This window comes from Abramis brama (genome assembly GCF_963993115.1).
Source record: "Abramis brama genome assembly, chromosome: 9".
In the NCBI taxonomy this organism is placed as follows: Eukaryota; Metazoa; Chordata; class Actinopteri; order Cypriniformes; family Leuciscidae; genus Abramis; species Abramis brama.
Genome location: NC_139971.1, coordinates 24,798,751 through 24,870,839, shown reverse-complemented (window position 1 = coordinate 24,870,839; position 72,089 = coordinate 24,798,751).

The following is a 72,089-nucleotide window of genomic DNA, read 5'->3' as shown; positions in this document are numbered from 1 at the left end:
TTCTTATTTGACATGCAAGAAAGAGGGTAGGAGGACATTTCTTTTTTGTTGAAGTTTCCCCACATGTGAGCTACATCTGGATAAAATGTTGTGGTTATAGCATAGAGTAATCAAAAGTTACATCATTTGGAACCAAGGTAGCCTTTTTGTTTAGCCCTTGACGCCCCATAATGGGCATTTTTAAAATTATTCCTCCATGAGGAATATCTAGTAATCAACGCAACAGATTGTGTTGATTAAATCATTTTAATCGTGAGAATCTGCTGTAAATATGTGTCGAGTCCCGTAACAAGTATAACTTTAACGTTTTTGTCAAACAAACTTTTAACATTAAAAATAATGAAATCCCTTATTTGTTAATCTCTACAATAATACCAGAATCATGTCATGTAAATATTTAATTGTAATGGACTTCGGAATTGACAAATCTGTGGCTGATCGTTCACATCTGGTGTACTGTCAAAACTTAACACGGTAACCAGTTAAACTGTAACACCGGCAGTACACTTCGGGTTTATGGGGTTAAATATGCGTATTTTGGTGTGCTGTCCAAGGGAAGGGCTCCGAGCTCGGAATTTGGCTCAAACACAGATCCCTCCCGCTGGCTTGGATACGAATAATCGAGAGTGAGGAGTTGGGGTGGAGGAGGGATGCTGGAAAAACTGTCATGGAACAGAGGTAAGTCAGCTCTCTATATAAGCCTCCTTTCGAGCTAATTGGGTAGATTATCTGAACATGCTTCTCCTAAACTTTGTTAATAAAACATCAACCTGCAGAATGAAAAAATGCAATACTTTTTAAACTAATTCAAACTTAAAAGCAATGCTTTGTAAAGCCATCATTCGAAGTTTGTTTTAACAAAAACTATTCTTGTTAAAATTACACCCTCTGCAGTTTTATGAATTTCTTTAAATATCAGAATTTAACTTCCTTATATTTAAAATTGCTTCCTGTTTGCCAACTCAATTCAAATAGGCTTCATAAAAATAATAAAATTCTCAATTCAATTCCGAATGCTGCACAACCTTGCTGTAGTGGACTATATAGACAGTGTATGTGCATCAATGTGTTGTGTACACTCAACTCTTCCATCCCTCATCTGACAAGGTTTATCAGCAGCAGGAAAACATGGAAGGGGTGCAATTGGGCCAAGGCTAACCCTCTCTCTTTCCTTTGCGTGATGTGATGTTATCTCCAGCCCTATTCCACTGCCGTTGTCTGGGTAATGGCCTGACTTTGTAGTCCTCTTAGAGCAACACTAATCCAGTCTGGAGATCTCTCATTGTTAGCTGAATGCAGGCGTCTCTCCGCGTTTCAGGTATCATACTGTGCGAGTATCTCCTCTTTCTGTTTATCATTCTCTTCCCTTGCCGTGGATAACCCACTGCAGGCTACTCCCAATGGCCACGAGAGAGGAATTACTCCACAACGGAATAAGGTTAGAGCGAGTATTACACAGGATGTCAACATTACATTTCACAACTCGATGCTGATACATCCATGCGGTTTCTGTTGTAGAATGGTAACCTATACAGACAAAATGCCATACTAAAAAAAAGTTTAATCTTTCAGCCAACATTGAGAAAGAAGTCTGAGAGAAAGAAGAAAAAGGGTCAAACTAAGCGAACCAAAACCCCAAATTTTACTTATTCTTCTTGGGAAAACTGATCTGAGGTTGTCGCTTATTTTGATTTGGTTTTTGATGCAAGCTTTGGGTGATTATTCTTTTGGAAAATTGGAAAATTGTATGGATGGATATAAAAACGAGAGAGAGAGAGAGAGAGAGAGAGAGAGAGAGAGAGAGAGAGAGAGAGAGAGAGAGAGAGAGAATGAAACCCAAACAGCCTTTCCAACCTTCTCTTCTTCATAATGACACAAAAACAGCAAGCAGCATTTCAGTACTGCATTAGGGTATGTTTACACGACAACAATATGCTTAAAACGGATCAGTGAAAAAGACTAAAAACGCTGTATTCTGCTGCCAGGCCATTAGATTGCGATGAAACACTATAGACTGAACAAATATTACGCATGTGCATGAAGTCATCGTTTTCACAGATTCACGTTTTCATTGTTTACACGGAGACCAAAAACTTGCACTTTGTAACCCGTTTTCAAAAGTTTTCAGCCACCCAGAACGCTGTTGTCATGTAATCGAATGGCCAAAACGCACAAAACAAAAAAACACAGAGGGTCATGAGGGGAGGAATAAATGTAAAAGCGTTATTTGCACCTTGCTAACTTTTCCTCTACCTGAGTTCTCCTCTATAAGCACTTGATTAGATCACACACCCTGTAGCCTTCTTTCTCCAAAGGAGGGAAGAAAATTACAGGGTATCTTACTTCGGCCTATAAAAGCCATCTACCTTCTCAGCACAATAGAATCAGGGAGCTGCTCGACCATGAGTTGTATAACCTAAAGACTCTAACCTAAAGAAAGAGAGTAACTAAATTATTTCACGAGAGGTCGAGACAGAAAGATTGAGCTGATCATGGAAATAAATATAGGACAGGACCATCGATTATGATGACCCGATCTGTTTTATATGAAATGTGTGCTCTTGATAGATCGTGCACAACGGTCTGGTGAGTAAACAAATAATGAAAGAAGTGTTTTTAACTTGAAGTTATTTATTTCTTAAAGTATAGGCCATACAAGGCTGTGGAGATCTATAATGCTCAGCTCATTTCCAAATCAAATTATGACTCTTCTCTCATTGCATATAAAGTGCAAAGCATCTTGAGACTCGTTCCCTCTGCTTTTTTGAGGAATCTTATTGTCATCTCACTTTTTTCTTTATGTTTACTGTAAAGAATGCTTACTGATCACTACTCAACCAGGATTTATGGTATGTTTTCTGCAACTTTTATGTATAAAACAGCATTATTGTTGGGGGTAACCACCCTAGAGCAACCTGTGGTTCAGTGTTTTGAGTAAGGACTTATCAATTTCTACTGGAGGGAACTGAACCAGCAATCTTCTATTTACCAGCTCAAAGACTTAACCACAAATTAAGACTAAGGTTACACTGAATAAAATAAAATAAAATAAAATAAAATAAAATAAAATAAAATAAAATAAAATAAAATAAAATAAAATAAATAAAAAACAGCCTGTGTTCCCCTGGTCTTGTGTGGACTTTTATGTTAATTCTTGTTCTGCGCCATGTTTTGTAGTTTTTCATGTTGATTAGTTATTTGATTGTTCCCAAGTGTGTCTTGTTTGCCAATCACCCCTTGTGTATTTAAACCCAAGTGTTTCTTGTGTTCCTTGTTGAGTCATGTCCTTCATGGCAGTATGTTTGGTGTGCTCATCCCTGGTTTTCGTGTTTGATTTGTTTAGGTATATTTTTTTTGACAATAAAATAAATGCATTTGGATCCACTCTAGTTTTTTTAGTTCAATCATTACAGGTGGCATAATTCCGAGTATGGTGCAGATTCTAAAGCGTACCATGTACCGCAGTTGGAAGATATTACAATTTGTGCTGCTGTTACAAGGGATGAAAACTATCCTAAATAAAAAAACAACTAAAAACTAAATAAACTATTTTTTAATTACAAATAACGTACAAAATAATATAAACACAAATGTACTTTTAATTTTCAAAAATATATAATTATAAATATATACTCTCAAAACTATATTAACGCTGCTACAATTTAGCTATAAGGGCTCACTTGCACTCCTTGTTCATACATGCACACATACTGTGCCCTCTAAATGCACAAGTAACATAACAAAACAGCTTGTTTCTGGAAGCATGTCTGCATACAGAGACACAAGGTGGTTCACTCACGGTCATGCTCATGAGATTCCCTTAAAAACTCATTTATATGTATAAGGGGAATTCAGGTTGATTGAGACACTTTCCCCCAGTCATTTCAATGACAAAATATGTCCCAATTAATCTGAAGTCACCCTACTCATTTGCAAGTATATAGCATACTGACAAACAAGAATGGGTCACTCACAAGAAACCATACAGCCCTCCAGCCAATCAACTAACTCTCTGGAGAAAACAGAGCAGAAAAACATCCATCGCAAGACATATTGGGAAGGCCCCAGCTTCCAATCTTAAAAAAAAAAAAATGCTAGAGCACATCCTCCCAGGGATCACGGGCCACAGACACAGTAGGAGAAAGAGAGAAAAGGGTCACTGAGTGTATGCTTACTTAAATGAGTGGAAGTGCAGTGGCAATGTTTGATTAGAGACTGGGGTTTCAAAAGAGTTCCATTTTCAAATATCTACTCGCTCACTCTTCTACTCGCTCTATACCTCCCACTACTCGGCTTCTTTGAGAAGCAGCTCTAGGTAATTTGATAGTACAAAATGCTAATAGTTTGGACTTCTTAAGGGATTTTCAGTCATTTTCTTACCCCTGCTGAAAAGACCAGCTTAGACCAAGGTGAATTTCCATTATAGTCCAGACTAGTCTTGCAATCAGTAGTCAGTGTAACCATATGTACCCTTTCGTTCAGTCACTATGAGATACGTCAGTGAATGACGAAATGGGGGTTTCGCTTAGAAGCCCATCACCTTCGAGTTCTACAAAACGAGTTCATAGCGCAACTCCGCCCTACCACGTGAGTATAAAAGGAGGACGCTGGCAATCTCGCATCATGTTTTTGCTTCGGAGCCAAGAGCATCTCTTCACTCCCTCTGCAAGCCTGTTTCTGAATTCTTCGTGAAATCTACGAGACGAGCGGCTCTCCAGTGTGTTGGTGCAACGGCGCATTCCAGCGAGATCACATTGCCTGCTGCTGATCTGTGCAGTGATCTGCCAACAGTGTGTGTGCTTCTCCCTGGGTGCTTCAGCACTCAGCTGAGCTTTTTCCTCTCATCACAAAAGAGCTTGCACGTGGCACGATGTCTCGCCCGTGCACTTCTGGGTGCGGTCGGCTCGTTTTACCATCTGATGGGCACAATCGCTGCCTGGCGTGTTTGGGCTTAGATCACGCTCAGGCAACATTTGTGGATGAATCATGTTCTCATTGCGGGAACATGACCATTGCGGTGCTGCGGTCAAGACTCAAAGAGTCCCCTCTGCCACACCCACATCCACAAGAGGTGATACCTTGGCTCGTGGCCAGGGTGACCTGAGCGTTACGGTGTGGAACAAAGCCCTGACGATGCTTTCTCGGGCCACACCCCCCTCTTGCGCACTGCAACCTGCGAGCGTTCAGGCTGAGATCGCGGATCCGTCTTCTGATGCTCCCTGCATCTCTTCGGATAACGAAACACTGTCCATCGCCGCATCACAAGGTGGGCTGGAGTCTTCCGGACATGAAGACTCATCTGTGCTGCCACCTTTGGGTGTGCCAGCACTGCCCGAGTCTGATCCGGAATTGACAGCCATGCTTTCCTGGGCAGCCGTGAGCATCGGGCTGGAATGGAATCCTCCACCCTGTCCCGAGCGCTCGTGACTGGACAATTGGTTTTTGGGGGGCGGCGAGTGCTGACGGCCGTCAGCGCCTGCCCCCAATACCTTTCTTGCCGGAGGTGCATGAGGAGGTCATGAGGTCCTGGAAGACACCATTGTCTTCCCTTGATCGTTTGGCGGCCTCCTCCACCTTCTCTTCCGTCGATGGGGCCATGGCCAAAGGGTACACTGGGGTCCCCCCGGTGGAACTCTCTGTTGCAATGCAGTTGTGTCCTCAGAGCGCTTCTACCTGGCATAGTGACCCAAAGCACCACTCAAGGAAGAGCTGTGTGCCGCCACAACCTCGCTCTCCAGGTGACAAAGATGACCGCACGTTCCCTGGGTCAGGTGATACCCACAGCTGTGGTCCAGGAGAGACACCTCTGGCTAAACCTGGCTGATGTGCGAGAGGCTCAGCGGACCCGGTTCCTCAACTCTCACATATCCCAGGCTGGCCTCTTCGGAGGTGTGGTCGAGGACTTTTCCCAACAGTTCTCGGCCACCCAGAAGCAGACTGAGGCCAACAAACATGTTCTGGCCCGGCGGCCAGCTGCTGCCTCCACCCAGCCACCTCAGTCTGCTCGCCGTCCGAGAGTGCCCTCCTGAGGCTCCCGCCCGGCCCCAGCAGCAGCCTTCGCCCGGGCCGCGCCGGGGAGGTGGCCACAGGAAGGCGCCCCAGCTCGTACCAGCCCCGCAGCCTGCCAAATGCCTGGCAAAACGGCACTCCTGATATGGGCAGCTCAGAGATGGGCTGCAGTTCTTCCCAGGAGATGGTAGCAGGTTATGACCAATCCTGGACCTGCGCGTCTTGAACCGAACTCTTCACAGGCTTCCATTCAAGATGTTGACAGCCAAATGCATTTTCGAATGTGTTCGTCCACTGGATTGGTTTGCAGCAATCGACCTGAAGGACGCGTACTTTCATGTCTCCATTCTTCCTCGACAGGCATACCAGTACACGGTCCTCCCTTTTGGGTTAGCCCTGTCCCCTCGCGTCTTCCCGAAGGTCGTCGAGGCAGCCCTCCAAGTACCAGTTACTCAGGCCTGCCGTCAGACCTTCACCCCGTGGTCGAACCTCTCCTTTATATGGGCCGGAGTGCCCTTAGAACGAGTTTCCAGGCATGTTGTTGTATCAACAGATGCCTACTCCACGGGCTGGGGTGCCATGTGCAATGGACATGCAGCCACGGGCTCCTGGACAGGACCCCTGCGCCTTTGGCATGTCAATTGCCTCGAGTTGTTGGCAGTATACTTGGCCCTGCACTGCTTCCGGGTGTTGCTCAAGGACCAAGACGTACTAGTCCATTCAGACAACACGGAAACAGTAGCGTACATCAACCCACAAGGTGGTCTACGTTCCCGCCGTATGTCGCAATTCGCCCGCCATCTCCTGTGGAGTCAGAAGCATCTGAGGTCGCTTCGAGCCATTCACAACCTGGGAGAGCTGAACTGTGCAGCCGACGAGCTCTCACGGTTTCAGCCACTTCCTGGGGAATCTGCTACCATCACTTCCACTAGGGCCCTGTCTATGAGACACGCCTATGCGTTGAAGTGGAACCTCTTCGTCACCTAATGTTCTTCACACCGAGAAGACCCCAGAAAATGCCTGATCAGGTCTGTGCTCTTCTTCCTCCAAGAAGGGTTGGAATGAAGGCTGTCTCCTTCCAACTTGAAGGTGTCCGTGGCTGCCATCTCTGTGCACCACGACCTTGTGGAGTGATAAACGGTGGGACAGCATGACCTGGTCGTCAGGTTCTTGAGGAGGGCGAGGAGACTAAATCCTCCTCGCTCTCCTCTTATACCCTCTTGGGACCTCGCAGTGGTCTTATCAGCCCTGCAGAGAGCTCCCTTTGAGCCATTGCGATCAGTGGAGCTTAAGTTTCTGTAAATGAAGACAGCGCTCCTGGTCGCTTTGGCCTCCATCAAGAGGGTAGGGGACCTGCAGGCATTTTTGGTTGACGAAGCGTGCCTGGAATTCGGTCCGGCTAACTCTCACGTGATCTTGAGACCCCGGCCTTGATACGTGCCCAAGGTTCCTATCACTCCTTTCAGGGACCAGGTGGTGAACCTGCAAGCACTGCCCTCGGAGGAGGCAGACCCAGCCTTGGCACTGCTCTGTCCAGTACACACCCTCCGTGCTTACGTAGACAGAACGCAGTGTTTCAGGACCTCAGACCAGCTCTTTGTCTGTTATGGTGGGAAGCTGAAGGGAAAGGCTCTCTCTAAGCAAAGGTTGTCTCACTGGATAGTGGACGCTATTGTCTTGGCTTACCAGATGCAAAGTCGACCATGCCCCCTAGGGGTGAAGGCACACTCCACCCGGAGTCTGGCTTCCTCCTGGGCTTTAGCGCATGGTGTCTCGCTAACAGACAACTGTAGAGCTGCAGGCTGGGCGACACCCAACACTTTCGCGAGATTCTATAATCTCTGCATAGAACCAGTGTCCTCTCATGTACTCGCTTGCACTAGCCAGTAAGTAGGACCTGCTCGGTGTCATCGCATGCTGCACCATTCCACTCTGCGGACTGGATACGTGCGCTATTCACTCAGATGAGTTCTCCTTAGACCCTGAGTTCCTCCTGCACTGTTGATGCCGTCACCAGAGTGCCTGCCCAGTTGGTCAGCCCTCGTGATTGGCTAGGTGCTCCATGTGCATGGTTCGCCCGTTGAGCAACCCCCACATGTGTATTTCCACGGTAAGTCTCCTCCGAGCACGTGTTTTCCCTCGGCAAGACCCTCTTGCCATCTCAAGGTTGAAACATTCCACCCTGCGGGCTGGATTCCTCTGAGTTTTCCTTATGCATCCCGCACTCGGGTCATATGTGTATTCTAAGTCCTCCCTACGGGTGGGCGCTGTGTTACATATTATTCCACCTGGGATATGCCACAGAGTGTACCTTGGTATTCTTGTGTTAAGAATAGCCTTCGACCGTGCTAGTCTCACGACAGGGAGCTCAGTTTTGCACAGGGAACTGGAAGACAGTAGCTGTGGCGTGATTGAATTGGGACCCCCATTTCGTCATTCACTGACGTAACTCGTAGTGACTGAATGAAAGGTTACGTATGTAAAGTACCTTTTAAAGTCCAAAAAAAGTGCCGATGGGAGTGGAAAGGTCTGCGTGTGATCTACTGACAACCCACAAATTAAAGCTGCAGTCCGTAGTTTTTCCTCTTTGTCGCCATCTCTGTTCGAAATCTGCAATTGCAGTTATTCTCAGAATTATCAACTTTACGTGGGTTGTGCCTCGGCACGGCGCGGATAAATCTAATGTTTTGAGGAGAATGTGTGGCTGTCAGTCACTGCGCTGGTGTGGATACTGTCATTCGGAATCACAGATTCTACTTTTTGGAAGTATAAGCAACATAAGAATTTTCACTGGAAAATGTCATCTGAACAAGTAAGTAACATCCACTTTTGTTCTGACCAACTAAGGGAAAAAAAAGCATTCTAAAAAAGCAAAAAGCAAATCTAATGATCGCTTATCATATCACGTCAAACTGTGCAAATTATACTTTGTTCTCAAATTGTTAATGTTATCAACATCAGCATTGCATGACTACATTTAATGTGTATTAGGGCTACCTGTAGTTCAGTTTCCATTTCTGTGCAGTCTAATTTCTAATTGTCATACCAACAAATGAATGTTCCTTAGAACTGGTTCTTACCTGTCCAGCAGAAAAAAGCTGTCTCTGCGTCCGTTCAAAACACGGAGTTCACACCACCTTTCAAAAGCCCTTCTGATATTTATCCAAGTTTTCGCATGGGCCCGGTTGCAGTCTCTTTTTTCTGTAGCCACTCCGAAGTCTTTTGCATTTTACAACGGGTGAATCTCCAGTTGTCACTGGTGATTGTCGTTTGAATAAGTAATTGATAAGTTTAATTATATCAAGTGCTGTTAGAAAAGGCTATAAATCTCCACCTCCAACATCCTCACATGCAATATAGCCTACTAGCCGAGACACCTTCTTTATGTGTACAGATGTGACTTAATGATGCGAAGACATGCTCGAATTTCCCGCGGAAATCCACCAGTACCACTGGAATTAAAAACATTATTACAAGCTTACCATTTTGAATCGAGCTAAGGCAAGCAGATAGTTTTGAACACTGGCTGGTTATGTACTTGCTCAAAAATTTATTTTGGATAATTTTTAACCCAAAAAAGTTACAGACTGCATCTTTAAGCTACAATGACGCAGCCAGATCATTTCCATAGTGACCAACCCAATCTACCAAGAGCAGCGCAAATTCTCATGCTATTTTGGGGTGGTAAATAATGGTGCAAATACCAGTAAATTGACTTGTGCAAATACAAATGCATATGCAATAAGGTCAGCCACAAAATAACTGTATCCATGCCTTTTCAGCGCTAATTTTGCACTGCATGTTTTTAGTTTAAAAAAAAGAGGGTACTTTGTGCTGGCGCAAGCTGTTAGTAAATCTAGGACTATAAAACCACTCGTTAAATAGTACATATAATCAACACTTTCATGCAGATTTTTATTTTTAGTTTACTTAATAGTTTTTAATTAGAACATTTATTCAGCAAAGATGCATTAAATTGATCAAACATGATTTATAATGTTTCAAAAAAAATCTATTTCAAATAAATGCTGTTAAGATAATCAGATAATCCTGAAAAACTCTTTTCAACATTGACAATAATAATAAATGTTTCATGAGCTCAAATCGGCATATTGATTTCTGAAGGATCATACGACACTGAAGACTGGAGTAATGGTGCTAAAAATTAATCTTTCCCTTCATAGGAATACGTTACATTAAACAGGAAACAAGTTTGTATTACATGTCAGTTCTGCAACACAACAGTGTAAAAAGGGATGCATACAAAATGTTCGCATTGCTTTTTTTATCCTAAAACACTGTGCACAGAAGCTCCCTTTGGTTCCTTTTAACTACTTGCTTTCCCGCCGATGGGGTTATGACTTCATTAAAACTGAACAAAGATCGTAAAAAGCAGACATACAAATTATGCTCCATTTAGTGCAGCTAAATGACTCCACATAAAAGCAAATCAGTGTTGTACCGCTGCTGGATCTACTGGGACATAAAGGCAGTTTCACCTGAACTAGAAGCGTCTTTTAGATGGACATTAATTAATCAAGTAACAGAAAAATTATTTCACCAAAGCATAATGATATGAATTTTCACAGTATTTATGGGATGTTTTAAGATACCATGTTGAGGAGTTTAGAAAGAATATAATCTCACATCCATGAGTCAGATAATCTAAGATTTTGAAACAAAATTGAACACCAGTGCAAGAGAGATCCTTTGACAACTCAAAACATTGAAGCAAAATGACATGCTTGGTGTTGATGAAAAGCACATCACGACAGTCATGATCAGCCACGGGGATCATGGCATCACATTAGCACTTCTTAAAAACAAATCAGTAAACTAGTCAGTAATTTACCAAGAGCTAAGATGCCCATAATGTAAGTGACAGTTTTAAAGCAAAACTGTGTCAGCATCCAAAAAACAACCCATAAAAATAATTTGAGTAAAGCGTAAATTGTTGGAGGTCGCATGTCATTGTGCTGTTGGTTGTTAGTGGGCGTTTCTAGAGGACAACAGTATCTGTATCAGCCAGTGGATCACAGTCTGCACTCCCATTGGTAGTGCCACATAGCGTCGCTGTGCAGTTGCATAAACTTAAACTCTGCATAACTTTGTTGAATCACCAACAGATGATTTAGGATTCATGACTTTCAGTGTGTTTGCAAACTACTGTTAGTGTGAACGGCTACCAGCTAGGCACAATGTGTCAAATGTACAGTCAGATCATGTTAAATGTCATCACCGAAAGCAAAATGCTCTGCAAAGAGACAAAAATCACCAATGAGAATATATTTGATGTTTAATAAAGATATATGTTGGATCAATGAGATTTCACAGTGGTCGGAGCTACTAAAAAATGGTACAATGTCTTGTTGGTGGTTATGACAGAAACTGTTTAATTAATAGTTAAACATTGCATTAAAAGGATGGCAATACCATACATATTTGACCTCGTGAGGATATTTTTTGGTCCCCATGAGGAAAATAGCCTTTAAATCATACTAAATGATGTTTGATCTTTTGAAAATGTAAAAATGCTAAAAGTTTTCCGTGATCGGTAGGTATAAGGCTATAGGTTCAGGGATATGGGATAGAGTATACAGTTAGTATAGTATAAAATCATCATGTCTAGACCCCATAAGACATGAAAAACAAACGTGTGTGTGTGGTTTATATTTTCATTTAAACTCATTTTATTTAAGGTGTCTTAATCTGCTTTTGTTTATATATTATTATAGCATGTACATGTATTAATATTTTAATAAGCTTTTATTTTACTTACTTCACTTTTCATTTTATACTTAAAAGTTTTAGTAATTTTATGCGCTTTTGTAATTTTTATTAATTTATTTTTTTTAAGCTTTGATGTGTTTTTATTATAGTTTTAGTTGTAGTAATTTTAGTACTTCAACTTCAACTTATTTTAAGTTAGTTGCCAAAGCAACACATCTAATTTTTAATAGTTTGTGTTAACAATAATGACACTGGTGCACTGAAACATTCCCACAATCCACCTTGAAACCAGTTTCCATTAGCTGCTCACTGTATAACAAGAAAAGTTGTCTTCAGTCTCTCAAGTGGACAGAAATTGAGGACAAGTGCATATTTCATGATAAAACTCATATGACAAGTGAAAGACATCAGTCCTGACATCTTACAATACATGGCGTTATTGTGACACATTCCAGTGACGTCTTGATGTGAAACCATGCAATCGTGATGCACAAAATGTTGTCATCAGTGTCCCAATGTGGATCCCATAGCCCAAATTTGTGTTCACAAAATTCTGATTCGCGACATAGGTAACTAGTGATCGAATAGTTTAATACATTTTCTTTATCTACGGCTGGAAAGACCCAAATGATACCATTAAATCAGGCTCTGTTTATTTGTGTTTAACGTTCTTTATTCTAGCTTTTGTAAAAGTGTGAATATCTGTTTACCTGTTGATTTAAATGGAGAGTGTGAAGTACACACAGAGACAATTTGTGAGAGCAAAGACCTGACAATGTCCCTAAACAGGGGGTCCCAAGGTTAGTCTACTTACACGCAAAGGTTTGGACATGCCAAGTAATTTCGAGTGCTAACACAAGAGCTTACAGATGAGAGGCAAACAGGCAAGCACTTTGGGGCCAGGTGGTGTGGTTCGGTCCCCGGCGTAGTATCGATCGGTTGAAATCTCATCACTCTACCTTTTGAAGTAGTTAAGAGCAGCCTCGTCTGCCACAATTGGATGTGGGGATTGGATTTCTCCCAGGTCACCCGTGGTTATTTTTAGGGTGGTGAGAAAATCCTGTCTCCACCGCACTTGAAAGCACACACACACACACATGCAAAATACGCAGGGGGAAAAATGGAAAAATGCTTAATTGCACAAGATCGAGCTAGTCATGTAGGATGTTTGCTTTTCTGCAGATTCACATTTACATTTATTCATTTAGCAGATGCTTTTATCCAAAGTGACTTACAAATGAGAACAATAGAAGCAGTTAAACTAACAGTAGATCAACAATATGCAAGTGCTATGACCCTTCGCGTTTAATCGAACGCAGTACATCCCTTACGAAAAAGAAGTATACTTCAAGTTTATTTTATGAAGTATACTTAAGTAATGTTCAAGTATATTTTAAGTATACTTTATGTAGTAAGTATACTAATGTCAATTTACTAGTAGTAAACTAATAAGTGACTCCTTTCAATACTGCTTGGGACTAAATTGGCCCACTTTTAGTAGCCTATATAAAAAGTATACGTTTAAATGTACTATAAGTGTAACAGTTGTAAACTTTAAGTGCACAACTATTTCACAACTACGTTTCTCATTTGTACTAGACTGGGTAAACCCAGCCCGATCTGCCGCCGATTTGATTTCGCCCTGCAGCTCAGGCTGGAAACCTGTACATTCTTCTATCTTGCTTCCGTTTCAAATCTGCGGGGACCAATCACAAACTGGGTTATCCACATGGTGCGCTATTGGCGGGTTTAATCCAATCCAATTCCTTTTAACCTCTCGACAATGCTCAATGGCTTCTTTAGTTTAGCAAACAAATCGCTCGAGTGGGTGTAAATACCACTCACTTTCATGTTTTTTTTTGTACAACCTGCAAAAATCGCTCGATGCCATTGCTGCTTCTGCAAACCGCTGATCAATGCTACAAACCAACACATTTGTTGACACGTTTCCTGCCTGGAGTTTTCGCTGCAAAGTACGTCACCCGGATCGTTGGTCTGATTGGTTGAAGGACTATCCAATTGTACAGTCAATTGAACTATGCCCGTTGATCATGCCTCTTGTGCAGTAGAAAATACAGAGCAGACTCCCCAGACTAATGTTCAATCTTAAAAGACTGAGCTTGGTCTGGTGATAGCCAGACTACATTTGTACTGCATCTGTACTACAAGTGAACTTATAAGTATATATATATATTGTTTTTAGGTTATGAAAGTACACTTTGAAGTATACTCTCAGTAAACAACTAGTTTAGTAGTTTTATGCTGCAAGTATAAAGCTGCAAGTTTTTTGGGGTTTTTTTGGCAATCACCATCGCACACCTGCAGGTGATAGGTGCGTGGGAAAAAAGACCAAATGGTGTGTGATAACATAACATAACATCATACTTAAAGTGCAAAAATAATACATAATACAAAATAATACAAGTATACTACTATGTTCCCATTTAGGTATTATTTTATTTTATACTGGAAATATACCTTTAACTGCACTTTAATTTTAATTCATGCATTCTTTTTTTTTTATCAACACTTGAATGTAGGTAATTTGAATAAAAAATTTTTTTTGAAAAAGTCAACACTTTAAACAAAAAGCTGAGAAAATTACATTTTTGTCAAAGACTTTGTCCGGGTGGGATTCAGAATGATGATCAAAATAGTAGATTGAGTCGATCAACATCCCCAAAGCTTCACAGTCCTATAGCTCATCCTGGGTTGACATTTCATTCAACAACATTAGGCAGTTTTGATTTACATGCTGTTTAATGTTGATCACATTATTTTACATTTGCATGAGCAATATTCTATCTCTTGTTTCAGCTTCTTCTTCTCCTGTGTTTTGATCAGGAGATTCTGTACTCTTTCAGAAGATGTGTAATAGCACCCCCTACCGTAAAACATTGAAAACACAGATAGCCTAAAATTTCAGTTAAAGGGCACCTATTATGACTCTTTTCACAAGATGTAAAATAAGTCTCTGATGTCCCCAGAGTGTGTATGTGAAGTTTTAGCTCAAAATACCCAACAGATAATTTTTTACAGCATGTTTAAATTGTCATTTTTTGGGGCTCAGAAAAACATGTTGTTTTAGTGTGTGCCCTTTAAATGCAAATAAGCTGCTGCTGCACGGCACAGGGGGCGGAGCCTCACGAGCTCACGCTCAGAGCCAGGACAATCTCATCTGATAATATCAGAACAGAAACTCTCAGTTGCGGTGTTCATTTCGACTTGGAGTCGGACAATAATGCCTACAGAGCCAGAGATTATATGTTGTATGGAGATAGAACAGGTATAGTTTAGTTTAATTATGGTTATAACTTATTTGTCATCTGCTTTTATCCACTATTAATACAAGCCTGCTGTAGCAGACCCTGTCCGAATGATGACCAAAATATACTGATCCAGTGAAGTTTATTGTACATCACACAAAAGATGAAGCGTTAGTTTTACTCCAGAGAATCACAGTAAGAGCTGAATAAACACAGTATAAGAAGTGAGCATTAAAGTCTTATCCATAAACTCTCTCTCTCACCCTTTCATTATCATCAATATACACAGCGGAGTACACAAAACACTCATTACAACTAACAGTAAACAAATATATACACAACTTTTCCATGGGTGCTTAATAAACTGGTAAACCTTATATCCGTAAAACGACTCCATGAGCTGTCATAAAGTGCACGCTCTCACTTTCATTTCTGCCGTGGTCAGTAACGTTAGTCCTGTCGCTCTGAAGACCATAAGCTGGATCACAAACAGTACAGATCCATCCTCGAGTAACAATGAGAGTAAATGAAGACTGCTATGTTCATTCTTACATCCAACAACCAAACACCTCAATTGACATTCTCGTCTACAGCTGCTCTAGTGTCGAAACAATGGCGGACTCTGTGTCCAGCTCACTCAGGGTGGGTCTATGCTCAAACTGCAGTGTCAATCAACAGTCGTGGGAGGGGCCTGTGCAAAGTGACGTCACATTGCCCCGAATCTGAGAACAGCTTGTTCTGAGACAGTGCTTATGATTTATGGGGATTATAAAAAAAGCACTGGGTGGATTTGTATCATTATAGGGTGGTTGTGTACACACACTGCCAACACACATTTATGTTCAAACACCATGTAAAAGTGAATTTTGCATAATAGGTGCCCTTTAATGGCGGGAAAAAAGTAAAGAAGATTTGAAGTAAATTCCTAAGTACACTACCAGTGGACTAGCCTACACAAACATTCATATACTCAGAATTAGGAACATATCTGTTTTTTTATTTATAAATCAATATTTTCAAACAATGTAAGTTCATAAGACAGTATGTAAAACTATGTGAAAACAAGTATTTAACAGGCTACTCAGTCAAAATATTAAACACAACTACAAGCCAAGTATTCTTAGAAAATACTTTTAAGTATATCTCTATCAAAAGATAGGTACAAGTAGGCCAAATATATTTAGACCTTTCTGTCAGTATGTCAAGTATACGTAAGTATATTTCTGAAAAGTATATAAAAAAGTAGACTGAAAGTATATATTTTTAGTTTAAGAGAAGTATACTAATAGCACACTTGAATAAAACAAAAAATGTTCATAAGGGATGTCAATTTATTTTTTTCCTTTTTTTTCATAAATAGAATAGAAGATAAAGTATTAGTATTACTGGATCAAGTGCTGCGTCTTCAGCCGTTTCTTGAAAATGGCTATGGACTCAGCAGCTCTGGTTGAGTTTGGCAGATCATTCCACCAGTAGGGAACAGACCAGGTAAAGGTCCGAGAAAGAGATTTTGAGATGGGATGGCACCTTTGAGATGGAACCACAAGACGACGTTCACTTGCAGAGCGCAAGTTTCTGGATGGCACATAAGTCTGAAGTAATGAGTTTAGGTAAAAGGGAGCAGAGCCAGTGGTTGTTCTGTAGGCAAACGTAAGTAACTTACATTTACATTTATTGATTTAACAGACGCTTTTATCCAAAGCGACTTACAAATGAAAACAATAGAAGCAGTTAAACTAACAGTAGGACGACAATATGCAAGTGCTATGACCCTTCTCAGTTTAATCTAATGCAATGCATGTATTTTATATATATATATATATATATATATAGAATAGAAGAGAAAGTGTTAGTATTACTGGATCAAGTGCTGCCAAAAAAGATGTGTCTTCAGGCGTTTCTTAAAAGTGGCTACGGACTCAGCAGCTCTGGTTGAGTTGGGAACAGTCATGGTAAAGGTCTGAGAAAGAGATTTTGTGCCTCTTTGAGATGGTACCACAAGACGTCTTTCGCTTGCAGAGCACAAGTTTCTGGATGGCACATAAGTCTGAATGAATGAGTTTAGGTAAAAGGGAGCAGAGCCAGTGGTTGTTCTGTAGGCAAACGTCAGTGACTTGAATTTGATGCGAGTGGCAACTGGCAACCAGTGCAATTTTGTGAGGAGAGGAGTGACGTGTGCTCTCTTCGGCTCGTTAAAGACCACTCTGGCTGCAGCGTTCTGGATCAGTTGCAGAGGTTTGACAGAGCAAGCTGGGAGACCAGCCAGGAGAGCATTACAATAGTCCAGTCTGGATAGAACAAGCACTTGGACAAGGAGTTGTGTAGCATGCTCTGATAGGAAGGGCCTGATCCTCCTAATGTTGTGCAAGGCACATCTGCAGGACCGGGCAGTGCTAGCAATGTGGTCTATGAAGTTCAATTGATCATCAACTACAACTCCAAGGTTCTTGGCTGACCTTGATGGAGTTAGGGATGACGAGCCTAGCTGAATGGTGAAGTTGTGATGAAGTGTTGGGTTGGCCGGGACCACAAGTAGCACTGTCTTCGCAAGGTTTAGTTGAAGGTGGTGGTCCTTCATCCAGCCAGAAATGTCTGTCAGGCAGACTGAGATACGATCAGCTACCGTTGGATCGTCAGGCTGGAATGAGAGGTAGAGTTGTGTGTCATCAGCGTAGCAGTGATAGGAAAAAACATGTTTCTGAATCACAGATCCTAGTGATGTCATGTAGATGGAGAAGAGAAGTGGTCCAAGCACTGAGCCCTGAGGCACTCCAGTAGCTAGATGTTGGGTCTTAGACACCACACCCCTCCACGACACCCTAAAGGACCTACCTGAGAGGTAAGACTTGAACCATTGGAGTGCGGTTCCCGAGATGCCCTTCATCTTTAGGACTGACAGGAGGATCTGGTGGTTAACTGTGTCAAAGGCACCAGACAGATCCAGCAGGATGAGAACTGAGGATTTGGAAGCTGCTCTGGCCAGTCTCAGAGCTTCAATTACTGAGAGCAGGGCAGTCTCAGTTGAGTGTCTGCTTTTGAAACTAGACTGATTGTTGTCCAAGAGGTTGTTCTGTGTAAGGAAGGAAGAGATCTGGTTGAAAACAACTCGTTCAAGAGTTTTCACGACAAATGGAAGAAGAGATACTGGTCTGTAATTTTCCAGATGTGCTGGATTTAGATTGGGTTTCTTAAGCAGTGGGGTTATCTGAGCCTGCTTAAATGCTGTGAAAAATTTACCAGTGTGAAGAGAGGTGTTTATGATGTGCGTGAGTGTGGGTACAACTGAGAATGAAATTACTTGAAGTAGGTTAGTGGGAATAGGATCAAGCGGGCAGGTGGTAGGGCGATTGGAAAGGCGGAGTTTGGAGACATCTGCCTCTGAAAGTAGAGAGAAGGAGGGTTGGATTTGTGTGTTAGCTGATGAAATGTGTGTGTCAGTTTGTGGATTGGTAAATTGGTCGCTGATGGTGGTTGTTTTATTTATGAAGAATGTGGCAAAACCATCAGCTGTTAGGGTTGATGAAGGAAGAGGAGGAGGAGTAGGAGGAGGGTTGAGAAGAGAGGAGAAGGTTTTGAAAAACATGCAAGTGTCAGAAGAATTGTTAATTTTGTTGTGATAGTAAGTCATTTTAGCAGTAGAGATATTAGCAGAGAAGGAAGAGAGGAGGGATTGATAAAGACCAAGGGCCGTAGTATCTTTAGATTTGCACCACTTCCTCTCAGCACCCCTGAGTTTAGAATGATGTTCACGGAGAACATCAGATCACCAGGGGGCAGAGGGTGTGGCGTGGGCTGGCCTGGAGGAAAGCGGGCAGAAGTTGTCCAAGCAGGATGTTACAGTGGAGAAAAGAGTATCAGTTGCACTGTTAGTTTCTAGTGTTGAGAGCTGATCAGGTGGAGGAAGTGTGGATGAGACCAAAGAGGATAGGCGAGAGGGTGAGAGTGAGCGTAGGTTTCGCCGAAAGGTGACCTGTGGAGGAGTTTGTGTTGTGTTCTGAGGCAGGTTGAGAGTGAGGAGGAAGTGATCTGAGTAGCGCATGTAAATAAGGTCCAATTTGTTACCTGATTTGTTAGTAGCTGCAGTCGAATGAGGCAAGCAGAGTGTGGAAATCAGCAGCCTGAGGTTTTTCTAGGTGGATGTTGAAGTCTCCAAGAACTATGAGAGGAGTACCATCCTCAGGGAAGGATGAGAGTAGCACATCAAGCTCTTCTAAGAAACTGCAAAGCTGACCTGGGGGACAATATATAACTACAAAATGGATTTTAATAGGGCTAGTAATGGTAATAGAATGTGATTCAAATGAGTGTTGTCACACAGAGGCGGTAAATGATTAAATTTCCAATCGTTTGAGATGACCAGACCAGTACCTTGAATTTGATGCGAGCAGCAACTGGCAACCAGTGCAATTTTGTGAGGAAAGGAGTGACGTGTGCTCTCTTCAGCTCGTTAAAAAACACTCTAGCTGCAGCATTTTGAATCAGTTGCAGAGGTTTGACAGTGCAAGCTGGAAGACCAGCTAGGAGAGCATTACAATAGTCCAGTCTGGATAGAACAAGCACTTGGACAAGGAGTTGTGTAGCATGCTCTGATAGGAAGGGCCTGATCCTCCTAATGTTCTACAAGGCAAATCTGCAGGACCAGGCAGTTCTAGCAATGTGGTCTGTGAAGTTCAATTGATCATCAATTACAACTCCTAGGTTCCTGGCTGACCTTGATGGAGTTATGGATGACAAACCTAGCTGAATGGAGAAGTTGTGATAAAGTGTTGGGTTGGTCAGGACCACAAGCAGCTCTGTCTTCGCAAGATTTAGTTGAAGCTGGTGGTCCTTCATCCAACCAGAAATGTCTGTCAGGCAGGCTGAGGTGTGAGCAGCTACCATCGGATCATCAGGCTGGAATGAGAGGTAGGGTTGTGTGTCATCAGCGTAGCAGTGATAGGAAAAGCCATGTTTCTGAATCTCAGATCCTAGTGATGTCATGTAGATGGAGAAGAGAAGTGGTCCAAGCACTGACCCCTGAGGCACTCCAGTAGTCCGAAAACCAGTCAGTATCTGGTGTGACCACCATTTGCCTCATGCAGTGCAACACATCTCCTTCACATAGAGTTGATCAGGTTGTTGATTGTGGCCTGTGGAATGTTGGTACACTCCTCTTCAATGGCTGTGCATTGCTGGATATTGGCAGGACCTGGAACACGCTGTCGTATACGCAGATCTAGAGCATCCCAAACATGCTCATTGGGTGACATGTCCGGTGAGTATGCTGGCCATGCAAGAACTGGGATTTTTTCAGCTTCCAGGAATTGTGTACAGATCCTTGCAACATGGGGCCGTGCATTATCATGCTGCAACATGAGGTGATGGTCGTGGATGAATGGCACAACAATGGGCCTCAGGATCTCGTCACGGTATCACTTTGCATTCAAAAAGGCATCAATAAAATGCACCTGTGTTCGTTGTCCATAACATACGCCTGCCCATACCATAACCCCACCGCCACCATGGGCCACTCGATCCACAACGTTGACATCAGCAAACCGCTCACCCACACGACGCCATACACGCTGTCTGCCATCTGCTCTGTACAGTGAAAACAGGGATTCTTCCGTGAAGAGAACACTTGTCGTGTTCGAGATGCCATCAAATGTGAGCATTTGCCCACTCAAGTCTGTTATGACGATGAACTACAGTCAGGTCGACACCTCGATGGGGACGACAAGCATGCAGATGAGCTTCCCTGAGACGGTTTCTGACAGTTTGTGTAGAAATTCTTTGGTTATGCAAACCGATTGTTGCAGCAGCTGTCCGGGTGGCTGGTCTCAGACGATCTTGGACGTGAAAATGCTGGATGTGGTGGTCCTGGGCATGGTCTGCGGTTGTGAGGCCGGTTGGATGTACTGCCAAATTCTCTGAAACGCCTTTGGAGACGGCTTATTGGTAGAGAAATTAACATTCAATTCACGGGCAACAGCTCTGGTTGACATTCCTGCAGTCAGCATGCCAATTGCTCGCTCCCTCAAAACTTGCGACATCTGTGGCATTGTGCTGTGTGATAAAACTGCACATTTTAGAGTGGCCTTTAATTGTGGCCAGCCTAAGGCACATCTGTGCAATAATCATGCTGTCTAATCATCATCTTGATATGCCACACCTTTGAGGTGGATGGATTATCTCTGCAAAGGAGAAGTGCTCACTAACACAGATTTAGACAGATTTGTGAACAATATTTGAGAGAAATAGGCTTTTGTGTACATAGAAAAAGTCTTAGATCTTTGAGTTCAGCTTTTTATTTCTTTTGTTTATTTCAATTAGCCCTCATTAGCAGTGAGGGGAGCTAAACTACTGCCACACGTGTTCCTCATACTTCAACATCAGAGTCTTGACTTTTCATTTCTGCTTGAATGGAAACCGTACTGCAGTTTTATGTTGCCACCTTGAATCCACATTTCACATTTACCATATTAAATTACTAGTGTAAGGCATGTTTTGGCAGCTTACCACTTTACAAACGATATAAAACATGAAACTTGCAAAAAAAAAAAAAAAAAAAGCATAACAGATAGACAAGTGTAATCAATTATGTAATACTTTGAAATGAGCTGACATCAGAAGTCACACATAACAAAATTATGTTATAATTTCAAAATAAGTAACTGAGCCAACTGCACTAAAAAGCAATTGTGTTGATCATAAATACAACAGAATCAACCAATTAATTCCATTAATTAAACATTCATAGATTACATAAGGATTGATAAACATTTCAACTTCTGTTAAGTTGTGCATATGTAAATTATTTACATTTTAGATGCTAATACATCAGTATATTTTAGTGTCTATCCAAATATATATACTTTTGGGGCAGTTGTGGGCTTATAGTTAGTGAGTCAAACTGGTAACCCAAAGGTTGCTGGTTTGATTCCAGTACCATCAGGAAAGGACTGAGGTGTGTTACAAGCCTGGCTCAAAGCAAGCAACAGAGTAGGGAAAGACCACACGTGGAATAGCAATAGATATTAGATTTATTAAATAAATAGAATTTAACAGAATATATTTTATACAGTCAGTAATGAAGTTGGCTTTGAAAAATAAAAGTGTAAGCAATCAGTGTAGTGAAGTGCAGTGAATAAGCAAAACAAAATCCTAAACAGTGCAGGAGAGATGGAACAGCGGCAGATCTCCTCCTTGTCTAGGGGTTATGGCTTGGACACTCCGCCCAAGCCTGCAAAGCAGATGCAAAATGGTTATTTGAATCCAGCAGGCCCACCCCCTCCCTCCACTCCCCAGTAGTTCCAACTACCCTCCCTCAAACTCAAGGCTCCAGCAAGTCCCGGTACCTGGAAAGCCAAATTTTAAGGAGACTAGGCAGAGAAAGAGATGGGAGATACCAGAGAGAGAGAAACAGACAGGACAAGACACTGACTCACTCCGGCTCACACGGGGCACGGGACAAGGCATCAGCCATAATGTTATCCACACCCCGAATGTGCCGGATCAATAGGCTATACGGTTGTAAAAATAACACCCAGCGCATAAGGCGCTGACTTGGGCTCTTTAGAGAATATAAGAACGTTAGTGGGTTATGATCAGAATAAATGGTAACCGGAACAGCACCCCCACTTAAATAAACATCAAAGTGTTGTAATCCCCAGATTAAAGCTAGTGTTTCTTTCTCGATGGTCGAGTAATTTAACTGGTGGCGGTTAAACCTTTTTGAGAAGAAACACACTGGCCGATCTACGCCTTGCTCATCCCTCTGCAGGAACATGGCCCCAGCACCCACGTGGCTAGCGTCGACCTGCATCTGGAATGACTGGTCCATGCGGGGAGCCATTAAAACAGGAGCAGATGTTAACAACAACTTCACATTATCAAATGCGGCCTGACAAATCGTGGTCCAATCAAATTTAATACGGCCCTTCAAAAGGTCGGTCAATGGGGCAACGACAGTGGAAAAGTTAGCACAGAAGCCACGATAATACCCCACCATTCCTAAAAAGCGTCTGAGCTCAGGTTTGGTAGCTGGAATAGGGAAATTATCGATAGCCACCACCTTAGCGTGCACAGGCCTCACCTGGCCTTGCCCCACCACCTTCCCCAAATAAACAACTGTCGCCTGAGCAAACTCGTACTTAGCGAGATTTACAGTGAGACGAGCTTCAACTAGCCGTGTAAAAAGAGCCTGGTATACGCTCAAGATGTTCAGACCACCCGTCACTATACACGACCACATCGTCCAAATAAACAGCACAGCCCTGTAAACCAGAGACTATGCGGTTCATTAGTCGCTGAAATGTGGCGGGCGCATTTCGTAACCCAAAGCTCATCACAGAGTACAAATATAGGCCAGACGGCGTTATAAAGGCTGAAACCTCCTGAGCCCGAGGTGTCAAAGGAACCTGATAGTAGCCTTTAAGTAAATCAAACTTACTTACGAACCTGGCCGATCCTACCCGGTCAACACAGTCTTCAACCCTTGGGAGCGGAAAAGAGTCTGGCTTTGTGATGTTATTTAGCTTCCGATAATCGGTACAAAATCTATACGTCCCGTCAGGTTTACTAACTAGAATGCAAGGTGAAGCCCAACTGGAATAAGAGGGTTCTGCCAAACCATTATTCAAGAGATACTTCACCTCTGCCTCTAGGTGCTGCTGTTTCTCGAATGACACCCGATAGAACCTCTGCCTTATCGGCTCAGTGTCACCCACATCAATGCCATGCTTGATCAAATGAATGCACGACGGTGTGGCTGAAAACAAAGCGTTGAAATTAAAAATCAACGACTCAACTTCTAATGCCCTCTCCTTGGACAAATGCCCAAGTAGTGTGTCCAACTCAGACAACTTCTCTGAGTTCTTCAACCGAGGCTGGAGCACACAGTCGTCTGGGCTAACCACATCCTCATCACCACACGCTGCCACCATGTGGGAAGAGAAGCTAGATATCCCAGCAACTGCAGCCAAAGCAACTGACTTAACCTGATCACCAGTCTCTGCTGCCCCAGAAACCAGAGACCTACTGTAATAAGGTTTCAAAAGATTAATGTGACAGAGTTGCGTAGTACGCCTACGATCAGGAGTTGAAACTAGATAGGTCAGGTCTGACACCTGCCGAACAACCGTGTAGGGACCTGCATATTTAGCAAGAAAGGGGGAACCGGCTATCGGCAACAGCGCCAGAACCTGATCTCCGAGACTGAATACTCTCAGCTCAGCCCGGCGGTCATACCAGCTCTTCATTTTTTTTCTGAGCCTTAGTCAGATTTTCTACAGCCATCTCACAAGCTAAGAACAATTTCCGGCGGAAGCTGTTCACATACTCCAACAAGTTAGTAGGACTCTCAGGACACTTCAGCTTATCCTGCAGGACAGCTAAAGGCCCACAAACTCTATGGCCGAACACCAAATCATTAGGTGAGAAACCTGTACTTTCCTGTGTTACCTCACGTGCTGCAAGCAACAACCATGGAAGCCCTTCCTCCCAGTCTTTGCTGAGCTGAACACAGTAACCCCTAAGCAGTGACTTGAGCGTCTGGTGAAAACGCTCCAAAGAGCCTTGGCTCTGGGCGTGATAAGCACTACTAAGCTGATGTTTAACATGCAGCTGCTCAAGCACTTCTGAAAACATACGTGATGTAAAATTGGAGCCTCTGTCACTCTGAATAATCTGTGGGATGCCAAAGATGGAGATAAACTGAGAGAGAGCCTTCACCACCGACTTGGTAGAAATTGCACGTAACGCATAGGCAGCGGGGTAACGGGTGGCCTGACACATCACAGTCAAAAGGTAAACACACCCTGACTTAGATGGAGGCAATGGTCCAACACAGTCGATTAGCAAATACTCAAATGGGTTCCCTAAAGCTGGAATAGGGTAAAGTGGAGCGGGCTTGATCACCTGATTAGGCTTTCCAGTTAGCTGACATGTATGACAGGTCTTAATGAAGCATGCCACATCCTTCTTTAGGCAAGGCCAATAGAAGTACTTCATAAGTCTGTCATACGTCTTCCGCACACCCAAATGGTGTGGGTCCTAAAAATCCCTAACCCGCTATATCACCATGAGCCGTCTGTAGTATCAAGTCTCTAAACTTCACAGGCACTACTATCTGGAAAACAGGATCCTCAAACACATCATTAATCTGAGGCATCCACTTACAAACCAACAGCCCATCCTGAACAAAATAACCCCTCGCTGCACTATGTCGCTCCTCAACAGGCGAAACCCCAGCAAACAGTTCACTCAATGTTGAGTCCTCCTTCTGAGCTACAACAAAATCACTAAATGACAGAGAAGATGGCAAAACAATAGGTTGTAAATCAGGCTTACGATTTTTCTCTAAAACCTCAGTTCCAGAGGCACGTGTTACTGCACAGGCAGTAAACACCTCAGGTAAGCTCTGCAGGCTACTATCAGCACCTGATGGGATAGATGGAACACTCTTAACCACCACAGGCACATCATGCCAAACACGCTCTCCAGCCAAGTTATTACCCAAGATGAGATGTACACCATCTACAGGCAACGAATGGCGCACAGCAATGACAACCTCACCCTGAACCAGGTCTGACTGTAGCTCAATCTTATGCAGAGGAACAGTTACAACCTGCAACCCAATTCCCCTCACTAAAACATTACCAGTGCTGGACTCACTAGAAAGAGGCCAAACAGACTCTAGTAGAAAAGATTCACAAGCCCCCGTATCTCTAAGAATGTTAACTGGCACCTTTGCAGAACTTCCCACCAATGATACGAAACCATCTGTAATGAAAGAAGAGTAATCATTGACATCAGCTTCAATTACATCCAAACGGCTATACTGGCTAGATCCAACAAGGCTGTCTGCAGACAAGTTAGAGGAGGCCACACCCACTTCAGGGTTTGACCTAATCTCTGTGTGGATGAACTCAGACCGTGCACGCGCACCAGAAACGGCAAGAGCAACAGGTCTTGCCGCGCCAGGTTTGCTCCTCTGGCCCCTTTCTTTCAAGGCCGGACACTCGTTCTTCCAATGCCCCTTCTCTAAACAGTAACGACAAGCATCCGGATCTGCCTTGTCACGAGACTGTTCTTTGGCAACAGACTGACTAGTGGCAGTATTAGAAAATCCTGAACATTCACTGAAACGTCCAAAGCGCTGCTCGCGGTAGCCCCTTCCTGGATTATATTCTTTAAAATTTTGCCTGTGCGTTAAAACGTATTCATCAGATAAAAATGCGGCGTCTGCTGCTGTTTTTACCTTCCGCTCATTTATATATACTGCGATTCGATCAGGGAGGATGTTTCTAAATTGCTCTAAAACAATTAAATTACACAATTCTTCAAAGGTAGAGACGCCTACTGCAGCACACCAACGATTGAAATGACAATTCAGCTCTCTTACTACCTCTGTATAAGTCTGCTTTTCTCCCTTCTTCCAATTACGAAATCGCAGTCTATATGCTTCTGGAACTAACTCATATACTTTAAGCACAGCATCTTTCACGCTTTTATAAATCTTTCTTTCAGGCACCGACAAAGCAATAAACGCCTTCAGCGCTTTTCCAACTAGAATGCTCTGGAGTAACAACGTTAGTTCAGGATCACTCCAACCATGATCATCTGCCACACTTTCAAACAGTGAAAAGAACACATCCGGATCTTTCTCATTAAACCTTGGTAGCAATCTGGCCATATTAGAGATATCAGGGGTGCGCGCTGGTCCAGTCGGAACATCGCCACCGGTATCACCAATAATTTTCCCTTCTGCAATCAACCTAAGACGTTCTAAAGCAATTTCTTGATCACTTTTGATTTTATTATATTCTAGTTGACGTTCAGCTTCTCTCTCTCTACGTTCAGCTTCTCTCTCTCTTTGTTGCATTTCTAACAGCTCTTTTTTGTTGTTCAAAGGTAAGACCAAAATTACTGCGAGACTCACCCAGACTTGCCCGTGGCGTTGAAGCACCTTCAGGCTCCAACTCATCCATTGAAGCTATTGATGGGAGAACTTTTCTTTCAACCAATTTAGTTCTAACCGCCTGCTTTATCTGCGCCAATTTCGCAGTTTTTTTTCAAGCCCAATTCAAAATTATAATGTTCACTAACGTCACACAACTGCTCCTTAGTCAACGTATCTAAAACCTGATCTGATGGAGCAGCGAAAAAATTATCCAAAGTATCCATTTATTTCCTCTGCCGTTTTACTTTAACCCTTAAACCAAATTTTTAAATGAGCACATTTATCAATTTAAGTGCGGCCACCACACTGCAGCTACAAGACAAAAAACAAACGGAGCTGCCCTGCACACATTGATCCACTTCATGCATATCCCAAGAACAGAGATTTTTAATACACGATATCAGCGGCACCTAACTTCCCCGACAAAATGCCGTTAAAGCAGGCATCCACGACTGTGCCCTCCGCCCAGGATATATAGCACAAAAACAAATAACTAAAATAACAAACAAGCGTTAAGCGCTTAGCAGAGGTTCGCAAAGCTCCAATGGCTACACCATCAATTAGTTAAATATATATATATATATATATATATATATATATATATGAAGAGTTTGGTTCCAAAACGCGATAAATCCATTTTGATTAATTTGAGTAAAAATGTGTTTTCTTTACCAAGAAAGTGGCAAGATGAAAACCACTATTTTCTGTTTCAAACTTTCACATAGCATCTGTAGGTTATAATAACATTAAAAATTCAAATCCAGATTTTGATTTTCAAAGATTTATTATAAAAACGGGTAATCTTTCCCCCAAAATGCAATAAATTCATGACACTTTTTTTCTCCAAAATGCAATTAATCCATTGAATCAATATGAAAGTTATTTTTCATATTGAAACTGTTGAAAATACACAACAAAGTAAGTTGATCCACATATGACAGCCTCTGAACTCGGTCAATATCTTATAATACAGGCACTAAAAATACATTCAATCAGCCATGGCTAGGAAATACCTCCTGAACTTTTTTGACGGCGATCAGCTGTAAAATGTCCTGCTCGGATTTCGTTGACTTTGAGTAAAACAATTGAAAGTTTTTTAAAAGATCCCCTGGGGTCAACGTGTCAGCGTGACAGAAGTTTGATGCTGTCGTGTGAGAACAAGCAACAGTCGGCATTTCTCTTCCTCCCGCGTGCCTCATCTTCTTAATCTCCTCACGTAAATGATTAGATTTCAATGGCTTACGTTTCTTCCCTACCGCAGAAACCACCACAGGTTCATCAATGCCGTCAAAATTATTAATTTTTTTGTTTGTTTGTTGATCAAAAAGTACAAAGTAGATCAGGAAAACTAGGATGCCGGGTGTATTCAAAGCGCCGCCGTTACTGTTTACATTGCGTGGAATGGTGCGCTGTGATTGGTTGAGAGCGGATCTATCGCATTCTGCAGAGAAAGGAGACTGGCGTTTGTCGCGGTTTGGAAAGAAAGGGAGAAAACATGACACAATAACACGGCGGATATCGCATTTTACGTAAAATTTAAAATGGACTTTTCAATACCGACCCTATACAATACAGATTTTTGCAGGAACTCAATTTTTTTAAAAATGGCGTTTATCGCGTTTTGGAACCAAACTCTTCATATATATAATTTTTTTTTTGTCTCGCAAACACAGCGAAGGCCCGCACTTACCCAACAATGAACCACCCCCAATACTTTAACCTGGCTGTATTTAAACAATCCCAGGCACAAACAAACCAAATTATCTCCTTGTCTCCCGCACCAACGTAATGCAAAAAAAAAAAAAAAAATCAAACCTAATTAAACTGATCCGTGTGTGTGTCTTTCCCAATAATTTACCATGCGTTAAATGCCCAATCAAACTTACTGTGCCGGATCACCGTAGGATCCGAATACAGTCAACAAATTAGGCACGTTAATCAAAACGGCCTACAATACTAAGTGCGTTTAACAACAAACACTATTAACTACTCAAATCCAATTGAGAAATGCAAAAAAAAACGCATATTTACCATAGACAGTATAAGAAGATATTTACTGATCGATGGTTCAAAATCCCGGACGAGATCCCCAAATCTGTTACAAGCCTGGCTCAAAGCAAGCAACAGAGTAGGGAAAGACCACACACGGAATAGCAATATATATTAGATTTATTAAATAAATAGAATTTAACAGAATAGATTTTATACAGTCAGTAATGAAGTTGGCTTTGAAAAATAAAAGTGTAAGCAATCAGTGTAGTGAAGTGCAGTGAATAAGCAAAACAAAATCCTAAACGGTGCGGGAGAGACGGAACAGCGGCAGATCTCCTCCCGGTCTCATCTGAAGCGTCTTTAAAGGTCTAGACCAGGAACTGATTAGCACAACTCCAAACACCTGCGCCCAGCTCACCTGTAGGAGACAGACGCAGCACACAGACAGGAAGAGGAGCCATGCAAAGCCGTGACAGGTGCCTTTGCTCAAGGCATTTAACCCCTAAATGCTCCCCGGGTGCTACAACATAATGGCTGCCCACTGCTCCGGATGTGTCACGGTTTGCAATGTGTGTACTCACTACTCCTAATGTGTGCACTAACTTGGATGGGTTAAATGCAGAGGACAAATTCTGAGCATGGGTTACCATACTTCACATGCAATTTTCACCTTTTTTTTTGTGGTAGAACAACATATAAAATATATACTTATTAGATTGTATTGTATTTTGGGCATATCCATAGCCATTTTAGTATGGCTACATTGGCCCATTTGGTCTATCTGCAACAGTATCAGGGCAGTAACCAACCAGCATTACCCATCTAAATCCAGTTAAAACCATCAAAAAAATTCTATCGGCCATTTGAGATGGTAGATGCCTACAGTATGTATGCAATAGAAGGCAACTCACTAGATTTTAGAACTGAGCCAATGAGTGTTTGCATGTACAATCAGGACAGTGATATAAAAAAAAATAGCATACCTGTTTTGATGCAAATCAATAAACATGTATACAAGAAAAACGTGTTTCCTGTAGCTCAAACAGTCGAGCGTTGGCGCTTGCAACACCAAGGTCATGGGTTTGATTCCCAGGGAAAGCAAGAACTGATAAGAATGTAAATGTGTACCTTGAAATGCAATGTAAGTCGCTTTGGATAAAAGCGTCTGCCAAATGCATAAATGTAAAATGTAAATGTACATGAGATTTAAAAAAAACAACAAAAAACTCAAGTCTTGACCTCAGAACTGTTTCACAGTTCACTAGTTTACTAGTTCACACTTACAAATAATCGCATAGAGTAAAAGAGTATGTTTATTTGGCGTGCTGTCCGAGGGGAGGGCTCAGAGCTTTGAATTTGGCCTGAACCCAGAGTACTCCCTCTCCGTATCCCTTGCTGGGATAAGAACTAGCTGAGAATGAGGAGTCAGGGTGGCGGAGGGATGCAGAAAACTGTCGAGGAACATGGGTGAGTCAGCTACATATAGGCCTCCTCTCGTGCTGATTGGATAGATCATTTCAACATATTCCTCCCAAACTTTGATAATAAAACATAATTTAATGAAATATGCAGAAATTCAGGTATCAACTGAGGTTTGCTTAAATCATTATTATTATTTTCCCAATTAACTCTTTCCCCATCATTGACGAAAATGTCTGACTTTCCGTGTTTTCACTGTTATTCGGAAGCTATTTGGCATCTTCTGAAACAGTACTGAATCTCCTGATCAAAACACAGGCAACGAACAAGCAGAAACAAATTATATCATATGTAGGCATATGCAAATGTAAAATAATGTGATAATCAACATGAAACAGCATATATAAATCAAAACTGCCAAATGTTACTGACTGAAATGTCGACCCAGGACGGGGTATAGGACTGTGCAAGCTTTGTGAATTTGTGTATTAAGTTGATGGACTCTGTCTACTCCATCTGTGTTTTGATCATCGTTCTGAATCCAATCCAGACGTAGTCTTTGACAAAAATGCTTTTTACTCATGCAAAAACATTTGTTTTTTTCTGAGTGTGCATACACTCATTATTAATCCAGCATGCTACCATTTGAGAAAAGTCATAATCTTAAAACAATCCGAAAATTGTGTCTCATGAGGAATAATGAATTTTATTACTGGATTACTTGTGATACTGACAAGAAGCTGTAGTCAAATCATCAAAAATTGTGTTTTGCACAAAAATAGTTTGACACAACCTGCTCATATTAACTCGGTGAGAGCTAGATACTTTTCTAAATAAGGCTAGAGCATCCATAACAGTGCCCACTCACGTAAAACCTTGATTGCAGTGTAATATGTGAATTCTGATGTTGCTTGGTTACTGTGGTCACAGTGCTAGGCAACCCCAGACTAGAGGTAAGTGGATACCACAGCTAATGCCAGATTCATGTGTAGTGATGGATACAGGTCTGAAGCAAACCCATCCTTGCTAGAAAATCCAGTTCATGAGTAGGAACATGGTTCATGGTTCATAGGAATTATTGCAGTGCATTATGGGTATTCTCTAGTCATTAAGCATACATTGGTTGTAAAAACGTTATTGCCATTCATTGTGGGATTGTATGAGTGTACGATAACATCCACTATGGTTTCAGACACCACTACAAATGGCTGTCCCCTCAAATTGTGCCCTAGTTAAGGGTATACGGGGCGATTTCGGACACAGCCATAGTTACTGTTTCATTGATTAGTGTCTCACCTGTTCCTCATCATCGTCTGTGTATTTAAACCGCTGGTGTTTATTAAAAGTGAGTTCATTATTCTTCTGTGTCAAGCATCTTTTATTTGAATTATCAAGTCAAGCCTTCACATGACACATAGATAAAAAAAAAAGAAGATTTTTTTTTTTTAAAAATAATCAAATACAAATATATATAGCAATGTCTGAGACCTTTTTGGGTAACTGGAAAATAAATCTAGTTATTTCTAGTTATGTAGTTCTAGTTATTTATTAACAAAATATATTAATAATATGCAAGTGGTGTAGATATAACCCATGCTAACTAGTGCCTTAATAGGTGATAGAGGCATAGTGGCATCACTTAATAATAAATGGTATGGATCACTGTGATTTTGCCAATAAATACATGTTCCTGGATCAACATATTTTGTTGATCCAGGAACAACAATCCTGTCCAAAAACATAGTTCTAACTCTATCCCAACCCTAAACCTAATCATTCCCATAACTTATCCCTACAATAAGAGGGAAGGATTGCACTTAACTGAACCCCCTCTACAGCTCCAACTCCAAAATGGGGCACAAGCTCCAAAAATTCATAGTTAGAAATAATGTGCAGAACTGTAAAATGAACATTCTATGAATTCCGTTTACTGAGACTCTCAGCACTAGAGAGCTGAGCCTAAGATGAACTCTGAGGTCTGGGCGCTATACTGGTAAATGACAGAGACAGGTTGAGAAGCTTATTGCATGTTTGTGGTGCTAGTCTGAGTAAATTCTTGTTTATCTACTCCAGGCACACAGATGTGATTGTTGCCACCAGACATCGGCAAAACTGTCTGATGGCTTTTGTCGGATCTCATCCACCCACAGACACACACACACACACACGCACAGCAAAATATCACACAGCTTGAACAATTGTGCATTCAACACAAACTCTGTTATCACAGTACTCTCAGCACGACAGGGAGAAACATGGAACATCCTCCAATCAACAAGCAAGACTCTGGGGAAAAAATAACCCACCCCATGTACCAGCTGTTCATGTTGAGTCACAGCAAACATGCCTGTTCTCATTTAATAGCCCTGTATTAATGCTGCAATTGAAATTTTAAGGTCAAATCAGAGAAAAGTATTGGTATAATAGTGAGTGTTGTGAATTTATGTGTAGTTTATTATTAGTGTTTGAGAGTGATGCTTGCTCATGCAAAACTCCCTGAAATTAAGCTATAAATAAGAATTGGTAACACTTTAGAATACTGTTCCTTCATTAATGAATAATTACACAGGAACAAATGAGTAACGTATTATTAACATTCTAGTAACTACTATTAACTAACAAGAAACTCTGATTAACTAATTAGTAAGTAATAGCGCTCAGATGAATGTAGTAGTTCATTATTAGCTAATCAATAACTACTATTTTTTTCATACCTCCCAGAGAACTACTATCTACAGGTTCATAATTAACATGAATAATGCATAATATATTATAAAAGGTAATGGTAACCCACTAGTAATGACTCAAGTATTACTACATCATTTTAAAGGAACTACTAATTATTTGGATCAGTATTCTAAAGTGAAAAACATGATAACAACCTAATATTGACTGAAGTCATTGTAAGTTTTTGAGATTTTTGTAAGATTTTGAATAGCAATTCCTTCCAATGGATTTGGTAACACTTTAGTCATTACTAGTGTGTTCCCATGATCTTCACTTTAGAATACTGATCCAAATAATTAGTAGTTCCTTTAGAAAGATGTAGTAACACTTGATTCATTACTATCCAAAACCTTACAATAGCCTTAAAAGCTTTCAATGACTTCAGTCAATATTAGGTTGTTATCATGTTTTTAACTTTAGAATACTGATCCAAATAAGTAGTTCTTTTAGAAGGATGTAGTAACACTTGATTCATTACTAATGGGCTACCATTACCTTATATTAAACATTGTGCATTATAAATATTTATTAACCTGTATATAGTAGTTCTTATAGTCTTCAGTGAGGTATGAAAAATAGTAGTTGTTGATTAGCTAATAGTGAACTACCACATCCGACTGAGCGCTATTACTTACTAATTCGTTAATCAGAGTTTCTTGTTAGTTAATAGTAGTTACTAGAGTGTTACTAATGCATTACTCATTTGTTCCTGTGTAGTTATTCATTAATGAAGGAACAGTATTCTAAAGTGTTACCTAAGAATTAATCAAATTCATGGTAAAAAAAAAATAAAAAAAATAAATAAAAACGTTAGCTGTGGTTGCCAGAACGTTACTGTAGAAAATATGGATGTAATGGAGCCCATCTAGTAAAGAGCTGTGCAACTAAACCTCACTCACCTGGCCTCAATAGGCACACAAGCGAACAACGCTAGAAACTGCGGCCTTTAGCGTCCTTGTTAGCACGCTCGCCTCCCATGCCGGAAATGCTGGTTCGAATCCTGCTTGGAGAGGTTTGAGTAAAACCAGAGGAGTTACATTTGGTGCCGTGACCTGGATAGGAGTTAGATTTAGAGTGGTGAGTGTAATGGAAGCAAACTAGTAATAGCTGTGCCTGTAAACCTCACTCCCATGGCCTCAAGAGGTGCATTAGTGACTGTGTTGAAGTTTTATACCGTGTCCTTGTTAGCGTGCCTGCCTCCCATCCCGGAGACAAAAAAAATAATAAAATAATGTTCATATATTACTAACTATTACTAAATACTGTTATTTTACCTTTACCTTTATACTACTGTCACAATGTCCGTTTGTTTTGATTTCTGTTCTGGTCTGTGTTTAGTTTATCTGTTAATTAGTTCAGTTCTGTCTTTCTCCGCCCCCTGTCTGTTTGTTTCTAGTTTCTGATTGATTGTTAGTTCAGTTCAGGTGTGTCTTGTTAATTTGCTCTTCAGTTTTGTCTATTTAAACCCTGTGTTCTGTTTGGTTCTTATTGTTGCTTTAAGTTGGTTGTTCCATTCCCATTCCTGCTCTTTGTAAGTTTTGGATTTTGTTTAACAAAATACTGCTGCATTTAGAATAACTACACTGACAACCTGACAAAAAAAAAAAAGAAAGCCCCATGATGACTGAATTTAGTTCATTGCTAACACAAAACACCAACCAAATTAATGCAATAAATGTTAATTTAACAACATAAAATGTTACATGAAACCCTAATAACTGATAAGAAAAATACAAGAAGAAACGGTTATTTCAATGAAAAAATTACAGCTGTCACACAGAGAAAGCTGTGAATGTCAATATACGTTTACATTTTCACAGTCCTTTACCTGTAAAATTACAATATATTTACAGTGTAAGGCATTGTGTGGGGTTGCCAGGACATTGCTATGTGGTTACTAGGGTGTTCTGTGTGGTTATTAATGTACATGCTTTCTTGCTGGCATAATTATGTCTGATTACACAAACAGTTATACAGCAAATTGGGGGTTTGTAAGTATGAGCTATATTAATAGAGTGTATTAATATATATGTATACAAGGTTGTTTATTTGAGGAAGTGAGTTGATTGTTGGTATTGACTGACATCAGAATAAATACTGTTCTGCAAACACCCTTCCAATTTTTTTTTACAGAATAACAGAGAGGATGTATTACAGAACACATCCCAGCAAGATTCTCTTCCCTGTGCAGATCTGCAAACTTCTGAGAAGCAGGAAGTAATTTGTTGCAGCGTAATCGAAAGAGTCCGACTGTTATACGAGTCATGTCCGTATTGCAGAAAATGCCATTCGTTTTCCCATAAATTCCTGCCGGCACTCCGGTCCATTGCCATGGCAACCCCCTATCCGGTGGCAATCCTCCCTCATCATTTAATAACTTCTTTCAGATAACTATTTGGAGGAGGAGGAAACACCTTGTATTGTCATTTACTGTATATAATCTATTAAATAAAATAAAAACATATTAGATATTTGAGCATGGAGATTATTTGAGCACTTAGGGTTGCTGCATGGGATAAAAATCTGCCATCAGCACAATGACAGCCAAAAAAATAAAGATTTTCCACTGAACATACTGTACAATGATGAAACAGTCCTCACAAAAACTGCAAGATGCACTAAAATAAATCATCAACCTTCATACACACACACACACACACGCACGCACGGTCGGGTGTAGATAAGAACATATTGTAAAAGTAATACACACATAAGCCTCATGTTTATCTTTCTCTCGTGCACTCATATATGCACACTCATACACAAACTTCTTAGGGCGAATCTCCCAGTTTCCATGGCAACTGTCACAGAAACAGTTTTGGAAGCACAGCGATGTTCCAAAAGCGAAGAGTGCCCCCCCACGACACAACTGTGCTGGGTCACTTGCTTGGCTCCACCCCCTGAAAACTGATTGACGGTCCACACAATGATCCATCATCAACGTCATGCTCAAACATTCACCCATAAAATCTTCCTGTTTGCAGCACTCTAGCACTCGTTATAGTGTTGTATGTAAAACACTTTATACTTTTGATGACATGCTACATGAATATTTCTTTGGGAAAAATACAATCGTTTGGATTTTCCAGTTTGTGTCATTTAAAAAGTGCAGGCATGTTTATATACAATAAATACATTAGGGTTCGAATTATTACTCTGGAGTGCTTTAAGTTTGTTATTGATTTTGTCAAAGTTTAAATAATATGTGTATTTTTTTTTTTTTTCGTATCTCTTTATTTCCTCCATCTCACACTACAGTGCATCCTATCTCAACCAATACTGAAACAACCAAAAAAATATGCTACTGGACAGAAAACCTCCAAAAGACACTGCCAACAAGCTATGACCAAGGATCTATGGGCATGGAGAACATCTCAGTTACGTATGTACAGTGAGGAAAATAAGTATTTGAACACCCTGCTATTTTGCAAGTTCTCCCACTTAGAAATCATGGAGGGGTCTGAAATTGTCATCGTAGGTGCATGTCCACTGTGAGAGACATAATCTAAAAAAAAAAAATCCAGAAATCACAATGTATGATTTTTTAAACTATTTATTTGTATGATACAGCTGCAAATAAGTATTTGAACACCTGAGAAAATCAATGTTAATATTTGGTACAGTAGCCTTTGTTTGCAATTACAGAGGTCAAACGTTTCCTGTAGTTTTTCACCAGGTTTGCACACACTGCAGGAGGGATTTTGGCCCACTCCTCCACACAGATCTTCTCTAGATCAGTCAGGTTTCTGGGCTGTCGCTGAGAAACACGGAGTTTGAGCTCCCTCCAAAGATTCTCTATTGGGTTTAGGTCTGGAGACTGGCTAGGCCACGCCATAACCTTGATATGCTTCTTACAGAGCCACTCCTTGGTTATCCTGGCTGTGTGCTTCGGGTCATTGTCATGTTGGAAGACCCAGCCTCGACCCATCTTCAATGCTCTAACTGAGGGAAGGAGGTTGTTCCCCAAAATCTCGCAATACATGGCCCCGGTCATCCTCTCCTTAATACAGTGCAGTCGCCCTGTCCCATGTGCAGAAAAACACCCCCAAAGCATGATGCTACCACCCCCATGCTTCACAGTAGGGATGGTGTTCTTGGGATGGTACTCATCATTCTTTTTCCTCCAAACACGTTTAGTGGAATTATGACAAAAAAGTTCTATTTTGGTCTCATCTGACCACATGACTTTCTCCCATGACTCCTCTGGATCATCCAAATGGTCATTGGCAAACTTAAGACGGGCCTTGACATGTGCTGGTTTAAGCAGGGGAACCTTCCGTGCCATGCATGATTCCATGCATGACGTCTTAGTGTATTACCAACAGTAACCTTGGAAACGGTGGTCCCAGCTCTTTTCAGGTCATTGATCAGCTCCTCCCGTGTAGTTCTGGGCTGATTTCTCACCTTTCTTAGGATCATTGAGACCCCACGAGGTGAGATCTTGCATGGAGCCCCAGTCCGAGGGAGATTGACAGTCATGTTTAGCTTCTTCCACTTTCTAATGATTGCTCCAACAGTGGACCTTTTTTCACCAAGCTGCTTGGCAATTTCCCCGTAGCCCTTTCCAGCCTTGTGGAGGTGTACAATTTTGTCTCTAGTGTCTTTGGACAGCTCTTTGGTCTTGGCCATGTTAGTAGTTGGATTCTTACTGATTGTATGGGGTGGACAGGTGTCTTTATGCAGCTAACGACCTCAAACAGGTGCATCTAATTTAGGATAATAAATGGAGTGGAGGTGGACATTTTAAAGGCAGACTAACAGGTCTTTGAGGGTCAGAATTCTAGCTGATAGACAGGTGTTCAAATACTTATTTGCAGCTGTATCATACAAATAAATAGTTAAAAAATCATATATTGTGATTTCTGGATTATTTTTTTTTTAGATTATGTCTCTCACAGTGGACATGCACCTACGATGACAATTTCAGACCCCTCCATGATTTCCAAGTGGGAGAACTTGCAAAATAGCAGGGTGTTCAAATACTTATTTTCCTCACTGTACGTCAGAATTGAACTGAGAGCACAATTACCTTAGAGTGTAAACTAAACAAGCCAATGCACATTGGTGTGCGGGATTTGCATCTCCTGCGGGTATAAATACTAGGGGTGGGAATCTTTTACCATCTCACGATTCAATTCGATTCCGATTCTTGAGGCCACGATTCGATTCAAAATCGATTTTCGATTCAAAAAGATTTTCGATTCAAAACAATTCGATTTTATTCATAATGATTTCTAATCAGGTTTCTGATCATGATCTACTCTCATCTGCTTTGCTATACAGAATGACAAACGGAGACATTAAAGTGTCTTTCACATTTATTAAGTTCAATTCTCAGGGAAGTGCCTTTTATCAAAAACATTGTCTGGTTCTCAATTGCTACTCATTAGTAGCTAGCTATAAAATAAGTTGGAACAAAAATAAAGTGCTTCTTCATAATACAAAATGGTTGAAAATTAGGGGTGGGAATATCTAGGCACCTCACGATTCGATTCGATTATTATTCAGAGGGTAACGATTATCGATTATTAACGATTATAAAAAAAAAAAATACTACTTGGTACTTTTAAAGCAAAGTATTTATGATGACCCATAACGAACTTACTTCCAATACTTCCTATATTAATTTTATTAATAAAACAAATGGAAGTGATTTGGCAAGTCAACTGTAAGGTTACATTTGCCAGCATATGTCCCAACATTGCTGAGAACCAACAGGAAAATAAATGTGTGCCTGTTCTAGCAGCATACTTGTAGTAAATTAATACAAACTTCAGCATATTCTGAATCTCTAGCATTTAATAATAGACTTCTAACCAACATCCTCTTGTTATTTCCAATGAGCAATATAATCCTTCAGACAAAAAACATTTTGCTGTAGCAAATTCACAAACAGTTTTCGTTAAAAAATTTAGAATTATGTACCAGAAGCTATCATAATGCTTGTGGACTTATGCATATTATGAATAATTAGTCACATACAAAGTCGCTCTTATACACAACTAAATAATAAAGAGTTATGACTTGAAATGTTTGCTGTATACCACAATCAAAAACAGCTTATACAAAGAAAGTGAATGAACATCTGCAGAGAGTAACTTACAATCAAAATGTAACTTTTTGTGACTGGCATTGCTCATATTGCATACAGATCGGTTTACAGCATATTGATGTGAAAACTAAACAATACAGAAATTAGCTCTCATACAAAAAAATACTAAATAGATCACAATGAAATTGCCAATTTTCCATACGTTAGCTTTTAACGAAGAGGGTGCCGTTCGGATTTGGCGCTCAGCCATCATGCGTCTGTTATGTGCGCGTCTCTGTTATGTGCACGCCACAGACTGTCCGCGCACTGCACGTCCGCTTCAGAGTTCCGCCTTTTGTGTTCCGTCAATGTTACGTTATTATATATAAATATATATATATATATTTATTATTTTTTTTTTTAGAAAATCGATTTTTGACATTTGTGAATCGATTCAGAATCGTCCACGTCCCGCATCGCGATTCATCTAAGAATCGATTTTTTCCCCCACCCCTAATAAATACGGAAGCAGATGCAACGCACACTTAGGTTTTCACTGAGAAGCAGAGCCGGTGACCCGGCCACTCAGAGGTGGTACAGCAATTGTGGTGACGGGACATAATAGCCGCTTTCCGACCGGAGGAACCTTTTCACAGTTCCTAGAACTATTGGCTAAAGTACCCGGATGTCGGCGTGTTCTCACCGCAGGAACTAGGAACGATTTTAGTTCTAGGAACTCCATTTGGAGGAACTAATTTAGGTCCTACTTCAGAGTAGGGTCTAAACCAGCACAATAGGAACTACCCGTGACGTTAGTGTACGCTGATTGACCGAACGCACGCAGAACACCAGCACCCGCCATTTTTAAAACAGCTAGAATGTAAACACACAGATTAAGCCTATATATTTACTCCATAAACTAACTATACAAACATGGAAAACAGTGATAGATGGGTCTCTAAACCTTTATGTTGAAGAGAAAATCCAACGCAACTTTGAGGGGACCATGAAGCCAAACATGATTATGTTTATCTGTCCAGCTAGCAACACTGGACATCAACCACACGGCATAGGCTAATAAGGCTTTTTTTTCATATACTGTCTACTTTCTATAACAGTTCTATCTAATATCATATTAAACAGTACTGTTAGACAGATCGCTAACTAATAAACACAGAGAATGCAAGCATTGTTTGCTCTGGCGTTCTCAATGCCGCCAAAATAAAGGTCCGTCGCGCCGTCAAAATAAAAGTCACCGTGTTTGCGTCACTCCCTTACCCCTCCTACTAGTTCCTATGGCCACTTGGCCAATGCGAACGCAAATGGCAAAACCGAGTTTGGGGGAGAGTAGTTCTTAGAACTGTTTAGAAGTGGACAGTTCCTAGAACTAAGTTCCTGTAACTACTGTCTCCGTTCCCTCCTTCAGGGAATGAGGGTTAGATTCGTTAGAGACGTTCCCTTTCAGTCAGTCACATTCGACGTTACATCAGAGCTGAACTGACGAATTGGGATACCTACCAAAGCGCCACTATTGCTGCTCCTTCCAGCACCCCGTGTAAGCCACCTGATCCCCCTGAATCTGCTGGGCCGGAAGATAGGACAGGGCTTAAGCATTGAAGTGGAACCTGTTTGTTGAGTGGTGTTCTTCTCACCGGGAAGACCCCAGTAGATGACCAAAACCAACTAGAGCTGTACTTTCCTACCTGCAGGAAGGGTTGGAGCAAAGGCTGTCTCCCTCCACCCTGAAAGCATATTTTGCCACTATTGCCGCACATCACCATACAATAAATGTTAAATCTGTGGGGAAGCACAACCTGATCATCAGGTTCCTGAGGGGTGCGAGAAGGCTTAATCTTCCTTGCTCTCATCCAGTACCCTCTTGGGATCTCTCAGTGGTCCTTACGGCATTACAGAGAGCCCCCTTCGAACCGCTGCAGTCAACTAAGCTGAAAATTCTGTCAATGAAGACAGTGTTCCTGACTGCGCTGGCTTCCATAAAGAGGGTAGGGGACCTGCAAGTATTTTCGGTCAATGAATCGTGCCTGGATTTTGGACCGGCCAACTCTCACGTTATTCTGAGACCCCGTCCCGGATATATGTCCAAGGTTCCCACCACTCCTTTCAGGGACAAGGTTTACCCAGCCCTTTCTTTGCTCTGTCCTGTCTGTGTTTTGCGTCTGTACGTCAACCGAATGCAGAGCTTCATGACCTCAGACCAGCTCTTTGTCTGTTATGGAGGCCAGCAGAGGGGAAAGGCTGTCTCTAAGCAGAGATACAGGCAGGATGTGGGCTCTGTAGCGTCCCTTTCTGCTTTGAAAGGGCACATTTTCTAGTGTTATCCAAAAGTCTTACTGTATGGGTCAAGTGGAACAACAGTAATCGACTTTCTCTGCGTAAGCGCGCCTCGTAGAGGGTGCTATCGCAGAAGTGATGGTGTCTACACTGCCTGGAGTATGTAGCAAATTAGATCTAAAGAAATATTAATAATAAATCATAACTTGTTATAATTGATTATTGTAACGGAGTTCAGATGTTACAGGAAGAAGGAGGCGGGAACCGGCGAACATTCAACATTTTAATGATAAAAATAAACCAAATACAAAATGAAAGTAAAAGCCAGCAGCCCCTCACGGACGACTGCTGGCCACACAAAACAGAAACAAAACATCAACTAAAACACAGGCCTGTTCCTCTCTCGCTCTTCACTATCGTCGCTCCTCCTTTATGCTTCCGCTCCTCCGTGAGAGATGCGAGACCGGTGCGTCGTGCACGTGTCGCTCATTATCAATCACGCCACCGGCCTCGCGCCGTCCTCCCACGGCCCTCGACCTCGTCGTGCTCGCCACAATTATGAATATTTGGATCAGAATTAACTTAATGTAGTAAAATGAATATTACAATCAATCCACCTGTTCATCCCGTGTACACAAGTGTTAATTGTTTATTAATTCTAAGAAATGTTCATTTCTGGGGGACGGAAATGTCTTTCTTACTGTACAGTACTACTAAGAGCCTATAGTCAAAATCTAAATCGTAAAATAAACTTTGTTGCAAGCAGAGAATAAGAACCAAATACGTATTGTGCACAAGTTTTATTAACTAAATCACAAACATAACTAAACTAAACACACATACATACATGCATAGGTAAAATGGTGAGTGACAGAATGAAACCGGAAGCAGGAAATGGAACTATGGAAAATATCCATTTATCTATGAAAAGAACCATCAGCTTATCATTTTCAGAGCACCTCATTAAATGTATACATGCATGGCTTTTGCAGTGAAACATTTCGTGAAGTTCCTGAAGAAGGATTTTGATGGTCCCATGAGTCTCAATCGATTTCTTCAGCGTTGACTGAAGAATTGGTGATGAACTTGGTTGGTGGTTGGTTTGACTCTGTTGCCATGGCTGGAGTGTCGATTCTGGGCCGGAGAGGACACACAGAGCAAACAGGAGAAGAGAGGAAGGAGAAGGGAGGAAGTCAGAAGAGTTGATGGTTGGAGTTGCGATGGACTTCTTCTGCATTGAATGAAGACATTGCACTCCTGATGTTGTCCTTTGATTCTGTTCTGGTTGAAAGAGTCCTGTCACATGGCTGGTTGTGGGTCAAGGCCTGCTGCCCTGGGGCCACGCAGGACAGCTATGCGAACGTACCGAGAAGGCCAAGAGAGGGAAGAGCTTGTGTAGAGGCCATTTAAAGTCTGAGAAAGGTCCCACCTCTCAGTGTTGACTCGACCAATAAGAAAGGGGGAATTTCCAAGCGGGAAATTCCTCTGTTGGGAGGATTTATGGCTCTGTCTCAAGTGTGTTTAGACATAGGCCTTGCTGTTTGTGTTCATTTATACTCAGATAGATATAACAAACACACACTGCATTCTATGAGAAGATGATGTACACTAAAGTGTGAGTCATTAAATGAGGATTAATTAGTTACATTAATTAGTCCATTAATTGGTTACATTGACCTTTGGTTCTTTCATAAAATACATAGTATCAAAGACATGCTAATATCAAAAGACACTACACAAGATAGTAAATAATTTGTGTCCTGGGTGCATGTTCAATTACAGATCAGTTTGTCCATAAATTAATGCAGGAAAGTCTGTTTTAAGGGCTGTGGGTCTTTCCTGTGGGATCTGCTTTTTCCACGTCACCACATTTTTAACAGCAATAAAACCAACTTATCTGATCGTAGTCATGGTAACCAAGACCCTTCTTGCCCTTGTTGGGGGTGTGCTGGACTTTAAGCTGGACTAAGGACTTTTGAGTTGTCCTTAGTTTTTCCAATGGTTTCCTGTTTTAAAGAGGAAGTAGGCCATATTCCTTCAGTGCTTTAGTTGTGCAAGATGCTCCATGTGGTTGCAGACATCCAGCTTCATCTTGCCTATCAAAGCCCTTTGAAATGCAATATCTGTAAGTGGCTGTTTGATTTTGTTTAGTGAACATTATGAGTACTTTATTGCTGTGCTTTGTAATGTAGCATTTAATGCAGCATGTTTGTTATCTTTTTCTACTCAAGTTTGCAAAGTATTAATCTATGCTGTTGATATACAACTGTAATGTTGTTGGTTCTTTACCTTCTGTTTTTGAGAATGCTCATTTATTTGATGATTTATCTATTTTGTGAAATTCATGCTTGTGTATTTTCTCTTCTTTGTAGTTTCACACTTTTCATGATTAAACTTCATAAATTGCACCTTTGTGGAGTTTATTGTGGAAGTGTTTAGCAGCTGGATCAATTAAAACAGTGAGGCCAGTGACAGGAGGGATGGGACCATAGATCCCAGAGTGAGTTTTAAAGATTATTTGTTAAATATAACAAATAATTGTGTCTGATTTGTCTCAGTCGTTACATGTACATCACCTAAATCCTCTGAGTCCCGTCTAGAGACCACACATGGAGGGTTCCAGAGGTCTGGACGCGGGTGCCATAGGGTGCCCCATCTCTCAGAAAGCAGGTCCTTCCTCAGAGGAATGTGTCAGGGTGGGGCTGTCGTGAGAAGCATGAGTTATTGGATCCAGGTGCGGTTGGGCTAGTAAGGCACAACTAGTAAGACCTGTTCCTCGTCCTCCCTGACTTTGCACAGTGTCTGTGCGAGTAGGCTCACTGGGGGAAACGCATACTTGCGTAGGTCCCCTCAGTCAGGGAGTAAAACAACTGGCAGTGAGGTGTGTCCTGAGAGGCAAACAGGTCTATCTGTGGGGCTCCGAAGTGTCTCCAGATCAGCTGGACCACATGGGATGGAGTCTCCACTCTCCCAGAAGCGCATGCTGTCGTGAGAGCTTGTTGGCTGCACGACTGAGCATTCCCGGAATATGAATGGCACAAAACATCCGGTGGTGGAAGCATCCGTGAAGACAACAGCATGCCTGGACGGCTGCATTCGAAAATGCATTTCTGCGTTAGCATCTTGAACAGAAGCTTGTGAAATGGTCTCATTCAAAACTTGCAGGTCCAAGATTGGTCGTAACCCACCACCTTTCTTGGGTACAAGTGGGGCTGTAGAACCCTGACTTCATATCTGCTGGAGGGAACGGCTCTATCACGTCCTTCGCCAGTAGGACTGCGATTTCTGCCTGTAGGACAGTTGGGCGAACTGAACCACATAGCCAAGTCTGATAGTCCGAATGAGCCAGCAAGACGAGCTGGGGAGCACTAGCCAGGCCCCCAGAGACCGTACAAGCAGGACCAGAGGGACCACAGACATACCCGCAGTGGGCCAAATGACTGGGGCGCAGGGACCCGACTTGGAAGGCATAGTGTCCCAAAGTGGGGTCTGAGTGTGCGGTGCACTTACCTGGCTCCACGGTTGGGCAGGTGATGCGTGAGAATGCATAGCATCCTAGAACCGCACACTGCTACCCGCTGGCGATAGGAGAGGGGGATGAGGACGGCAAGGCTTAGCATCGCACACCACCATCCATGCCCTCTTGGGACCCAGAGGTTGAGGAAACTGCTCCTTTATTGATAATTTAAAGCGGGCAGGGGGCTGCAGCCGACTGAAAGCAGCAGCAGGCTGCCAGGGCAGGATGTGTCTGATCGCCTCCGTCTGCTTCTGTGCAGCCGAGAACTGCTGGGCGACGTTCTCAACTGTGTTGCTGAAGAGACTGGGCTAGGAGATACTTGTCGGTCTCCCTCATATCCACCAGGTTCAGCCAGAGATGCCGTTTCTGGACCACCAAGGTGGACATCATCTGACCGAGGGAGCGCACAGTGACTTTTGTTGCACGCAAGGCGAGGTTCGTCGTTGTGCGCAGTTCCTGCATCAGCTCTGGGTCAGAACTACCCTTGTGCAACTCCTTAAGTGCCTAGGCTTGGTACACTAGCAGGAGAGCCATGGCGTGGGGGGTGGAGGCAGCCTGTCCAGCGACTCTGTAAGTCTTGGCCGTGAGAATGGACAAGAACTTACAGGCCTTGAATGGGAGATGTGGGTTACCCCTCCAGGCTGCAGCGCTATTTTGACACAGCTGCATCGCAACCGCGCGCTCCACTGTACCCCTTGGCCACTCCGGTTTCGGCCAGTGCAGTCCATGATCTAGTAATCTTCTCATGCACCTCCGGAAAGAATGGCACTGGGGTGGAGTGCTGAGAACCAGCACGGATACCAATCATCCAACCTCAAGGTCGCAGGACACTGTGGAGGCCTCCGCTCGAGCCCGACTCGCTCGGCGGCCTGGGAAAGCATAGCCGTCAGCTCTGTGTCAGGCTCAAGCAGCGCTACTCTCCCTGAAGGTGGCAAAACAGCCGAGTCTTTATTCCCAAATGACTCTAGCTCACCCTCTGTTGCAGCGATCGACATCTGATCGTACGGCGGTATCCCGAATGAAACAACCGTTCCCCCATGAGAAGGACCAGCGCCTCCACCCAGAAGCTCCACAGCTTTCTGTGTGCTAGAGGAGTGGGGGGGCCCACGGAGACTGACTCGGTGGGTTAGTCCTACTGTGATCCTCAGGTCACCCTGGCTATTCACCGAAATAGCCCTCTTCCTATAGGCTCCAAGGGACTCCACCTCGTCTGAGGTACTGGAGTCTTGACTGCAACACTGTGGTGCTCATTTTCCCATAGTGGGTACATGATTTATCCACAAAAGCTACCTAAGTGTGCTTGACATCGGTTAATGCCACCTACTGGCAGTTTTACTTTCTTATTTAGAATAGGCCTATCATATTTCCACATTAATAAAACAATCAATTAAAGGGATAGTTCACCCAAAAATTTTTATTCTGTAATGATTTATTCATCCTCATGTCGTTTCAAACATGTATGACCTTTTTCTTTTTTTCAAACATAAAAGAAGATATAACTATCAATGTAATACCAATTTAAAACCCATTAATTTCATGGCATTATTATTTTTGTCTATTTGATGCTTTTTTAAACTCAATAATGACTTCAACTTCTCTTTAGGGGATCATTTCTCAGCCAAATGTAGTGTGCGATTAATTTGAGATTAATTAATCAGCACATCATGTAATTAATTATATTAACTGACAGCACTGAGTTATAAGTTATAGGTTACTTTTCAATTAACTTTAACTTTTTGGCAAATAGAATTGTATAGAAAGATTTTTTTGTTATCAATATATTTAAGAGACACAATAAGCATAAAAAAACAACATCGAACTTAAAACATGGTTTACAATTATTTATTTTGCTTATATGGAATTTACCCCAAAAAAATCATAAGATTCACCATAAAATTAGGTCGTACATGCATGCATTAGATAGTTGAATGCATTATCAGTTTCCTGTCACATGCAAACACACCCTGGCTGTCATCCTTAATGGAGATAAATGGGCCTGGTCGTGATCAAGCGAAGAAGTGTGCCTCAGTTATTTTGAACATGCTGGGGAAACTCATAGAGAAATAATATGAGGTAACAATCACTAATCAAAGTGCTATTAGTGATAAAACACATTAATGTTATAAATTGGCTCTCTATATCATGGCATTAGCTATTAATGCTAGAGTACTCTAAAGTAGTTATAATCTTGCTAGGAACTATTGTGTGGATTTGCAAATGAAATTCTAAGTAACTCCACTGCTGATGAAAGTGACAGAACTTTGCTGATATATATGAGGTATGATATATTATTTTGGCTGTATAAGAGAGGAAACGATAAACAATTTAGCATGTAATTAAGTCAACATGAAACAACATCTGCAACCATTTTGACTCAGTCGGGTTGTATTAAAAACAAAAAAAGACACAAAAATAATGAACAGATTCAAATTGTATTTAATTTGTCACTTTCTCATTTATGTGTTTGATACCAGTATCATACCAGCATTTGGAGTCCAAACATGTCACCAGGCTTTCCCATAAAGCTCTTGTAAGTGCAAATATACACAGTGTTTATGAAACTTTGTCTGCATATGCCGTGAAAAGAATTTTGTGGTGAAAACAAATGAGGTGCCACCAACACAATAGCTAATGCATTTGACTGGTCAGTCAATGCCCATATATTTACAGATGTCAAGATAAGACTCCAATTAGGGACAAACGCTGCTGGAGCAGCAAATCTATAACCATCCATCAAAAAGCGCCAATTCTAACAAACTGGCAGGGAACATTCAGTTCATCTAATGTGAATCTTTTCCTTTTTCACGGTGAGCGGACGTGTCTTCCTAAATGTCCAAGAAAGGTAAATCACATTGGATGTGGTAGCCCAGAGAGAAGGAGGGGTAAAATGCACGGAATTGACTTCTAGCGTTGTATGCGACTACATCATCCGGTACATTAGTGAGAGAATAGCTAATGCCTGTTTGCCTGTGTTCAATGGTAATACTATTCATAGAGAGAACTTTAAATAAAATATAGGAGGTGGTGTTTGAAGGAGCGTTATGGCTGATGGGAGTGGATTTTCTGTGTAATGAGAAGTCAGGCTTGTGCACCTGCAAATTGTTGAATGCCCGAGCGTGCTGCGTTTGTCTCTCCCTCTCCTCCGTCTTTCTTCTTCTCTGTGTTGGCTGGTGTAATGTGAGCGTTTATTAGCTAACGCGGTCACCCACATGCTTTTAAAAATAGCAGCCTCTTCCCTCTCACTGTCAAGGCCGATGAGAAATAAAGCACTCTATTGTGAAGCGAGAGGCAGCTCTAAAACAATAGATGATCTGAATGGGCTTGAGATGGAGGAACGGCTTTGTGCCGGCTCTCAATTAGACATAAGAGACGTTAACTCGAGCCCGGCTGGTTCACGTTCCACAGCCACTTAGCATCTTGTTGCATTGTCCAGCAGGGATGCTACCATATGGCAATGCAATGGGCAATCACCATCCAAAATGGCAATCTGAATTCAAACGCAGTCATGGATGTCAAAAGTATGAGCTGACAATGGAGAGAGTTAGAGAGAGAAAATCGCCTGCCAGAGAGGAAGGGAGAAGGAAGGGTTGAACTCATTAAAACAGACTTATGACTACAATCTGGTCCACATTGCAGCTTATTCTGGCCAAGAACAGCCCGCTTAGACACAACATGCAGACCGACGAACTGCAGTTTGTTTGGATTTTTTGTTCCAATTAGGGACACGTGGATCTGAAATTATTATCTGAATACACTTTACCACAATTATAGGTCAGCGTGGACGAACAATACTTCAAATAATGATACGGCATGAGCAGTTAAACATTTACTATAATCTGTCCATCCAAAAGTGATACATATAGATTTTTTCACAAATATAATTCAGAGGATGAAGCTGAATGTGCAGTGGATGGTCTCACAATGATGGATGTCATAAGGACAGAAAAAGCCGTCTGACTGATATGCCGTAACTTATTACCGTGGTATAATCTGAGAAAATCATATTTTAGGGACATTTTATAAACTAATCTACATAATGGTGAGGTGGTCTCAAACAAAACCCTTAATATATGTAAAAGATTTGCTGTTACAAACTTTGGCAAATCCAAAAACAACATGAGAAAAAACTGAAATGTTTTATAACAATTCTCATCTACAGAATAGAATAGAATAGAATAGAATAGAATAGAATAGAATAGAATAGAATATTTGCTACATTTTTCAACAAAAATGTATGCCATGAAGTTATTATTATAAAATTATAATGTCAATACAAAGTAATTGATATAATTGACTTACTTAAAACACATTCCTGATCTTAGGAATGATCAATAAGAAAATGTAAAGTTTGGTCAAAATTTAATAATTATGTATTTTTTGCAACTAAAATAAAATAAAATAAAATAAAAAAATATGATACTGCACTGGCATAGAATAAACTAATCTGTATAATGGCGAGGCAGTCTCAAACACAACTCTGAATATGTTTTTTAAAGATCTGAGGTCACTAACCTTGCAAACTGTGATTAGTTCATCATTAAGAGTGCTCACTGTGCCAACCACTGTGTTTTGTAAACAAAACTTTCCAGACAGTCTGTAAAAAAAAAAAAAAATGAGTATCCTGAATCCAGCCAGTCACTGGAATATTAAATATGAAATATTAAAATAAATAATATTAAAATAACAATAGATAAAATACACAATTTCCATTTGTATTCTCCAAACTACCCAACTGCATCTGCAAAACTGTGTATTTTTATTTATTTTTTCATATCAGCATGTTGTAAACTGTATTTTGTATAAAATGAGGTTAACATAATCTTGTATCCAAGATTCGGTGGCCATACACACAGCAGATTGAGGTGTATTATTTTTAACCTGACAGAAACACAATTGTGACCTAGAGGTAAAGTGACCCAATCCTCTGGGTGAGACCTTGACAATGTGATCCATGTTCTCCAATAAACCTCTAAAAGTTCGCAGGAATTTGGTTTGATTCACGCTCCTGTGCGCACTGAGATAAACTGCACTTGCTCATAATGTCTCATTATTTTGGTGCTTTTTTTGCTCCCATGTGACGCTGCCGAAAGCACAAGCTGACATTTGTAACACTGCTTTATTTATTCTTCATTTGTTTGTCTGCACTCATCTCACAAGGGACATTTGATGTGAATTGGGGGTATAGAGTCCCAGTGCCGTAAATGGAGGGTATAAATGTGCAGGTAGAGGAACACAGGGAATTCTGTATTGTGAATTGTGGAAACTACTGAATGCAATATGTACCAGAGTAACAACATACTGAGAGAACTACGGGCAAACACAACACTTCCCTCTCTGATTAGTAGGATTAATATGGGATCTGCATTTTGAATTATATTTCCCCATGAGATTTCCCCAGAACATCTGACTGTCTTGCCCACTTGTAAATGTATGTCTAAATTATGCTCCTCTATGTCAACATACAGTATTTGCTGTTTTAATGCTGTCCTGAATTACTCCTTTGTTAAAGTTTGTTCATTCAATTTCAGATCTTATGTTCCCAGTCTTGTTAATGTGCAATAAAAATGGACGTTTAAATTCAAACATTTATCTCCATACTTACATGATAAATAGAATAGGATAGAATAGAATAGAATAGAATAGAATAGAATAGAATAGAATAGAATAGAACTTGTGAAGAGCAGGGTGGAGGAATTTGAATAGGGATACAAAACGAACCAGCACAGGAAAGAAAACACAAGGGCTGCATCCAAAATCACGTACATCCCTACTATATAGTAGGCGAAAAGCAGTATGTGACAAAAGTAGTATGTTTAAATTCATAGTAGGCAAAAAAGTACCTGGATGACTTACTACTTCCGGTGAGATTCTGAAGTGTGCTTATAATAGACACTTTACTATCCCATGAGACCACAAGAGATGATTTGGTAGGTCACATGATTATGACAACATGGCACATGTAGTCATTTCATTCATACTAGTGCACACATTCATGCTATTTTACATATTTTTTTTTTTTTAGCAGCCACAAAGTAATTGCTTATTTAAAATTAGTACCTACTCAAGAGTGTGTGCGATTTCGGGAGCACCCAAGGGGAATAATTAGGGAAGGAAATTGGGAAATTGTCTTTTAGATAACAATGGAAAACAGGTGGGGCAATTAAACCAATAATCAGGTAACAAGAAGTTTGGGGTAAAGACAATAGACAATGGAGTACATGGCACATAGAAAAAGCTTGTTTATGCCATGTTTGTCCTCATAAAGCTTGTAATTACTACTTGTAAGCTAGGAATTTTCAGAGAGCTCCTACTTACCATGTGACCGCTGTAGCAACAACTTGAACAACTTTGAGTAACGTCATGCATTGTCATCAGGAAATTACAGTAACTGACTGCAAACTCACATTCAGGACTGGCTCTATTCTGGAATGGAATGGCCACTTCTTAAAAACTTTTGACCAATGGTGTCACAGATTGACCAGCTCAATACAAAGAATACAAATTTAAGTGTCGTAGGAGCGGTTTGTATATTTTAACATAATAAATGTACTATTATCATTATCATTTTTTTTTTTTTTTTTTTTTTTTTTTAAGTAGACAGACATTATATCCTGTTTCTAAGGTCCAAAGTAATTTTGCATGCTCTTGCCTGCACCAATTAAAAACAGTTTTGCAACATTTCAACAATATAATTTTTGCTTTACATGTAGGCAACGCATAATTTCCTTGAATGTTTCTCCGGAGCTCAGTTTGTGTCGCTCTAATTGCTGCCATTTGCACGCACACGCTCCAAGTTTTAGTGCAACATTAGCGTCGCCCCCAAGAGGAGCCACGGCAATAAAAGCTGCACTGCAGGCCAGCGATGGAGTTATAACACTGCCGAAAGAAGAAATCGATCACGACAGCCAGTCAAACAGCCATATTTAACTCTGGCTGAAATGTGTCTGTGACTCTGAGCATGATGGGATTACAACCACACCCGGTGTCTCTAACCAAATTTCCGTCCAGCTTGGCATCGATTTCACCGGCGGGGCCTAGGAGAGGCTGGAGTGAAGCAGTGTCTGGAATAGTTGGAGAAGATTAACAGAAAGGGGTGTGCATGTTCCCCAAAGAGAGTTCGGTGGGTCAATATACAGCTTGATTGTGTTGCGATATGTGTGCGTTTGAATATAATTGTTGGTGTTTGTGTTTGGTTCTGTTCACTGTTGCAATTTAAGCTGTGTGATGGCGGGTGTTTTTCAACTTGTCTCAACCACTTTACTTGGCCTAAACCAATAGCTTTCAAAGTAATCACATTTATTCTTTAACTCTTTCGCCTTCCTCTCTCGACCCCTCACCTGCTTAACGTCACAACAGCTTGCAGAACTGATGTGTTCCGACCCTCTAAAGTCATTTCAGAGTCCCTGTTGCAATAAAACTACACTTGGTTGTCCAGTAAATTCCGTCTGAATCAATCTAAACGCCATTATGCGCTCCCACTATGGGGTGAAAAAAAATCCAGCATAAATGATGATAACAGAAGCAGTGGCTTGAGATTTTGCTGATAATTGTGCTTTTGTGATTGATAGAACAATTTAGGTTTATAGAGCATGAGAGGTTATAGACATAAACTCCGTCGCCAGGATTGGCTGGTTTGCCAGGAAGCTCCATCACCGCTATGACAGGAACTCCCCATCCACACCGCTGCCTTTGTACCTATATATACTACTGTAAATATAAAGTAACAGCCACAAGAAACTCATGTGATATCCTGAGCAACCTCGTTCTAAATAAGAAGTATTTGTTCAAAAGCTAATGAGAGTGCAGTGAGCACAGCGATATGTTTGGTGTTAGTTTTCTAAGTGCAAACCCTTTTGTTGAACGTCCCCTGAGGAACATCAAATCACTCCCTAAGGCCAATCGACAAGAAAATTTATAGCACACATCAGCTCACAGTGTATGCTCCGGCCTATACCACGGGTTAAGCAAAACAAATGTGAATTGATGTTAGCTAGGACTCATTTTGCTTCAAATAATAGAACAATTTATTCAGAGATACCCATATATTCTATGAAGGACTAAAAATGACAGAACGAAAAATAAATAAATAAATAAATAAAAGTAGAAATAAATAAATAAATGCAGAAATAATAGTGAAAATAAATACATTTTGGTAATATAAACGGCTATTTCTGTATTTTTACATGTATTTATTTATTTATGCATTTCTATATGTATTTATTTATGTATTTATACATTTATTTATGTATTTATATATTTATTTATTTATATATGTATTTATTTATACATTTATTTATTCCTACATTTATTTATTTATGTATTTCCACATTTCTACATTTATTTATTTCTGTATTTCCACATTTCTACATTTATTTATTTCTGTATTTCCACATTTCTACATTTATTTTTCCCTGCGCATGTATGCTAATTGACCAATGGCTAAGCCACGCCCCCAAACGCGATGAGCCAATCACAGTACGCATAGCTAACCCAATACACTCGGACATTCTCTGATTGCTTCCTCGTCCATTGCAATGCATTGCGGTTATCGGTTTTCATTCGTTTTTATGTTTTTTCTTGTCATTTTGGCTTTAAATGGCGTGTGTGTGTGATTTTGGTTGGGTGACAGTTGTAGGTTACAGTTTGACAAGAGTTTACAGTTTGACAAAAACACACACACATTCCAGCAATGCAATCTTGACATCGCAGCCTGTTCATTATTCTGCGCTCACACCAAACGCGAATAGAGCGTCAAATTCGCGCGTATCCGCGTCTAGTTCGACGCTTGAACATTTTGAATCCAAAGCGAATAGGACACGCGTATAAAGCGAGCGTTTGAAGCGAAATAGCACCAAACTATAACGTTTACACTGTGAACTGTAAATCTTTGTTCTGGAGCTGAAGCTTATCGACCTTCTCAACTATAAAATTATTATTATAACCCTCCAATGCATATTTAAGGCCCTTTTGGTGACATCGAGATGATATATAATCTTTCTGTCTCCAAAAAATCATCAATTGACTCCTGTGAAATGTCTCCTACTGTGACAGCTGCCACAGCGCCTGTTACCGAATGTTGACTGTTTGTCTGAGTGAGTGGAGGGGGCGTGGTTAGCCATTGGTCAATTAGCATACATGCGCAGGGAAAAATAAATGTAGAAATGTGGAAATACAGAAATAAATAAATGTTGAAATGTGGAAATACAGAAATAAATAAATGTAGAAATGTGAAAATACAGAAATAAATAAATGTAAGAATAAATAAATGTATAAATAAATACATATATAAATATATAAATAAATAAATATATAAATACATAAATATATAAATAAATGTATAAATACATAAATAAATACATATAAAAATGCATAAATAAATAAATAAATACATACATGTAAAAATACAGAAATAGCCATTTATAATACCAAAATGTATTTATTTTCACTATTATTTCTGCATTTATTTATTTATTTCTACTTTTATTTATTTATTTATTTATTTTTCGTTCTGTCATTTTTAGTCCTTCATAATATTCAGAGTTTACCCATATATGAAATTTACAGTATAATGTAAATGTATAAAAAAAAATCATAGGTGGCCACACACATATGCACACACACACACACATATATATGTTGGGTCCATAGACATAATTATTTTATACTAAACAAACTGTATATTCTATTGTATCCCCTTCTGAACCTACCCACAGAAAACTTCTTGCATTTTTACATTGCATTTTACATTTGTAAATATATTACATATAGTTATTTATTTATTTATTTATTTTTACGTTTGGGGAAAGTTAGATTTTTTTTAAAGCAATAATTACTTTTATTCATGAAGGATCCATTACAATGATAAAAAGTGACAGTTAAAATGATTATAAATGTTACAATTTTTTTTTTTTTTTTTCAAATAAATGTATTTTATATCAACTATCCATCAAAGAATCCTTAAAAAACTATTCACAAAGCATGCTGGTACTCACAAAAAAGGCTAATTGGCTGGACGTGGAAAACCGTTCTAAATATTTTGATTCTACTACAAACTACCCTCTTCTCTCATCTTCTATTGTGATCGACATAGACTGAGACATTTATAATCGATCCCCCGTTTCATTTTGAAGTTGTTCCGATCACTATTCAGAAGGCCCTTATTGAGAAATGTTATCAATAAAGGCTCCTGCTATCACAGGCAGGAGCACAAAGGTCAAGACCTGAGCCTCAGATAACTCAATCCACTGATTTTCTGTCCTCACTCGATGGGATTGGGTTCAGCTGTGGCAATCAATGTGCTCATGTTGACATTTGCCAGGCTTGCTATTTATTTTCAAAGCAAAATGGATCCATGAAAAACAAAACAAACACCTGATAAAAGTGGAAAAAAAAGTGTTTTCATAGCTCCATAACCATGGATGTGACCTTCTCTGAATTTTCTTCCATACAAACTTTGGCGTGAAACTGCTCATCAGTTCAGTGCTGAGAAACAAAGGCAGCTATGTGACTCTGCTGTAATTACAGCACAAAGGATCTTCATGCAGAGCCATCGATCAGCTGTTTTCTAGTCCTTCTTATCCTCCTTTAATCTTATCTTCATTCATCTTTCTTTTTTAAGCACAGTGACTTTGAGCTATAAAGAATCCCTCATGCTAAATCCTGTATTTTTCTGTTTGCTCTTCATTTCAGAACAATTCTTCTGTCCTGGGGTGCGTTTTCCAAAAGCATCGTTTGACACCTTTGGTCGCAAGTTCCGTCGTTATCAGCATAGTTCAACGACTCTGTGTTTCCCGAAACCAAACAGCATCACAAAGTTGTATGGTTGGAACCACAGGTCTCGAGAAGTGTAGTTTCTTGTTTGCATGACATGTGGACTTAATAAATCCTTGTATTGAGCAAAATAAGAAAGCTGACATTCATTACAATCAGTATCTTTTATTTAGAATACATACAAATGTCATTTACGTCTTTTAGTTTGTCAAGAGATTTAAAGCACCATTTTTGAAGAGTGTGCATGTGCGAACGTGCTCTAGCACGTAAGAATGAGCCTATCATTGAATCTGGATTAAAGCTCAGAAAAATTACAAATAGTCCTCAGATGCCATTTCCGTAATTTAAAGCAAAACATCTAGCATTAATTCGATCTCAAACAGATTCATTAAAAGAAGTTATAACTCCACCACCTACGTGACATCATTAACCAATGTGGTTGAACGACCAATTTGTGACAAAATGGTTTCGGGAAAGCTAGTTGATTTCTTTAACGATGCATCGTACTACGGTAGTTAAGCAGCGAGTTATGTTGCTGTATGGGAAACACACTCCAGTGACCCATTTCTAAATCTATTAGACATAAACTCTTCTTGTCATAAATAATCCACTTTTGGCTATGTAAATTTCTTGAGATGGAGATTCAAAAAATTCTTGATATTGCATTAGTCTCCAGGTCAGTTTATTGGTCACCGGTATATAAATGTTTTTATAAAGAACAATAAATTTTTGGAACAAAATTGACCATTTTTCTTTCTTACAGTTTTTCTGAATTGCTAAACCACTAAACTCCATGCTCTGTAGCCTAAACCAATTAGTCAAATAAATAACTATTTCTGCAAAACCTTAAATAAGTTCAGGCAGTTAGACACTGTTTCGCACTGTGATACATTTGTGTTGCAAAACACTAAACACAAGAGGCAAAGGTTTAACACAACTACAATACAAGTTGTCATCGTTTACACACAACGATACAAAATTGTTCACATTTCTAATGATGCGATCAAACCAACTGCATGAAATATGAGCCAGTTCAGAGTGCACAGATGCACTGAATGATGATACGAAAAATAGATGGAAACAATCTGAGAGGGAGAGGAGGAAGAGTATATGTAAGAGGAGGATGAGGATGAGGATGAGGATGAGAAAGAGCAAGGTGTGGACAGTGTTGTCAAGGCTGGATGTGTCAGACTAGAAGGTTTTTCCCTTCGTCTGGCAAAAGACAACATTGCCTGTGATGTGCACAAAGTCCTTAGGCCAGAGCCAGCAGGAAGACATGATGCTGAAGCAGAATTGATCTCTCGTTGACCTTGATTTTGCAGTTGCACAACTTACAGTATTTGAGTGTACCATAAATGCTAAATGCTTTTCATTTAGAGTTCTATAGACCTTTTTTTTTGGCTTTTGCAGTTCGACTGCTGTATTTTTTACAGTATGCAAGTGCTGAATATACAGACATTCAATAGGTCTACTATTCAATATTCAGTACAATACTATACTTGCAGTGCATACAGTATACAATATATTCACCTTGCAGTTGCAATTACTATACATTTTTATGTTATTGCAAAAAATTGTTTACTGTATACAATATTTTCTTTTTATGTAACGTTCTGGATGCTGTTCTCCATTTTTTGATGTAGTGTATGATCTGTAATGCTTATTTTATTGACTCGTGTGTATGATCTGAAAGCACTGTTTGATTTTGAGTATATTTCTGTAGGAATTTCTGTAGGAATTATATTGAAATATACAATCTTAGCAGAATATTTACAATGAAATTAAATAATAAGTATTACATGTTTTTAATGTTTTGTTGTTGTTGATTTGTAATTATTATTACGTCATGATTTTGTTGTTGTTGTTTCAACTTTGTATTTTTTGCATGTAAATACTTTATGTAAATATATTGAAAAAAACAAACAAATTGCTGCATTTCTCATTCATTCTTTATGCTGTAATACAGTCAGTAAAATAAAAAGATCTTATTTTTATTTATTTTTTTCCATTTGCAATAACATGCACTGATGTACAAAACCTTTAAATGGTGCAATTGGGTGCTCTGTACAATAACATATATTTCCATATGGCTGCAGTTGTGCTGCCTTTGAGCGATTCATCTGTTGTTGGCAGACACCTGTTCGAAACACACCTGCTGAAATGGTTTTGTGTAAGTGCACCTGTCCAGATCCACATGCACAAGTCAGAGCCAAGAGCCGCAGAACACGTTAATAATTGCATCTTGATTTGTGGCTTAATTTTCAAAGTGTCCCACCATCAGCACCCGGCAGCCCCCCAGGGATCCTGCAATCTGTCATTACAAACTGTTAGTTCAGACCTCTGGCTTCTCAAGGCTGTGTTTCCTGGGATCATATATCCCTCTGTCAAAGACACACACTACACATAAGTAATGACAACATCATCTGGATTGATCCTTTACTTGTATCAGCTGCAAAACAAGCCGGGCTTAAACTAACGAGTTTTCACCACTGCTGATCTATGTGCTGGTGGCTCAATGATATTGTAGGCATTTCAGTGAATGTAGTCTTAGTATTCCTCATTCAATTCATTATAAACAATATAACAAGAAAAAAAAAATAATAATAAAAGAATGCCTGTTTTTTCATTCATTTTTTGTAAAAATTGCATAGGGTCGCTTATGACCTGAGGTGTGTTAAAGGTGTAAGTATATTTTTTCTGCGCAACACTAATTGAATCTTTGATGTCTGAATAAGTGCAGTTCACCTTTATTCTACAAGGTGGCAATGTATGGTACACAATGATGAAGTGACATTTCACTTATAGTTACCGCATGCAGAAAACAAAAGGATAGGAAGTATCATCAGCAAAACTTGAAATGGCTCAGTGATTTACTGCTGAGCAAGTACTGAACACTATCATATATTAGTTTAAAGGTGCCCTAGAATTTGAAATTGAATTTATCTTGGCATAGTTAAATAACAAGAGTTCAGTACATGGACATGACATACAGTGAGTCTCAAACACCATTGTTTTCTCCTTCTTATTTAAATCTCGTTTTTGAAAAACACCCCTGAAAAATATGGGGGTGAGGAATGTTGAATGTTGAATGTTGTGACGCAACAGTCGGGATCATTAATATGTACGCCTCCAAAGATTTGCATATGCCAGCCCATGTTCAAGGCCAGGCGGAACTGCGCAGCCGAATCATCGTCCGAATCATTTTTCCTCGAGAGACATCATGGCTTGCAAACGAGCGAAGCATGGCAGTTGCTCAGTGTTTTGATGTACAAATGAACACAAAGGTATTTTTTTAGTTCCTTCGTCCGAGCCTCTGAAGAACCAGTGGGTTATGTGAATGTCTGATGTGTAATTGTTCAAGTTCAGACAGATAATCTTTCTCTCAAAGTCGTTCAATACTGTTTATGCATCAGTAAATCAAGCCAGTGACTAAACGATCAACTTCACGTCGTTTCTCTTAGTAGGATGAAAATAATCTTACTTAAACTGTGATTAATATACATAAAGCGATCAAAGAACAATCCCTTTCCAGTCGCCCAAGCTGTCAATCACACAGCGCGAGTTTATCTGGACACTTGCCAAAACTCGTTATGAAATCAATGACGCTGTTACACTGCACAACGAAGCTCTTACTGTACGTACATCATGTTTGCATTGGTGAAATCATTAGTGAGAGTGCAGAAACTGCGTTGCAATGATAAGATCTTCATTCACGTGATCAACAGGCTTACACTGAAGTCTCACAGCAGCCAATCACAGCAGTGGGCGTTTACACTGAAGTCTCACAGCAGACATGCCCCTTCAAACAGAATGTTCAAATCAGAGGCTAAAATCAGGCTAGGAAAAATGCCTTTTATTTCTAAATTATAACAAATTTTGATCTAAAAAAACATACTAACATTATAAGAGCAACCCAGGAAACATTCTAAAATAATAAAATAATCCATGCAATGGCACCTTTAACTGTCTGATGGTGGATCTGGTGAAGAAGCTGATTAAAATATTGATTTTAAAGATGTTGAAAATTATAGTTTTGGGAATAAGTTTGAGATCGTGAATATAAGCCAGATGCTGAATGTACTGAGAAATGAGCTCTGACGAGGACAGTGATGATGGTATAAAACATCTGCTCAAACTGCACCCTTCCAAACTCCAAAAAGTAACACAATATGCTTTGTTTTATTCTTCTGGTTCCTGTAATCAGGAGAGTTTTATAGTATCGTGACATAGAGATCCATATGTGTTAGATATAGATCCGGGTCGCTAAAGACCCGAATATGTAATAATGATTGGTGAAACATTCATACATTTAAGGGTTAAGTAAAAGAAGAATAATATATTTGCATTATTTGGCACCACATTGTCATTAATGTAATACGAAAAAAAATATATATATATAAAACATTATTTAATCATGATGTATCAGGGCAATAATTCAACATCATTTATTATAGAAAACATCTATTAAACTGCATTATTTGAAAATCACATTGCACAAGATGCACAACAAATTTGATTCACCCACCTAAGCATAAGCAGTCAGTTCTGAGCAGGTGCGGCAGACAATCTCACAACCTGGCCAAAACTTGCAGAACATTGGCTGCATATCGAACAGCTGTTTATTTCTCCAGTCACTCATTTGTAGCAACAGAGTCATAATCAAACTTCCACAATACAGTCTGTTAAGCACCTTTTGCCATGCATAATCATTGTGACCAAACTAAGGTTATAATCTGAATAAAATAAAAATAGGAGTTTGAAAAAGAACAAACAATGAACTGAAACATTAACGTGGACATGAATATGAACAAAAACAAGGTAAAAAAAAAACAGTGACATTTATTTTATATATTGTTTTTATAATGAATAAAATCAATATTTTCCCTATATATTCTGATTTAATTATTCCCACCAATTCCAACATCAAATTGTGTAAATAAATAGGCCTACATCTGTTATGTGACATTTTAATAGCTTTAACAATGTAAGTGTCACTGGTGTTTGCAGGAAGACAGACAAACGCAGATTAATAAAGTTCCAAACAACTCTAGTTTTAATAATAATTCCAAAGAGACAGGCAGTAGCAAACACTTTAAATAGTGACCAGACAAAGAGTAACTGTGAAGGTACAACTTATAAAGCAAACACAAACGAGATTATTAATCAAACACAGCTGAAACACAGAAATCATAATAACTAAAAGTCATTGAATTGAACTAAACTGAACATAATGGTGACATTATCTACTAGAGATCCTACTATTAAGTATATACTCAATATTTAAATCTGCTATTATAAATGTAAATTATAAATACATTTTGTTAAATTCAGTTTATTGATGCAGTTTAATAATGCTTAAAAAAATAAACAATAACGATATCAACATCAGAACAACACTATCTCCTCAATTAAGCCCCCTTGCACTTCCAGTAAAAAAAAAGAAAAGAAAAGAAATTCCTGTATAATTCAGACACTTGGTTTATCTGTCCAGATTATGGCTTGTCTGATAGCATTGCTCCGCTGCGCGCCTGGGGCTGAGCGTGCAGTTACATGCAACGGAAGGCAAGGTCATGCTTTCTTAAACAATGAAAACACATTATTGGGCGAATACCCTGTAAACCTAGGTATTTACCATGCCAGCTTCACACAGCACCCGAGGACAAACAAAAGTAGGGCACTAAATAGCTTTAACCTTATTCTGTTTCTTTCCATCTCATATGTACTCCCACTTTCTTTTTCTCTCTCTCTTTCTTCAAGAGTTTAAGTACGGTTCTCTCTCAAATGTCTCCCTTAACCTCTCAGAAGACCTTTCATTAAAATGTAAAGGCCACTAAGGAAAGGTCACTGCTCTGTTGGCCAGATTAAGAGCTGTGAAGACAGAGAACATTAGTTAGAATATGTCTGTTTGTCATCACAGAAGACATGATGTTATCAGAGCAATTAGGCACCTGCAAGGACTTTAAGCTAGGCGATGGTACAACCTGTAATAATATAACTTTGCATCCCTCTTTTCTTACTATCACACCAACATGTTTTATGATCAAAACAGCTTATAAATCATGCAGTAATATTTTTGAAAATGTCAAACTGCAGAAAGTTTTCTGTGAGGGCTGAGTTTAGGGTTAGGGTTACGGTTAGGGTTAGAGGTAGGGGATATAATAAACAGATTGTAGTATAAAAATCATTATGTCTATTGAAAGTCTACATAAATCATGGAAACCCAGTGTGTGTGTGTGTGTGTGTGTGTGTGTGTGTGTGTGTGTGCGTGTGTGTGTGTGTGTGTGCTTAATGAGCAAGAGTTTTATTCTTCTTACTGACACGTCAGCTGTTGCTAAATATATTAGAACGCTACAGTTTTTCATATAGGCTTTTTGAAATCAAAAACTATTACAACAACTAATATTACTCCTTGGCTTTAAATAACCTCTGACGATGACGTCATTGGAATGCACGCTCGTTAGAGGCTATGAATGGATGTGAAACAGGTGCGCCTTCAGGTATCACTTTGTCTGAAGGGACGTCTGGACACGCCCCCAGTGCGGCTTTGAAGCACAGCATCTTGTTACCACTTTTTCATGGAACAGGGTTACAGTCAAGTAACTTGAGACGTTCCCTATCAAAAGCTACTCTCGGTGCTGCGCAGACAGCGCTATGGGAACGAGAATACCAACACCACCGCACTGTGAAGTGTCTGGACCCCTCAAGGTTGTATAGTGTGTGCTCACAAACATGAAAGACGTCTCAGACACGAGCTTGGGATATTGACTCAAGGACATGTGAGCCCGGAGTGGCATGAACATTGGACCAGCCTGCCGCATTACATACTTGGTGCCTCTTGCCAAAGCCTTGGAGGATGCAGAATGAGCCCTAACTTCTAGAGGCAAAGCTTTACCGCACACCTTGTAGGCTAGAGCAATTGCATCCCTCACCCAGTGTGACATTGTTTGCTTGGTGAGGGTGCAAAATAGCTTTTACCAGCATTGAGAGTAGATTTTGATAGGGGACAAGCAACTATACAAACCTAGAACCCACCACAAACCTATCCCACCCCTGGGTAGACTTCAAGAATATAGAAATAAAATACAAACACATTCAAAAAATAAATAAAAATACAGATTTACAAAAAAGATTAAAAAAATAAATAAATACAAAATAAATATCAAAAGCAGCATGCCATGTTACAGTTATCTGGACTCATCATTGTGGATTACCTCATTTATTTTATTTTTTTAAATAACCATTTTGTTTATAGAAACCTTTTTGAACTCTCCTTCGTCTTCATCTTCATCCTTGTGACATGTCACATGTCTTAACGTTGGATCAAGGTAAACGAGAGGTTTAGAGTTCTGTTGATATAATGTCCAGGAAAGACACAGTCCACATTCCTCTGTCCATTGTGTGAGGAGGATTCCAGTGGTTGACTAGCCCCCAACCCCCCATGAGAGCAGCTAACAGTAAACATCTCTGCTGAATGGATAAGGTAAAACTCTAAATGTTCATGAACTCTACAAAAAGTAATTTCAGAGACAATTACTTTAATGGTTGCAGAAGTGAACCAATAATTATGACTTGTAATTTGTATCTTTGTGTACAAATCACTGAAGTATAATGCATTTCTTACAACTGCTGGTTTCAAAATAAATTGCTTTTGGAGAACGTCTAACATTTTTGCATCTTCTGCAATACATCCGCAACAGACAATTATATATTACGAAATGCAGCCTAATATGTGAAAGTGAAGCATAATACTGTAGGTCTGTTTAATTGCTGCTTGTCACCACAGATAACTTTTGCCACTCACATTCTTTGCATTTCAGTGTATCCTCATCAGACAGATGCAAGTGTTGTTCAGTGTGTGTTGTTTTAGTAATAAAACTAAAGAAAAAACTTTAAGCAAGCATATTTTTCTCTCAAGTCATTACCTAGTTAAATCAGTAAAAAGCTGCAAGCGTATAGCAGTTGGAAGTAAAATAATTAAAAGTAAAAAGAGAACTGCAGGGGGCAGTGGTAAGGGGGCGCATTCAAACTCATTCAAACCAAACAATTACACCAAATGTGAAAACAGTCTTAGCCAGTAGTGTTGATATGCAAATGCTAAACCCAAACCTCCACTAATCTTCCACTGGAGGCACAGACTAACAGTTCTTTGCTCATAAAGCCACTGGCTCCATCCAGAACACATTTGTCTTTGTACAAATGATCCTCATTGCATCAATAATTCACCTATACATCTGATCCTCTCACCAGAGTAATGGCCCCGCTGGACATGTGTTCCCAATCCTATCTTTTTTTTTTTTTGCCCTCTTTTTGTGTGATTTGTAATTTTAGTAGCTGTAATCACAAAACAATACAATAGTGCATCCCATAGCGTCCTCTAATTTCTTGTTTGTCAAAAGAGCCCATCCCACAGTCTCTAGATGTTCTTGTGTCTAAATGGCTTTAACTTCTGCCAAGCTAAAATCCTAAGGGTAACACTTTATTTTGATGGTCTACTTTAGACATTCTATTAACTATAAGTAACTTTGCAACTACATGTAAACAAGTCATTAGAGAATTAGTAGACTGTCTGCTTAATATCTGCTAACACTTTATTTATTTATTTTTTTTCTGAAAAATACATTCTACTGACTTTAAGTGACTTTAAAAATTATGTATCAACTTATTCTACTAACCCTTAGAGTTAGTTGACATAGTTGCAAAGTTACTTACAGTTAGTATATAGAATGTATAAAGTGAACAATCAAAATAAACCATCCGGATCACCTTATTTCAACATGCTGTAAAAGTTAAGTAATCATCATCATCTACTATTCACCAGTTAGTCAAAGCAGATTAGGCAACAAAGGTTCTCTTCAGATTGTTGGCTTTCTATGTCTATTCTAAACAAGTGGATGACCTTTCAGACACTGTACTGTTCACTACCCTAATAATACCCAGACTTTCATTTATCTCTCTAGTGGTTCTGCGAGTCTCTTAGCTCGGCACCATTGTGATCAATACAGCCCTTTATCTATTCTGAAGACCTTGTACAGTAAGTGCTTTAAGTGAGAAAAAAATTAGATAGCATAGAGCTCAGCAAATAGCTAAATTATGCTTGATTCCGCAGGGTGGCCAGCAAGGGAAAGTGTTTGTGTGAAGAGTTAAAGTGGCACAAAGATGCTAAGTGTTAATTAGTTATTGATCCAATTTAGCAGATGATTTCCTGTCTAGTGTGAAAAAGAGACGTTTGGGTCTTCGAGTAATACAGTGTTCCCCAATATTACGGACTTCATTCCAGGCCTGTCACATTATCCTGCAGGTGTCAGGAGTCTCCAAACACAATATACAACAACAGATTCCAGAGATATCAAAAGTGGCTAGATGTCTCTGAACTCTTGGCACACTATAAAAATGATTTTTCAAAGTTGTAAATAAAAGATTATTGGAGTACATTTTACAAGGAAACAATACTTCAGTCTTTCTAAAATGTCACGCTTAATCCAATGTGTTGTTGTTTCTTTGTAATTACTGACAGGGGCGTAGCACAAGATCCCGGGCCCTATGCATAGGCAGTCCTGATGGGCCCCCATGTTCCTCAAAAAAACAAATAATAATAATAATATGGCCTCTGCACACATGAATCTGTAGACCTAGATATTTATAGCGTAATAACTATTAACTGTAAATGCTTAGAGTAGCCTGATAATTTGTCATGTGTGCACACACATTTTAAACCTCCTTTCAACATTCTATAGCCTACTTTACTGTGGTTACTAAGTTTAAGCTAAATGATATTACAATTTTTTTTTGTATATAACACTCAACGTAGGCTATATAATTGCTAATTATTGCTAATTTTAGATATTATAGCCTATTAATTTAAAATTAAACAGGTTTCAATTTAGGCTATTATAATGGTGTGTTGTGCAAACAGCATTGTTAGTGTACAGTTGATTTATTTAGCCTTTACCTCAGATTACATGTATAACCAAATTATCATCTGAAAGTGTATGTTCTGCTCTTTCAGTGGGTTGTCTCAGTTGATTTTTAGCACTAACGATCGCGGAGATATTCAAGCAGTTTAGCACTACAGATTTCGTGTTCTAGATTGTGCTCACCTTTCTTTGAAAATAAGTCAGTTACCAATTGTTTCCCATCATTTTGTTTTCTTTCCTTCTAATGTCGTTCCTTTCATTTTGGGGGGCCTGATTTGCCTTGCTTTGAGAAAGACATTTCTACAGCAGAAGTTTGCGCTCCTCCAGATGCTGAACTAACTAACATAAACAAAATGCGTGCAGATGGACTAAACCATTTGGCGCATTAGCAAGGGGTGGGACCAGTCAGTCAATCAACAAAGTTATTCAGCCAATACACTAATTTTACATTTCATCTGACATTCATTATGAAATTTAATTAGGAAATGAAAATATCTAGGTAACATAAAATATATTCCAGACTTTTCAAGGGCCCTCTCTCCCTTGGGGCCCTGGTAATCAGTACTGGTTTTACCCCCAGTCCGACGCCCCTGATTACTGAATGGAAATGTTTTAAAGTAAGTTATTTGATCAAGAACTGGACCATCCTGATGTTGAGATAAAGAAAAGAAAAAAATCTCATTGCCATCAAACCAAGCTGAAATACCTTGCTGGGAAGGTCTCTGATGTTAATGGCTGTCTGTTGCAGATCACCTAATAGTGTGTTTACCGACACAAATTGGTACATTATGTTCTCATCATGTAACACCTAACCCGCAAAACAAGGAATTATATTCTTTCTGGGATGTGCTACAATCAATGGGATACACCCCATTTACTGGCAACTCTGCCTTTCCTGTGAGGGCGGGACCACTGCTTAGTGCTTGTAGTTACACTGTCTGTCAGGGTTAATTTTTTTCATCCGATGGACACTACAATTAAGAGCAACCTGAGTCATATCCAGAGCAGTTATTGTTTTTGTTAACTAAAACTACTAACAATTTTATTGAATTAAAATTTAAATGGAAATATTACATAAAATGTCAGAGCCGACAGCCTCATGGGTAGCTCAGACATGTAGCATGATTGCACTTAATTTTTGCACTTAATTTGTAATTCTTTTTCATCCGATTTGTTAATTTTTTCATCCGATGGACACTACAATTAAGAGCAACCTGAGTCATATCCAGAGCAGTTATTGTTTTTGTTAACTAAAACTACTAAAAATTTTATTGAATTAAAATTTAAATGGAAATATTACATAAAATGTCAGAGCCGACAGCCTCATGGGTAGCTCAGACATGTAGCATGATTGCACTTAATTTTTGCACTTAATTTGTAAAAAAAATTCATCCGATTTGTTAATTTTTTCATCCGATGGACACTACAATTAAGAGCAACCTGAGTCATATCCAGAGCAGTTATTGTTTTTGTTAACTAAAACTACTAATAATTGAATTAAATTAAAAATTAAATGCAAATATTACATAAAATGTCAGAGCCAACAGCCTCATGGGTAGCTCAGACAGCCGCTTCGGGTGACCTGAGTTTGAGTTCCAGCTCGTGGATCTTTCCCGATCCAGTCCCCCTCTCTATCTCCCTTCGCTTCATGTCTACTCTATACTACTATACTATACAATACTATAAATAAATCTTTTAAACATTTTTTTAGACCTGTCGGGATGGTTTTTACAGGAAATTGCGAACATGTGTTACTTGCCCATGCGTGTCTTGTCATATTCGTAAATAGAGAAAAGTTGCTCCAGCTACTTTGACGTGTGTGTGGTGTGGTGTGGTGTGGTGCAGTACCAAAACGTGACCTTGATCCTTGGCCCTGTCAACCCCTTCCCTCATCGGGAAAAAAAGTAAACTCAGTCTAAAATCAGCCTAGCTTGCCATGTCATGTTCTATAGTACTGCATAAGTTACTTTTGACTTGGAGCAGCGTCGGAAACAGGTCTTGAATTTGGGCTGAGATCAGGAAATCCAGGAGTTCACATGTGGAGGAATCGGATTCAGGGCTGGGAGGAAGAATGGAACTCCATGATGTCCAACTCAACCAGCAGTCCCTCAGGGATGAACATCGATACCGGCTCATACACCTGGTCAGCCTTGGCAGGCTTTGGCTCTGGGTCAGCTGTGGGCTCTGGCTTGTAGTTCATGCACGTAGTGAGTGCAGGTTCGGGCTCCAGGACAAACACTCGCTCAGACTTGAGCTCCAGGACGGACATTCGGGCCGTCTCACACACCTGGACAGACTCAGCAGGCTCTGGCTCTGCGGTGGCCTCAGTCTTTAGATCCTTGGCGGGGTTTGGCACTGACTCTGGGTTCGTGGCTGGTGGGTGGAGGAGTGGGGAAGGACTAGGGAGGCAGGTGAGGTAACTGGAATGAGGATTTATGATGGCAGGATGGTGGATGTGGGCTGGGGAGTTTACAGCTAAGTGGCAATGTTCTCCTCTTCCATTTCGCTGACAGTGAATGGCAGCCGCAATGCATGGTCTATGTATTGTGCCAGCGTGCGGGTGGTAGCTCCCGCTGGCAGCAATCGGAAAAGGTGGTAATCCAGTCCACTCCAAAAACAGGTCTTCAAGGTGTCGTCTCTGCAGTCAATGCGTTGAAATCATACTAAAACACTGCGTACAGACAAAGCTGTAAATGTGTGTACGCACAAAAAAAAAAACAACAAAAAAAAACAGATGTATGAATCTCTGCGTACGCAGGATCCCACACATTATTCTCTTTGTACATCCCAATTAACATGGAATTGAGCGTGCATGCACAAGCACAACACCCCACCTTGTCTCCTCCTTTAATTAAATACATTTTAATATGGTAGTTTAGCTGACGCCATCAATGCGGTGGGATCTCAAAATTTAGACTGTAAATTACTTTAAAAAGAAATGGTCTGATTTAAAGGTTGAAGTTAAGCAGAGAACTGCTGCGAACCAACAAAGTGTGGGCAGAACAGGCAGTGGTACAGGGGTCGATGAACTTACACCCTTTGAGCAGAGAGTTGCCTCTATTGTAGGTGACACTTTACTCTCTGGAATAGTATATGTTGCTGTGGGAGACTCTGATTTACCACAGGACTGCCACGAATGTAGCTAATTTGTAATTTGTTTGCTTAACTTAGGTACACATAGCTTACCAGCCAATGTAGCTGACCAAAAGTACACCAGAGATTTTACGTTTACATTGCATTTATGGCAAATGCTTGTACCCATTAGTAAGGAACAGACTCAAATCACAGTTAACATGTGCATTTGTTTATTTGGATTTATATGGTGCAACAGTAGGAACATCCACTGGCACGCACTCGGAGTCCGCCCCTCCTGAGCAGCCAGGGCCCATTGTGTCCGGCGTCTCCAGTGTCTCCGGCATCTTGACGCATGCTGTTCTGGAGTCACAACAGCAAATCGTTATGGCCATCGGAGAAATTAACAGTCACCTGAAAAATATCACTGATGCACTCACATACATAAGCCACTCATTAAAGGAATTGGTCAAAAAATGAACTTTGTTTCTGATTACCATTTATATTGACATTTATAATGTTGACGGGCCTCACCAAGTTGTTTGCCGTGCCTGTGCCAGAAAATCATTGTGGTCCCTGAAAACTCGTTCTCTTCGGATTCTGCCATTAGCAATGCCATCTAATAAGGCCAACGCCGCCATTGCCATAGACTAAGGGTTGTAGCAATTTGCACATGCTTTTATATGTTCTTACTTAATTGCATAATAGAATATTCCCATAAGGTGTGACAACAATAGTATGTTATTTTTTTTTTAATAAATTGCAAATTAATAGCAATGCTTCTCACAGGTAGTGATGTGATAGACTTGTACAACAATTTGTAGTGTAATGTTTGCAACTTCACTTCATTGCCTGCAAGAGTCGCCAATGGACAAAAAACATTTGAAATGTACATACGCCAGACATGAAGTTGGCGTGGAGGAACGCACATTCTCGCGTTAATTTCACTTTTAGTACAGCCAACCGTGAGTGTGTAAGCTGGCATACGCAAAGTTTTTGTGCATACGCAGCGTTAATACATGAAGCCCCAGGTGGCTGAGCTCGAGGAACTTCACGTAGTCTTCCAAAGGACGACTTTCTTGTGAGAGGGAGCGGAGAAAGTTTTCAGAATTGGCAGGGGAAAACACTGATGAGACTTGGACTAGAAACAAAGAACATGAAAACTGAAGAAGAAGAAAACATCCTAGCAAAAAAAAAAAAAAAAAAAAAAAAAAACACTCTAAAACTCTAGTTTTGAATGATATTTGTTGTATGTCCCTGATAAGCTATACTGTAAAAACCAAATGTGATGATGCTATACAGAATTAAAGGCACTACACAGCCATTCTCATCTGTAAAAGTAAAGGAACTTTGACTCATTTGGGTTGGAATTTATTGCCCACAGGGATGTCAAATTGCATGCAAAAGCATATTCCCCTCCATGTAAGAAAGGCAGATATGCTAAGGTTTAATAATTGCTTTTAAATTGTCCTTGTAAAACACTCAGTTGGTCATTAGGCATACATGTATTAATAACACTGACATGGACCATTGGCGGCATAAAAGAAACACACATGAAGATTGAGTATGATGATAAGTTACACTTATGGTCAATAAAGCTTATTTATCATTAACAACAGCATCACAGAGCTGAACGAGATATGCTAGCTAAGGCTTGTTTCAAACCACATACAAAATCAGTGCATGCCATTATAGTCAGAGTAAAATTAACCAACATTACTAAAAATGACAAGACCAAATGTTTACTACATTTAAAGTGTTTTTGTCAAAAGTGAAAAACCATAAACTCTTACAAATTGACAAAAAGTGTAAAATACTGTAAAATAGCTGGGTTTAGCTCTTTGTAGATTAATTAGGACTATTTTGATCACCTTCCTCATATAAAGATTATATTTTACGTCAATCAAGTTTACAATGTCTCATTTGTTAACATTAGTTAATGCATTAACTAACATGAACTAACAATGATCAGTATATTTTTACAGCTTTAATAAACCTTTGTTTATGTTTGTTAATAAAACTCATTTTGCTCATGTTACTTCAAAGTGAATTAACTAATGTTAACATACACATCGTTTTTAAATGTAATATATTAGTAAATGTTGAGATCACCATTAACTAATATTAATAAATGCTGTGGAAGTATTGTTCATTGTTAATTCATGTTAACTAATGTAGTTAGCTAATGTTAACAAATTAAACCTTGTAAAGTGTTACCATATTTTCTTGTAAAACATAATCCAAAAATCTTTGTTTTATTTTCAACTTCGGAAGAATAAGTGTATATAGAAAGAGATGAAAGCACAACATTCAAAATAAGCCTGCTTTTTCTAATTGTCAAAATAGAGTAAATCAGTAGTGCAATATCATTTACTGCTCTGAAAGTAATTTATGAATTTAGCGCAAATGTGCTGTAGTCACCACACAGACATCATGCAATAGATCACATATTGCATTTAGTCCACGAACACACACACACAAACACAGGGGCTTTTCATTATACGGAGATCCAAATTCAGCAGTTCTGCCTGGTCAGGGCTCATATATCAGGGCCATGACAAACGGCTGACCTCGGGGTGAATGAGCAGCTCCACGGCGGATGTGGATCACTGCGGGACACCTTTGGCCAACCCACTGACCAGCCCACTGCTCAGCAACCCCTGTGACATGAATTACCACACACCCAGCAGAGTGCTGACAAGACAGAGTGGTTATGAATTATGGACACACATGCGGTACATGCCTGCCTGAGTTTGCTATACTATTGCAGCTACACACACTTGAAGTCAAAAGTTTGGACACATGAGACTTATGTCATTCCCATCATGATCTCAAAATGTTTTGATCTAAAGGCTTTTGCATTAATGCTTGAAATTTGACATATATGCAAGCATTTCCTCACAATAATAATAATAATAAAAAAATAAAAAAATGTTGCTTTTATTTTTAAATAAATGATTAGGATCAGATAGTGAAGGAAAGCAGTCAATAAATGTACAGCACACATGTTAATTCTTTCAAAAGTCGTTATAAGCTGGTTGAATTGTACAGTTTAAGCAAAAGAAGCATCTCTTCTATTTAACTATTTTGACTGCTCTATTTTGACTGGATTCTGTTCCAGTTAATGGCAATTCATTGGCTGATGATGCGAGTGCCGCCTCAGCTGTGCTACATCACTTACTCTTAATACACTGAACGCACCATCTGCTCCTTGGATTTTCTTCTTCAGAAGAAGCGGTTTAGTTGGCCCATGCTAGTTAACCATTTTACGTTTGATATTCTCTTTTTGTGCTTCATCGACCGCATATAGTGGAACTTGCTTTGTTTTTCCTCACGGTGAAGCACAATGGATCTGCCAGCCACCATGCTCTCACTTATTGCAAGCGACAACCCGCACGGTAAATGTGTG